The sequence below is a fragment of the Dreissena polymorpha genome, chromosome 1 (genome assembly GCF_020536995.1).
Source record: "Dreissena polymorpha isolate Duluth1 chromosome 1, UMN_Dpol_1.0, whole genome shotgun sequence".
Taxonomy (NCBI): Eukaryota; Metazoa; Mollusca; class Bivalvia; order Myida; family Dreissenidae; genus Dreissena; species Dreissena polymorpha.
This window is the reverse complement of record NC_068355.1, coordinates 159,098,853-159,170,941: the sequence shown is the minus strand read 5'-3', so window position 1 is coordinate 159,170,941 and position 72,089 is coordinate 159,098,853. Positions and strand designations below refer to the sequence as shown.

The window sequence follows — 72,089 nt, the reverse complement described above, 5'->3', positions numbered from 1 at the left end:
GCTGCAAGAATTAACAGCTCAAACTAGTTAAAATGTGATTACAGACCAATTATCTGCACCTCATCTTGCTACCATTGTTTATAAAAATATATTTTATATTCGATATTCTTACGTGACTCGCCCAGTCCTGTAAGCCGAAATGATCCGTAAAACAAAATTGTGTCTTTGTGTCGTATGAACGAATCTGCACTAAAACTAAATTTAGGTTCACATCGTACATGCATGATCAGTTGTCAAACGAAAGTACGGATGATATTCAAATGCAGTATTTTTCTCTTTCCGGGATATTGTTTTAGTGTGTTGATGCTGCATTTACAAATATATGTGTATATGAAGTGAAAACACCAAAATTAAACAACGGTTGCGATAGCCACCTATAAACTGTTAGATGCCCATATCACTTTAAGTACCGGTATTGTTTATTCCCATATCCTGTCATACAATTCTTTATTGATTGTCTTTTAAAAATAAAAAATAAAAAATGATGAAGATTAAAACATTGTTACTTACTTTCTTTTCTAAGAACGATGTGATGCTATGTACCTTTATCAATTATGTTTCTTATTTAATCAATGAATTAAGTATATGTGTAACGTGTCTTCGACCGAGCGTCGGTCTTTATAGTATGGTTCAGACAATAACTCAAAGCACAATACAATAGTATATAATTTTCCTTAAGCTACCTTGCTTTATGATTGGTTATTAGTACAATAATTGGTTTGGAACAGTAAATCAAATGTAATCAAATGCTATATTCATATGACCTTGAACCCCACTATTTACGCTTATGACCTCGGGTCTATGTATGGAGACCTATGTCTCGGAGCTATGTATGGAGACCTATGACCTCGAGACTATGTATGGAAACCTATGTCTTCGGGTCTATGTATGGAGACCTATGTCTCGGAGCTATGTATGGAGACCTATGACCTCGAGACTATGTATGGAAACCTATGTCTTCGGGTCTATGTATGGAGACCTATGTCTCGGAGCTATGTATGGAGACCTATGTCCTCGGGACGTTGTATGGAGACCTATGACCTCGAGATTATGTATGGAGACCTATGTCTCGGAACACTTCGTTATGACTCCGAGTCTGTGTGACTCGTTACCCTAGGTATGGAGCCTTGTAGTGTTGTGTGAAGGTATGTGACTTATATATCAACTATTAGCGACCCGGGCTGCTGAGGCTCTCAGAACGTTTGAAGAGGATAGCCAGTCTCTATGTGCCCAAAGTCCCTAATGTATGTTAATAATATAATTTAATTACCTAATTTCGCGATGTTAACTCGACGAAGTCGGCAGAACAACTGACTATTCATAGAAGAAACGCGCCCTTTTATACTTTCTGCTCATGAGATTCTGGTCTTTATCAACAGAATAAACATTTATTAAACAAATGGATATAAAAACAACATACAACGACATACAACGATACACTTCTAGGCATATTTTCAACAATGAATTAAACGTCAACAATGCTTACCGGAAATCAATGGACGCTTTTAATATATTAACTAAAAGGAACAATTTACCCAAAGAAAAAATAAACGTAAGTAAAGAACGGTGGTAGGTTAAAAATCACCACATATGGATATTTTTTGAGTACCGTGTGGCGTATGAGGCTTATGATAAGGTAGGTGACTCAGCTGGCCTAAATCATGTATGTTATACGAATAGAGCTGCAACGATTCGATCCGATGCATCGAAAATCGGTTCGAAATGCGTCGATTCGATTTCGATACCAAACCTACCAAATTCGATTCGATTCTTTAACATATAGACATATTTATACATAGATACGTAAAGCTCGCTGTATTCTGACTATTTGATACGGGAAGTAGGTTTTATCTTTACATGTAATTACGACGCGCGCCATTGGCTACTTATTACTTTAGTCATCCAATCAATAAGCGCGTTACGGTTTACTTTCGGCAAAAGCGTCAAAATGGCCGAACGAGTCGTTGCCGAAAACGTGAAATTAACAAATGCGCCGAAAAAAACTTAAATCTAAAGTTTGAAAATACTTTGGATTTCGGGATGGTGGCCTTCCGGATAAAGCCACATGCAAGTTATGTTTCACGGACGTTGCATACCCCAAATCCGGTGCAACCACCAATCTTATACAACACGTAAACAGTAAGCATAATGTTGATTTATTAGCAGCAGGTAGCAGCGCAACTACGCAAGTCGGCAAAGATGCCAGCCAGAAAAGTTCTGCTTCTGTAAGTTCTGTTGGGAATTTGTTAAGTGGCCAGCTGAAAGCTACTGACATGAACAGATTTAACTTAACCCCTGAAAGGACAGAATCTATTTCCAAATCTATTGCTGGGTACTCAGCTTGTGACATGAGACCATATTCCACGGTGCAGAACAATGGTTTCAAACACATGATTAGCACTTTAGAACCCAGGTACAAACTTCCTTGTCGTACACATTTCATTGAAAAGGTTGTGCCAGCAATGTTGAAAAAAGGTTACAGACAGGGTAAAGATGCAACTTAATTCTGCAGAAAGCATTGCCATAACTACAGCTCATGGACATCTAGGGCTACTGAGAACTATGTTGCTGTCACTGCCCACTTCATCAATAAATACTGGAAAGTTGAAAATTACACTCTCGAAACGAAACAAATTGATGAATCTCATACAGCCGAACATTTGGCTGACGCTTTGAAGGACACATCTGCACGCTGGCAATTATAACGTGATGGCAAGGGGCCAGCCGTTTCCACATACAATCCTAGCAATATTGTTCGAGCAGTGAATCTGGTTTAAATCCACATGTTGAATGTTTTGCCCACACCCTTAGTCTGGCTACACAACGAGGTCTCACAAATTTTAGGTAGAGTAAGGCGTGTGGTAACATTCTTTCATAAGAGTATTTCAGCAACAAGTGTTCTTAAGCTAATGCAAGCTAAACTGGATCTTCCCGAGCACAGACTACTGATGGATGTACCAACCAGGTGGAACTCCACTTATAATATGTGTAAACGATATCTAGAGCAGCAGGCAGCTGTTTATGCTGCGCTTCTGGAACCAATAAAAGTGAACGAAATCGTAAATTTATCAGATAGAGATATTCAGAACGTTGAGTTGCTTATTGAAATCTTGAAGCCGCTCAATACAATGACAACTATGATGTGCAGCCAGACTCACCCTACAGTTTCGCTCATACATCCTCTAAAAGAAATGTTGCTACGACAGTTTGAGGTCCAGCCCTCTGACAGTACTATGGCTTTAGATATCAAAACAGCAATAAGCTCTGATCTCAAGCCAAGGTTAGCATTATAACTTTAAATAAATAAATAAAACTATTAAAACAGGTAAACATTCAACAAGAAATAAATAGCAGCATAAAAAATATATCTTGAAATAACAATTTACAATATTGCACAATTTCAATAACAATTAATAATAATTACAACATTGGCTTATATTGCACAATATGTCATAAGTAAAATCAGGCTGTTGCTTAGTACTTACAACATCTAGTAACAAACAAGTCAAATTCAAATATCATTCTTACTGTTAAAACCAAATTCTTATTATATAACATTTCTGTAAGGTGTATTTTGGACACATTTGCAATAAATTGTGTTTTCCCATTTTTGCTTTAGGTACACAGATGAGGTTATCCTAAGATTCCTGCTGCAGGCATCTGCACTCGACGCACGATTTAAGAGTCTTCCGTATTTGGATGATAGCTCTCGACGTGATGTATATGATGGTGTACAAACAGAGGTAGAGAAATTGGAGAATTCCATCAGATGTCAGGTATGTGACATTATATTGATAAGATGCTATAAGTATTAAGTAAGAAAACTTTTTTTACATTATTCAAAGAACTTTCTTCTTAAAGAGTCTAAGGTGCTTACTTATTACTCTTGTAGCCTCCCACTGATAGATGGTTGTCCTAACATCGAACACAAATCTTACTGGTACTGGTTGGAGTTAAGTAATTAGGAAGAAGGAAACGATGATTATTTGTCACATGTAAAATGACTGAAATACTGTTGAAATGGGCATTAACAAAACATGCAAACAAAAGATAATATTATCATTCCAGCTGATCTTGACATTTAGTGTGTGACCATATTCCTGCCACCACAACAAAGAACCATCATCAGCAGAAGACACACAGACACAGTCTTAATCTAACATTTAAACTGATTGTGTTAAACATTTAAATGATATCTTTTTGTGATTGTGATCTCTGTAGTCAACAGAGTTGTTGTCAAAGTTTTATTTAACAGTATAGGCTAGTTTAGACATGCTGCACGTTTATATCACTCCACTGACTCGGAATGACTTCCGATGTTCTTATTATTTAATATTAATTTTTAATATTAGTGGGTACTGTGTAGTCAACACACTCTTCTAGTCAGAAGTTAAATGGATTTTTTATATTAAAATGAGTTCCTAATTTGCTATCCTTTTTATGTGTTTTATTGAAATATTGACATAGTTTATCAGAAAATTGGCAGTTTCTCGATAAATATTTATTACAAATGTTAATTGAACCCACTTTAAACCATTTTTCAAAACACTTTTAAACCAACCAAGCTATATAAAACAAACACACAAATGCCCAAGATATCTAGGTTTTCAACACATTTGAACAGAAATGTTTATTTTGAGTAAGAAGAGTGAATATATGATAAAAATAGGTTGAAAGATAAATCGAATCGAAAAAATCGGTGTCGGACTGTCTGAAATCGAGCTGTGAGTGAATCGTTGCAGCTCTATATACGAACTATATGACAACACATTAGTCTCGTTCTATATGTTGCTTTTGAACATACTTCACTGTACACACTCCAAGTGACACCGGAGGCGAGAATGGGGGCTGGGGGCGCACCGACGACCACTACTGACGCTACTAGTGCCCCACTCCTGCCCAATCCTAGGGTGGCGTAAACCAGGGTTAGGGGGGCGGCCACTGCCACTACTGCCGCCGCCACTACTAACGCCACTACTGTCAGCCTAAGCAGCCCCACTACTGACACTCACACCGAGCAGAAGGTAACCGTAAACTTAAGAATACCTTTTAAGCAATTAATTTACGTTTCTATCTCGGTACTTCTACATTTAATATATTTCAGTTCACATGTTCCGTTCTATTTCCGCAGGAAGTGTAACCCAGAGCCGGTACTTTCTCGACACCTAGAAGTAAACCTGGGCCGGTAATTGGACCTCCGCCGGTATGATTGACTATAGACCTGCAGTGGGAAGAGATGGAGGCTATAGAACTATTCAACTATTGAGCGACAGACCGAACAACTGACTGACTTACTTACTGACTGAACTTGTATGGGGCGGGTCTCGCCCCGATATGGTTTTCCACAGAACATTATATCCCGTTTCGGGTCAGTAATTAACCCTGTAACAAATATATCACGCCAACTACTTCCCATCTCATCAAATTAATAAGGCCAAACAATGTTGTTTTAAAACAAGTATAATTAAAAATATTAAAATCAAGAACATAATATAACAATAACACAACTTAAGAAAAAAAATTGAATGTTCCTACTACACAATATAGTCTACTGACACCATATAGTCTAATGACAACATATGGCATATCTACTGACACCATATAGAACATATGGGGTCAGCATTTAGTCTACTGACACCATATAAAATATCTACTGAAACCATATAGAATATCTACTGACAACATATGGAATATCTACTGACACCATATAGAACATATGGGGTTAGCATTTAGTCAACTGACACCATATAAAATATCTACTGACACCATATAGAACATATGGGGTCAGCATATAGTCTACTAACACCATATAGAATATCTACTGACTCCATATAGAATATATGGGGTCAGCATGTGACGTCAAACAGTCAATGAGAGAAGAGAATTGTGTAGATGGCGTAATAAACAAGAATCTTTTATGTGTGTAAATTTTGATATATAAATAAAGCACATCATGTAAAAGCCATTTTTATGCAAATATATTCAATGTAATAATGGACAGAGGATTAAAAAAAATGTTTTTTAAAATGGTGTTGATATAAGTGCAGAACAAAAAAAATTTGTTCGGATTGTCTTGACGTATGCACAGATAAAAATGTACATATAAGATTTATTTCTTTGGACTTACCCGGTAGTAAGAAGCAAACATTGATCAGATTATTCGAAAAGAGGAAAATGTTTGCCCTTTGTTTTTAAACGGACTAATATTATGATTAAATTAGACTTTCAGTATCGTTCTTAAATAAATTTGGTCCAAAGATTTGCCAAAACTCAACACTGTGTAATATCAGATAAAATATGCATGTTCATGTACATAAAGTTACAAAGATATTAAAATACTTTTCAGACAAAGACAGTTAGCAGTGAGCAACATTCATATGCTTAAAAGAAAACATGGCATGCAGTGCAGCCTTAAAAAAGGACATTTGTGTTATATTGTGAACGATTGTTGAAAACGTAAGTTTGATGGAAAAAAAGACACCTGCATTGCTGGTGTTGTTTATAATCCCCTGCCATGGGTATACTATTTGCTTTTCTATCTGTCGGTTACACAAATTTCAGGGCTATATCTATGACACCATATAAGACATAAACAACACCATATAAGATATAAACATGAAACTTCATGGTTGTATAGATATTGATTGGGAGAATGTTCATGTACAAGAACCCTTCACTTTCTTAAATTAGAGTCATTGCCCTGTTGTTGTTTTTTAAAGATGTTACCCTTTTAAAGCTATATCTCAGATGCCAATACAGGATTTAAACACGAAACTTAATGGGTGTATAGTTATTTATGAGGAGAATTGACTTGCAGAAGAATCATAATCCTACAATGTCTTAAAAAAGTTATTTACCTTTGTTGTTCGTGTATCATTATACTTTAAATGGGTTATATCTCAGATAGCTACAAGATCTCAACATTACAATTTGTGGGTATATAGATATAAATAAGGAGAATTGCAATTCATAAACAAGATGGCCCTAGTTTCCTCACATTTTTTTTACAAGGCCTTGTTTATTGCTTACCGGTAGTTGAAAATTCGGTACTCTAGTGCATATCTACTTCTGTTTACTTTTGCAGTGTGAGCATATGATTAATTCTGATTGAGTACTGTTCATTTGCATGTTTTTTTTGCAATGCAAACATTTTCAAGTAATGCTAATTCTACATGTGTTTACAAGGTTTTTGTAAGATTTGAAAGATTTAAAATACGAAGCTGTAATTTACTTTTATTAAATAGGTATTGTATTTGCTGATTATTTTATTTTTTGTCAACCAACACATGCTTATGTATTAAGTATTGATTGTGTACGGGGTGACTCTCAATGAAAAAGTGGTGCTTTATTACAGTAAGAATTACATGCAATTAATGTGTATCGTTTCCGTAATAGTTAAAATGGTTAAAAATGTTAACTTAAATATATTTTAGGTTTTGATAGATATTACGTAATGTTTACATGTTTTATTTACCGAAATGTTGCTGTTAATTGTATTTGTAGTTGCATACTACGTTTATATTACATTTTCGACGTTGTAACGATGAATATTGTTGTATTTTTTTTAATACCTATGTAGTCAAAATGTATATTGTGTAAATAATTGGCACTTCAATTATCGACTCAGTTAGTTTGCATATGCAATACCAGTGTTTGTCTGCCGATAATGCTTTTATAATAAAGGAAACATTGAAATTGTTACAAGTTTGCTCGTTATGTTACTTTCAACAGCGAATTTGTTAACGTACTAAAGCATTGACATAACGTACATACACATTCGTTACTATGTGAATAAGTGTTATGATATATTATTCAAAATGAGCACTGAAGTAGCAAATTAATACACATTACATAATGACCAATAAACCAATACACCAAACATAGAAAACAATGCACATAATATACTGCGAAATTTGTTAAGTACATCTTGCTAATTTTGATTAAAAAGCACGCAAATATAGTATTGTAATATGATTATAATAGTGCATTATTTTGTAATCCATAGATGTCGAATAGCGTTTGTTTACGCAGTGCGATATTTCGTGTTATCGTGTATTTGACTGAATGAAAACGACATAACAAAACATTTGATAATGTGTTTTCAATATTGTGAATTAAACTTAAAACGAATGCCATCGTAACTGTTCATAAATGATTGGTATGTGTATGTTCGTATTTATAAATGTTCGTATGTATAATGTAAACGCGAAAATATTATTACAAACTTTAAGACGGTTTGACAATCGTTTGCGAAACAATGTCGGTTTTTATGCAAATCGGTAATAGTTAAAGCGGACATATATCGTCAACGATTTTCCTGCTAGCATGGTACACGTTTTGTTGAATTATACTCTGATGGATTAAAGGCAGTCGCAGTGTTAGCTCACGTCCAATACATCGTCCAATAACCGTCCTGCGTGCTGTAATAACAGTAGATCTTTGAACCTGTTGGCGTTATCTTAGAAATGTGACCTCTGGAGTGTTTACAAGGTTTATCTATAGCCAAATAAGGAATACTGCCCCACCCACTGGTGGCCATGTTTTTCAACGGACCGGAACCACTTTTGAACTCATCCAACATATCATCAAGACAAACATTTTGACAAAGTTACATGAAGATTGGGCATGAAATGTCACTTCTAAAGTGTTTACAAGGATTTTCTTTGTTTTGACCTAGTGACCTAGTTTTTGACCCAGCATTACCCAGTGTCGAACTCGATCGAGGTATCATTGGGACAAATCTTCTGACCAAGTTTCATGAAGATCGGACAAGAAATGCGGCCTCTAGAGTGTTTACAAGTTTTCTCTAAAGCCAAATAAGGAAAACTGCCCCGCCCACTGGCGGCCATGTTTTTCAAAGGACCGGAACCACTTTTGAACTCAACCAACATGTCATTAAGATAAACATTTTTACAAAGTTACATGAAATGTGACTTTTACAGTGTTTACAAGGTTTTTCTTTTTTTGACCTAGTGACCTAGTTTTTGACCCAGCAAAACCCAGTTTCGAACTCCGGAATTATTAACTTTAAAAATCGCAAAGTTTACTGCATACTTTATATGCGGAAATAACCTTTATAATTATCTTCGAGCAATAAAATGCAATAAAGTAATAATTGTGTTTGAAGAAAAAATGCATAACTGAAAGGATTTCTTTAAAAAAAAAATACAGCAAATGCGGCCTTAAACATTACGTGAAGAATTTGACAGATAACAGCGTTCTATATGTCACCCATGTAGAACGCTGGGATCTGTCAAAATCTTCAGTACAAAGAAGGCGGCGGGGTCACGAGATTGCCACTATAACGGCGGTCAATTTATCGATTCTGGGATTTTCTATACATAGACCTATACCGTATATTGTTTCCTCTCATCAGAATGGCAGAGGTGTCCGTATGTTACGGTCCGTACCGCGAATGAAAGGGTGACAACTCACGGAGACGGCCATAGCGCCCATTCCTCGGTATGAGGAATTTGTATGTTCAACAGTTTAAAACATGTTAATCACTGCTCGAATCTATCTAGGAAAACCGGGCTTTAAGAATGAGTGCAATGCTAATCTGGGACGATACTTATTGTAGTTGCATTAAGCCTAGTTTTTCTAGATCTAGATAATCAATGGGTTTACATAGAAACGTCATAAAGGGACCATTTAAAGCAACATTTCTTCTCAAAATCAACGGAAATTTCGTACAATATTTCGTAAAACAAACTCAACCAATTAAAAAGCAGTGTTCCTTATGGCAATTGCCGAAATTTCAACGCCAGATGTGGTCTGGTAAAATAGATGTATATGTATATTGATACAAAATGCTCGATGTTTTTCCATTTTATTTTCCCGAAACGATATCTATTCATACGACACATGCACACTAACACTAACATGGTGTTCGTGTGTCGGATGAATGGATATTTTCGCGGTAAATTAAAATGAAATTAATTGTGGTCACAAATAAATAAAAACGAGCATTTTGTAACTACACAAATCTATGTAATCATACCACATCCAGCGTTGAAATCGTGGCTATTGCTATAAGGAACACTGATTGTTTGAGGTTAACTTTTATGTTACGAACAAATTTACGAAATTTTACTTGATTTTGAGCGTTATAGAGACTTTTACAGCTTAAACACATAGTGAATTAACACTGCTCAAATCTATCACCGGTGTAAACACATATTGAATGAACACTGCTCAAATCTATCACCGGTGTAAACACATATTGAATGAACACTGCTCAAATCTATCACCGGTGTAAACACATATTGAATGAACACTACTCAAATCTATCACCGGTGTATTGTGCTTAAGAATTAGATATTGCGTGCAAAGACATAAAATGCAATGTAAATTAATGTTTGTGGATGACATAATTTCAGAATACATTTCTAGTATGTTGCTTTGTGTTGTTGTTTTTAACCAGTTTTTTGACAAAGGGCGGGTGAACAACATCAAACAGGTGGTTTCTTCCTATAACTTAACTTTTAATTGACCAATTTTTGAAACTATACATAGCAAGCTTGCATGAAGATTACAAGTAGAAAGTTTCATTTATTTCTTTTGAATCATATGAAAATCGGATAAAAAATAATTATCGTAAATGTTGCTGTAAAGACGTTGTATTTCCGCTTGTTTAGCGCTTTCAGCTGTGTAGTATTTGTGTACAACTTTAAGCTGTGTAGTATGTGTAAAAGGCTGCTGCTACAATATATAAACAACGTTATGTTATTAAAACTTTTAAGTGAAGACAGATGTATTATGCAAAAGTTTCATAGTCATTTTAATGTCATTCTTAATGTCAATTCTATATTTGATAGTATATTATGCAAAAGTTTCATAGTAATTTTAATGTCATTCTTAATGTCAATTCTATATTTGATAGTAAAATAGTATTTATGTTAGTCAAACTGCTTAGGACATGTGACTAATTACCAGTATTTGAGCCGGACAAGATAAAAAAACAAATATTGTTGGCTAGTAATTAACATGTCATATTATTATTATTTCATAATGGGCGAGGCATGTGATTGAATAAAATATGCATCACAAATAAAGACTAACAAGTTATTGTACTTCTTAATTTTAAGGGGAGAGGCCGACAGTGAGCAGGAGAAGGAAGTTTTGGAAGTTAGGAGAAGTTCGTTCTTTGGTCGAGTGTCCCATCTTATTAATCACTGCCACGGCAAATAAAGCTGGTCGAACTAAAGTGAAACAACTATTTTGTATTCAAAAATGTTTTGTTTACTATTCCTATTGTCCAAATATCACATTATTTTGTGAAAAGTATAAGGGAAGCTTGACTCTTAGTTTAGTGTTGAAGTATTTGGTAACTTCAATCAGAAACAAGAAAGAAAAAGGGAAAGATACCTTATATTTTGTACATCCATAAAAAATGCACTAATGCGTATACAAAGTTAAGAACGGAACTAGATAAAGACATAAACTATGTGCATATGTATACTTCCCAGACTGCAGAAAATGTCAAGGAGGATAATACAAAGAAATGGCCCATGCTGATGGCTTGATTAGACTGTTAGATTTACATTCAAATGGTGTATTAAACATATTCGTTGAAATAATATTGGGTTATATGGTACCCGTATAATGTTTGTTTATGGGTATAGCATGTCAATTATATCAATTAATTGCTTTTTCATGTTCAGGTACATACTTAAAAATTAAAGAAGCTAAAATAGTAAGTCACCAGTACTTAGCCGAACTAATAAAAATGAGAGTGAATGTAACCTGCAAGTATTTGCTTGACTTTTAACATTTTTTACAAATCCTGCTCAATGATGTGTCAAGAATGTTCCAAATATCCCACCACTTGAACACAAAGAAACACACATAAATGTGAATCATGAAATGAAAGAGCGTGGAAAAGAAACATGGGTGAAAATAATGAAATTATCGTCTGTTATGTCTTCGAAAGATACTGTGGAGACATTAACAATATTCCTTCTGATACATAAAGTTAAGAGGTAACCTCGGCAAAATTTTAAAAGCCATTTAACACTTAAAATCAACTAATATTTCATACATTATTTCCATAAATGAAGTTCACACATAAAAAATCAATGTTCCTTATTGCAATGAATAGACATAATTTCAACGCTAGATTTGGTCTCGTAATATATATTTAACACGTTAAAAATACTATTTTTTGTGGGACAATATATTCATCAAATGTTCATGTACAATTTTAATGTTCGTGTGTCGTATGAATATATTTCGTTTCGGGAAATTAAAATGGAATATAGTTTGCCCCAAAAAATAAAAACGAGCACTTTGTCACAGTCAGCACCATGAGTGAAAGAGCAGCAACTGAAACCATATTTTAATTAATGTTCAACGAATACATAAAAATGTTGCCATTATTTTTGAGCTATTTGGAAAGAAAACTTTGAGGATTGCATAGCCTTTTGAATGTGGCGGATGTTTCTCAAAAATCTTTAAAGTCTCTATAACGCTCAAAATCAACAAAAATTTCGTTAAGTATTTCGTGAAATAAATTAACACCTTAACAATCGGTGTTCCTTAAAGTAATAGCCAAATTAACAATGCTAGATGTGGTATGATTACATAGATTTTTGTAGATACAAAATGCTCGCCACAAATAAATAAAAGCGAGCATTTTGTGTCTACAAAAATCTATGTAATCATACCACATCTAGCATTGTAATTTTGGCTATTGCTTTAATGAACACTGATTGTTAAGGTGCTAACTTTATTTTACGAAATACTTAACGACATTTTCGTTGATTTCGAGCGTTATAGAGACTTTAAATGATGTTGAAAGTTGTTTTTTTAAAATGAAGTTTGTAATTTTAATACAAGACCAGCCCGGTACTGGTAGATAGTTTATCAAAATACAAAGCTTTTGCACGCAGATATTTGTAAATGCCGCGTCAGCATACTAAAAAATATCCCGGAAAGAGAAAAATAATGCATTTGAATATCAACCGTACTTTCCTTTTACTTGTACGATGTGAACCTAAATTTAGTTTTAGTGCAGAATCGTTCATACGACACAATTTTGTTTTACTGATAATTTCGGCTTAGAGGACTGGGTGAATCACGTAAGAAAATCGGATATAAAATATATTTTTTATAAACAACTGGTAGCGAGATGAGTTGCAAATAATTGGTCAGTAACCATGTTTTAACTAGCTCCTTTGACCTGTTAATTCTTTTCAGCTCAATTCAACAGTGAAACATGACCATACTATCACTTTAAGGTCAAAACGGCGTGTATTGCTTATATTGTCCCACGGCTAATGCTGGAGAGTAACGGAATGAATAAGTCGTGGGTATCCGACGATGCAAACAGTTATGGGATTTTATGGGTTTGAATCAGACGACACTATAAATCAGTGAGCAATTTCTCCTTTTATCACAATGACTTCTACCCTACCAAATCTATTTGCTCATATTCTACTACAATTGCTATTGTCGTCTGCAAACTTTTGCAATTTGGGACAGTCCAAAATGTGTCGTTTTGGTAAAGGGTTAAGATATTTCAATATAAGGGTGGCAAAATAAGGAATCAATACCAAAACTGAAATAGTAGTAGGAAGATTCTTATTTACAATAAAGACACAACTAGTGCTACAGGGATTAAAAACTATGTGGCACACAACTATATGCACTAGGAACTAAATGGCACAACACCAGAAAGTAAATGGCACAACATTATAAACATTTAAGCGGTCTTATTATCTTCCCCAAACTCCTCTTCAAAGAATGATTTGGGAACATCATACCGATCACTCATTAGCTTTTGTTGCTTGGAGGTGTGGATTTTTGTCTGGAACTCATTATTCTGTCTATGGAGATGAAGGTTACGCTTTCTCAGCAAAGCAATCTTGTGGTTGAGGGCCATCGTCTTGGCCTCAATATTCTTCATCTCGAACATACTCTGAAGAAAGCAATTGATCGCCTTTTCACCCTTTCTAAGTCCTCCCTTGCAAAGTTTGTTTTACCAACAATCAACGAATACAAGACAGCTTTAAGGTTTATGTCCAAGTCTTTTTACAAGTTGGAAAGTCGACTGGAAAGCTTTTCAACATCTGTCTTGGTCACTTTAGGAGATGGACTGGATGGATAGGATGCACCAGGAGTGTATGGCCGTTTTCTGGAAGATGGTGATGGGTTGGTGAATAGAGCCTTCTTGGCAGTAAATGGAGATGGAGTTTAACTCTCTTCGGCTGGCTATGCTCCGACTGGGTGTCTAGCTGCATGCTAAACAGATCCTTGGCATCAGATGATTCCGAGTCCAGAGGGAATAGTTGTATGGTCGCTAAGCTTGGATGGAAGTTATCCAGATAATGAGATGGCTTCTGGCAATCCTCTGACTGGACCTCTAGTTCCATGCTAGAAAGCGGTATTTGGGAACTCATTGTTGACTTATTAACCTGAAAATATAGTCACCTATTTTGCTAGGATGCTATATTATTATAAAAAGTAAAATCCAGAATTTGAGTCAGATCTTTAACCAACTTATTTGTGTATTTCATCGCATGTGCTAAATAATACAAGAGGACCATGATGTCCCTGGATCCCTCACCAGATTTATGATAATATTGTTTTATTTCGTTGAAATATACATTCTGATAGGACAACACAATGTTTTTAAAATAATTATTATGCCCCCTTCGAAGAAGAGGGGGTATATTGCTTTGCTCATGTCGGTCTGTCGGTCCGTCCACCAGGTGGTTGTCAGACGATAACTCAAGAACGCTTGGGCCTAGGATCATGAAACTTCATAGGTACATTGATCATGACTCGCAGATGACCCCTATTGATTTTGAGGTCACTAGGTCAAAGGTCAAGGTCACGGTGACCAGAAATAGTAAAATGGTTTTTGAATGATAACTCAAGAACGCATACGCCTAGGATCATGAAACTTCATGTGTAGATTGATCATGACTTGCAGATGACCCCTATTGATTTACATCCATCTTCACAGACTGCCCATCCATCTCCACAGACTGTAAATCCATCTTCACAGACTTCCCATCCATCTTCACAGACTAACAACAGTTTTGTTGATGCAGGCACACCAACTGTACAAATGAGACTCAGTTTGGTAAGTTCCAAATTCTTTGCAATGAAGCTTTTTCACAGATAAAAAATTACATTCACTATGCTTGTATTTATTTTGCTGTAAGTTTAAAACAATTAAGATAAAAGATGATTTCATGTACATGTTGTGAAATAATTTTTTTCCTTCACATTAAAATTATAGTCTCCTGCCCATATTTAAATATATGTTGTAATGTCAACAGGTGGATAATTTATTCACCAAACAATGATTTTTCATGTTTGTTTGCATGTAAACTTGTTTACAAAATTGAGGATGTTCTGATTATTATCTAACAACGTAGGATAAGGTAGATTACATTTATATAAATTTAGACTGATTTTTAGCACACCTGAGCACATGGTGAGCTTTTGTGATAGCCTTTTGTCCGTCGTGCGTTGTGCGGCGTCAATATTTGCCTTGTAAACACTCTAGAGGCCACATTTATTGTCCAATCTTCGTGAAATTTGGTCAGAAGATTGGTCTCAATGATATCTTGGATGAGTTCGAAAATGGTTATGTTTGCTTGAAACACATGGCTGCCAAGGGGCGGGGCATTTTGCCTTAAATGGCTATATATGGCTTTTGTAAATCCACTATAGAGGCCACATTAATTGTTCGATCTTGAAACTTTGTCAGAAGATTCATCCTAAATCTGCCCCTCTTCTCCCACAGTTTCCAAACGCCTATTGGGAATACCATTATTTAGACTAATGCACACTTTTTTCATCCGCAGAACATTAAAATTCCATAACCTTCATGATTAACATCGAATGCATCAAATTGGTATTTTCTGAATTTCAAGACAACTTCTAAATGAGATGTTTGGTCTTTTACCCCAAATGAATTTGATTATATATATTTAGCAGGGTCATAGAAAAGATTTCAAACTGGGAATGTGTCATTCCCAGTTTGAAAAAGTGACTCTTCTGTCATATTGAAATTCAATTATGTTTATGTCTTAAATAGAGCAGGAGACATTCACAAAGACCAAGATATAGGTATTATTGTAAATGTTACACTTCCTTTTTAGCTCATCTAATTTTTGAAAAAAAAAGAGCTATTGTCATCATCTTGGCGTCTGTGTCCGGTTAAATTTTGCGTTTAGGTCCACTTTTCTCATAAAGTATCAAAGCTATTGCTTTCATACTTGCAACACTTACTAACTATCATAAGGGGACTGTGCAGGCAAAGTTATGGAACTCTGACTGGCATTTCGACAGAATTATGAGCCCTTTTTAGACTTAGAAAATTGAAAATTTGGTTAAGTTTTGTGTTTAGGTCCACTTTATTTCAAAGTATCAAAGCTATTGCTTTCGTACTTGCAACACGTACTAACTATCATAAGGGGACTGTGCAGGCAAAGTTATGTAAATCTGACTGGCATTTTGACGATATTATGGGCCCTTTATACTTAGAAAATTGAAAATTTGGTTAAGTTTTGTGTTTTGGTCCACTTTACCCCTAAAGTATCATAGATATTGCTTTCATACTTGGAACACTCGCAAACTATCATAAGGGGACAGTAAAGGACAAGTTGCATAACTCTGGTTGTCATTTTTACGGACTTATGGCCCTTTTTTGACTTAGTCACTTTGAATATATGGCGGCAGTCCGTTATCTTGTCCGGGGCATTACTCTTAAAAGTACTTTAGATATCAAGTTCAAAATTCACAGATGCATAGATCTCAATGAGGGGGAGTGCAGTGCAACAGAACCACAACTCTTTCTTTCCTACTTTTTGAGTTATTGCCATTTGTTATTTGAAATTCTTAATTTTTTGTGCAGGGTATACGTATCTTTAAAAGTATGAGATATTGACTTGAAACTTTAAAGAGGCAAAGCTCTCATTGAGGGGAATTGCAGTGGACAATAACAATAACCCTTGTTTACCTACTTTTTGAGTTATTGCCCTTTGTTTTTTGAATATTTAATTTTTGTCCGGATAATATCTTTAAAAGTAATTGAAATATCGACTTGCAAATTGATTTATGTATCGATCTCGTTAGGGAGAAGTGCAGTGCACAAGAATCATAACTCTTGCTTCCCTACTTTTTGAGTTATTGCCCTTTGATTTTTGAAAACTTAAATTTTGTTCAGAGCATATCTTTAAAAGTATTTGTGATATTGACTTGAAACTTGATAAATGTATAGATCTCATTGCGGGGAAGTGCAGTGCACAGGAACCATAACTATTTGCTCTCATACTTTTTAAGTTATTGCCCATCAGGCGACACATCCGGCTCACAGAGTTCTAGTTATTTGTTTTCCAGTTTATAATATCTGTCCACCTTGTTATCCCCCACCATAGGCGGAGGGATATTGTTTTGGCGTTGTCCGTCCGGCACTTTTCTGTCTGGAACCATATCTTGGAAGTGCTTTGGCGGATTTCATTTAAACTTGGTATGAGTATATATATATGGATAAGAGGATGATGCATGCCAAATGGCATTGTACACCATCTGTTAATAACGGTGTTATGGCCCTTTGTATCTTGACAAAATGATTTTTTGAGTGTCAAATATAACAATTTTGTGTCCAGAAGCATATTGGCAGGGGATATCAATTCAACGAATTTGCCTGTTCTCATGGAAATCTATTGTGATCATCTGTTTTGAGTTGTTATATTGTATTTAATAGGAACTTTATTTGACTGGGTAATGACTGCTTTAAATTTCCTTTTCAGAAAGAATCCTTGATTGCAAACTGTTGCACTGTTTAGTTCCTCTTTTAAAACATTAATGTTAAGGAGTTGTTATGTAATCACAATGTAAACGTTTTCAATATGATCCATTATCATGTTTTTTGATAAACGTAGATAATTTAAATTACAATTTAATGAAGATACATTCATTAAGATATGAAGTTGACACAGTTATACACATGATGCCAAATGTATAGTTTGTATACCCTTTAATTGTATACAAAAAAATGAGAGCAGCATATATATAAAAGCATATTACATGTACATTAAGTATTCTTTATTTTATGCCTTTGACAGTTATAGTTCTTAAATTTGCATTTGTTACATATATGCTTTTTCAGTGAAACACAACATCATCAAACTCAGCCAGTACACGATATGGTGGAAATACTTGATAGTGAAGATGAGGAACTTCAGATTGCTTTGATAGAGAGCATTGGAAGCTCTGAAGCCATTGTAAATCTACCAGATATTCAGTAAGCTTGTGTTTGCTTATGTGCGCAAAAATTTTCAAATACCATATGTGAAAGCCTTAGAAATAGCTATATAGATATTAGCAACTAAAGTTTTTTTGTGGAAAACTTCCATATAGGAACAAAAAACTTTATAAGGTTCTGGAAGAACCTTGTGAACATTTAAGTTTTTTAAGCGATACTTGCATTTTAAAACATTTTTATAGTTTGCATTTTTTAAACATGTATTTTAAGACATAGGAGCTCAGCGTCGAGAATGTTATTTTATGCCCTCAGTAGGGTGGCATATTATGGCAAGCAGTTCGACGCATTATCCCAATAAACTAGGTTTCTCATGAGAAACCTAGTTTCTTGGGATTATGCGTCGAACCGCTTGCCATAGCATATAGCAGTCTAACTGTCCGTCCGTCCAAAAACTTTAACATTGGCCATAACTTTTGCAATATTGAAGATAGCAACTTGATATTTGCCATGCATCTGTATCTAATAGAGCTGCACATTTTGAGTGGTGAAAGGTCAAGGTCATCCTTCAAGGTCAAAAAACAAAATCCAAAGGAAGTAACAAGCTTTAAAGGGAGATAATTTCTATACCTGCGAAATGATAAATACAAATTTTATTTCAAAGCGGCGCAGTAGAGGGCTTAACTACAGATAAATTATGTCAAACCACTTTCAGATCCTTCAATTTCATTGCAGTAAATGTACATGTATGTGATCATGAAATCTTGCGTTTGCTCTATTATTACATTTCAAAATTGATGGTTTGTCAATAGTGATCTCTTTATATTTAGAACTGATCTTGTCCCTGAAGACAATCTGCAAAGTGTCCTTGAGGCATTCCAGGTGGAAACAGTTGATAAAGAATCTGTAACAATACTGCTGGTCATGCGCAGTGATGTATTAAATACGGCCTTGAAAGGCTTGAACAGAAAGAAGATAAACTTCAAATCATCTCTCTATATCAAGTTTTCTGGAGAGATGGGAGAAGATCAGGGAGGTCCAAGGTTTTTAAGGTAAATTATGAGTTCACCTGAGCATAAAGTCTATGGTCAATGTCTATGGTGACAGGCATCAACAGTTGGCTGGCTAACATCAAGATGCCACAATTATGACCCAGATTTAATGATACTTGTTTATCTTAACAAAATCTATGTCAAGTTAGAATTTTATTTATCATTAAACACTCACTGAATAAATATTAATTTGTCATTTTAGTTCACCTTTTTCACTGTTATCACTGGATAATGCCTGTTATATTTATACCCCCTTTACCATTGGTAATAGGGGCTATATAGGATTCACTTTGTCGGTCGGTTGATCATAAATATGAATACAGGGCTCAACATTAACGGTTGTCCGATTGCCCCTGGCAAGGAAAAGTTGGATCTGTTATTATAAGTTTTTTTTATAATCTAGTTGTCCGACCGGGCAAGTGCAAAAAAGAACAAAGAAAAACGTGTGTTTCTGTGGTTAAATAGTACAAATAATCACGAACGATTTGCCTCATGCAGGAATTTACCTCTGCGATTGTTGTTTGTGGAAGTCCGAACTAGCTTCGCATGGTAGGCCTGAATTTCCAAACTTATTTTTAGAAACGCCGTAAATGGCTTGGGATTCCAAACATCGGCTTTCAAATGCTATTGTGTTTAATTTTCATTACTATTCAGTTACAAATAACATCGTTGGTGTTTTCAGTCACAAAAAAACTACTAAAATTATAAAACTATATAAAAACAACAACAAATAGCTTCGGTATATATATATCATATTTTGCGACATACATTTTTAACAATCGTTTGCTTTACGTCAATTGACATTTTTGTTACGCCGTTCACGTGTTGTTTACAGTACTGTTAGCAGACAAGAAATGTCTAGTTAAATTAGCTTCGGCTTTACAAGTAACTGTAAGTCTGCAAAATCCAATGAAAAATGCATTTAATTAATTATCAAACATTGGCACAAATCTACATTTAGACTTTAATAAGACTTGAATTGCTGTAATCATTTTGTTAAATGTGCAAAAATAAAAAAGGTTTTGTGGTGTATCATATTGATTTTTATTAAAAAATATGAGGTTTACAGTTAATGTGATATTTCATTATTGGGCAGTGGCTTTACGTTAAGGGCAAGTAGATTTTCTAAGTAATTGGCCGGCAGGGCAAGTTGGTTTTTAGGTTAATAAAACCAATACTTTCCATTAATTTGTGCCATGCCATGTTTTCATCAAGGAAAATAAGAAAAGGCAACAAAATTACAATTTCCCTGGATTATGTATCAACACTTTGAACATTTTTAATTAGGAGAACCTTTGGGCAGTTTATGTATTTCCTTCTTTGAACTTTGTGATGGTGGTGCTGTTTTGGAACCAAGATCATCCGGTCCTCTTTGTCCCATCCTCTCAGTCCTATCTAAATATTTTCTTGAATATCTCTGGAACTCAAACAGATATTGACTTGAAACTTAACACAACATTTTTATGGCTGTTAAACAAATTGAGAGTCCAAATTCCATAACTCTGATTTATATTTTGATGAACTTGTCACCTTTTTCAACTAAGAAAATGTCCCAAAACTGTGTTTACTTTCATTTCTCAGGAGTTGGTCTTGAAACTTCACACAGCTGTGAATGGCTATAAAACAACAGACAAGTCAAGTTCCATAACTTATTCTTCTATTTTGATGAAATTACCTTCCTTTTTCGACTTTGAAAATGTCTCAAAACTGTGTTCTGAAAAATCTCTGACACAAAAACAAATGTTTGCTTAACTTCTCAAAGTTTTTTATTGCTATAAAACTTGGTGAAAAACTAAATTAAATAACTTAATTTCCATAAATTATCCATTGTTTGGCATAGAAAATGTCACAGAACTTTGTTGTAATGCAATGCATATCAATTTTTCATTTTAGTTAAACTTGTGTTTTGTGTCAAGGCCCTGAAGCGGTGATACAGGGCAACAGATAGCATGCATATTTGGGTATTTAAGCTATTAATTTTATGAAAATAGCACAAACTTATTTGTAGCTCTGGAGGTATTCATCATCTTTAGTGACAGTTCTAGTTTTTATACGCCCGTATAAAATACGGGACGTATTATGTGAAACCCCTTGGCGGGCGGGCGGGCGGCGGGCGGAAGGCATCACTTTGTCCGGACTCTAATTCAAATTGTATTCATCCGATCTTCACCAAACTTGGTCAGCAGTTGCATCTAGTTGATATCTAGGCCAAGTTCGAATATGGGTCATGCCGGGTCAAAAACTAGGTCATAGGGTCAATAAGTGCATTTTCAAAGGGGCCACTTTGTCCGGACTCTATTTCAAATTGTATTCATCCGATCTTCACCAAACTTGGTCAGCAGTTGCATCTAGTTGATATATAGGCCAAGTTCGAATATGGGTCATGCCGGGTCAAAAACTAGGTCATAGGGTCAATTAGTGCATTTTCAACGGCGCCACTTTGTCCGGACTCTAATTCAAATTGTATTCATCCGATCTTCACCAAACTTGGTCAGTAGTTGCATCTAGTTGATATCTAGGTCAAGTCCGAATATGGGTCATGCTGGGTCAAAAACTAGGTCAAAGGGTCAATTAGTGCATTTTACTTTGTCCGGACTCTAATTCAAATTGTATAAATCTTATCTTCACCAAACTTGGTCAGTAGTTGCATCTAGTTGATATCTAGGCCAAGTTCGAATATGGGTCATGCCAGGTAAAAAACTAGGTCATAGGGTCAATTAGTCCATTTTCAACAGCGCCACTTTGTCCGGACTCTTATTCAAATTGTATTCATCCGATCTTTACCAAACTTGGTCAGTAGTTGCATCTAGTTGATATCTAGGTCAAGTTCGAATATGGGTCATGTCGGGTCAAGAACTAGGTCATAGGGTCAATTAGTGCATTTTCAACGGCGCCACTTTGTCCGGACTCTAATTCAAATTGTATTTATCCGAAACTTTTAAACAACTTTTTATCCTGCGTCAAAGTGGTATGGGGGTATAAGTCACATTCAGTGACAAAGCTCTAGTTCAAGTTGAATTCACCAAACTTGGTCAGAGGTAGTATATAGATTATAGATCAGTCAGGTCTGATTGGAGACATGCAACCGATTAACACATATAATATTTTTATGCAATATTTTTATCCAGTTTTATTTTGCGATATTTTCATCGGGTTTATTTTTTTCGCGATTTTTGAAACGAGTTATTTTTAACAACATGTTTATTGGTAAGTTTCATTTTTCCTTCATTCTAATCATGATTTCCACAGGTACATGAGTTTTTCACTGTGCATGGGTACTATAGAAAGGCAACTGTTTATCATTGTCATCAACCTAAAATCAATTTTTTAAATTGATTTTATGCTTATACACAAGGAAATTTTCAATTCTTTCTCATATCATCGAAAGAAATGCAGCATTTCGTCAACTTTATCGTTACTATGTCTTAAAGTATATTTTTAAACAGTCGTCTTTCTAAACAATGCAGCTTCAGATGATGTCAGTTCAGAATAAGCATCTTATAAAGGTGAATTACAGACAGCCTTGGTATTCATGCTGATATAAAATGTAAAAGCAAACAGTATTTAAACATTCAAACCAAATATTTATTTCAGTTTTTAGGGAACTAATTTCAAGATAAGTAATATCAGTACAGGAAATACTGCCATTCTATACCTATGTAGGTCTAAACAATTATGATTTAAATATTGTGTTTTAGAGAACAAATGAGACTAAGTGTACACTTATTGATATCAATGCATATATATGAATATATCAGTTATATAAGTTGTTGTTGTTTTTTTTGCTTATTTCCAAAACAAATACATCAATCATCAGTGTATCATCTCCAATGGCACACGAATCGGGCGTATATTGCTCCGTCATGCGGCGCTCTTGTTTCATTTGTCCATCCAAAAAAGTTACTTTAAAATAAAGGTATATTAATGCATTTTAATGCAAATGTACTTTTATGTTTTGTAGGATATCAGGAGAAATATCACAATTTACTACCGGAATGAATGATGTCAACCTTGCATGGGACATGGTCAAATCACACGCAGAGTTATTCGAGCCTTTGTTTTGCTTTCATCCAAAAGAGATCACAGGTGAAGAAATGATACGTTTGTTCAAAATGAACTACAGTTTGGTGGGGTCCAATGACAGGGCCCTTGAAGATGTTTCAGTATTAGGCTGGGAGGCGTTTCTACAGTCTATTGAAGGTAGATAGTGTAGTTCATATTTCATAACATGGGGTGAATTTTAAAATAATGCATAAATTCCTTTTAGCTTCAACACTGAAGGCCAAAGATATTTTTGTATATTGTTGAGTCACAAAATTCTTCAAAATTAGAACATTTCATTAAATCTCAGTTTTAATTTTTTTTGGTCACCTGAGCATCAAGTCCCCATGGTAAGCATTTCAGATCCTTCAGTGTATGTTGTTAGCTCGACCATTATATATGAAATATATATAGTGGGGCTATCCTACTCACCCCGGCATTTCCGTTCCCGTTTATTAGTCGCCTGCAAATGTTAAAGTTTGTTTACTTTCCCAAATATTTCCTATGTCCTTTGACATATTGCTTTTATATTTTGCATACTTCTTTACCAACATAACCCCCAATCTATAAACAAGAGCAGACAACTGTATCAAGCATTTTGACAGAATTATGGCCCCTTTTATACTTAGATAATTGAACATTTTGCTTAAATTGCCATAACTTCTTTATGATCGCATTTGGTTCATACTTTGACAAAACAACACTTACCTGACATAACCACAATGCACTCCACCCAAACCATCCCCCATGCCCCACCCCAGAATCCCCCCCCCCCAAAAAAAAAAATTAAAAAATAATTTTCATTTTTATATTTTCATTCAGAATGTTCATATCAACAATATCTAGCCATAATCTAGGTCCAGTTTGAATCTGGGTTATATGGGGTCAAAAACTAGGTCCGACTTGAATCTTAAAAAAAGCTAAGTGATCACTGCAAAGGCTATTTTTGTTATGATCTTATACAAATATTTATCTGAATGATATCAAGGTCAAATTTGAATCTGGGTCATGCTGGGCTTAAAACTAGGTTCCAGGGTCAAATCGTAGCAAAACCTTTTGATATTTGGAAAGCTTTATATAGTTACACATTGCTTTGTTCATCAGGTCTGTTGAGCACTATAGGAGCATCATTTCCCTATTGTTTCTTATAATATGCTCTCTTTTTTTTAGATGGTGACATTGATGTAACATTATCAGAAGTTATTGCCTTTGTGACGGGGGCTGACTGTTTCCCACCTTGTGGATTTTCGAAGTTGATAGATGTGGACTTCTACACTTGTGAAGGCAGACTTCCATCAGCTTCCACTTGTGCTATCCAGCTGTGGTTACCAAGAGTCAATAACCCTGATATGATTTCCAAACTTATGTACAGGGCTTTAAAGGAATCATATGGTTTTATGAAAATTTAGGTTATATGGTTTAGTTTGGTGGATGTACATTATTGTGTTGTAAAGGAAGTAACATGTAGGCAGAAAAATAGTTAATGGCTTTTCTGACTGTTCAAAATAAGTGGTTTTTATCAGATTGAATGTATAAGAGACTTTTCTTTAATAGTAACGGTAGTTTAATCATGCATGTTTTCTTTGAAGTAATAGAAACAAGTAATAACATGATCTAGTGTGTTGATTGCGTGTAAGGTTTTCTTGATGTGAGTGTATGCTCCAGGGACATTTGAAATCGTGGCATGTGTGGCTCCAAATGAGATTGATAATAACTAAATAATGTATGTATTGTATATGACATGAGCTGCATCATGCGAAAATCAGTCTTGTGCCAAATGCAACCAGCATAATTCCAGCTACCCTGTCTGCATATGAGACAATGAATCCTAGTGTGACTTCATAGCAGACTGGGTAGCTCCTCAGCAGACTGCACAAATGAGCAGGCTTTTCTAAAGCTATGCTGGCCACATATGGCATAAGACCAATTTGTGCATGACACTGGTCATAAATTGACTATGTTCCCGGCAACCATGTGCTATGCTGTATGAGGGTCTGACTGTGATTTTGTTGTGATGACTTGTGACTGTGATTGGTCTTGTTTATATGTTATAACTGGCATTGTTTTCAACCCACACGATGGTTATTTTTTACAGATTATGTGCGCATCGTTCAGCATAAAAGATTTGTATGCCCCCTTTCGAAGAAAGGGGGTACATGTATATAGTTTTCGCACTGTCCGTCTGTCAGTCACACTTTTCGTGTCCGCTCTCTATTTCAAATACTTTTCATCCGATCTTTACCAAACTGGATCAGAAGTTGTATCTACACAATATCTAGGTTATTTTTGAATATGGGTCATGCCGGGTCAAAAACTAGGTCACTGGGTCACTTAGTGCATTTCAAGGATTTATCATGGTAAAATGCTCATAACTTCTATCAAAACATTTATAGGGGGCATGTGTCATCCTATGGTGACAGCTCTTTTTAGACATTATTAACAAAATTGTAAATGATATATTTGTTACTTTTCTTTAAGAATTGTAAAATTTATTTTTTAAATCCTTGGTTTTTTGAGATGATAACATGTCAATCTTGAATATTTCCTTATAAAAATAGGAAGTGATGTAAAACATTTCTGACTCAATATTATGAAAATTATTGCTTAAAAAATTATGAGGATATTTCCCAATATTTTTAATCAGAGGCTTGACTGTGATGGCAATACTTTGTACATTCAACTGAAACTTTAGTGGTTACACAGCACCATGCTTGTGAACAAGATAGGTACAACTTAATTTTCCTTGACATGATTTCCCCTCTTCAATTATTCATTATTATATGAATGCCTGGTCATGCTCCTGATTAGGTATTCGGTAAGATTGGGACATAAATTGCTCATGTTCCTTATAATTGTCTGGTTATGTAGAAAGGTCAGAATAAAAAAGTTGTTTGTGTGTAACCTCATGGTGTTCAGTGGAATGTACTACTCCGGCTCTGTGATTCATACCTGATGAAAGATTATCAGTAGTGCTTGTGTCTTCTATGTTTTGATATTATTATATGTGAAATGTGTGTTCTCTAGTCAATAATTACACTGGTTAATAAACTTCTTATATGTGTGTATGATATTTGTTTTTTCTCTCATTGTTACATCAGACTATAACAAACGGCAGTTAAGATTCGATGAACACTGTATGAATAAGAAAGTGGAAACATCAAATTTCACATTGTTATGCCCCAGGTAGGGTGTCATATAGCAGTTGAACTGTGTGTCTGTCCGTCCGAAAACTTTAACATAGGCCATAACTTTTGCAATATTGAAGATAGAAACTTGATATTTGGCATGCATGTGTATCTCATGAAGCTGCAAATTTTGAGTGGTGAAAGGTCAATGCCATCCTTCAAGGTATTAAAATACAATCCATGGGAAGAAATCAGCTTTGGTCGGGCTACAAAGACCTCGGGAAGAGGCCAGTAGGACCTGTATATAAACTCTGATACACACAGAAATCAGCTTTCAAAATGGAGATAATTTATAATCCTGCCAAATGATATATTGAAATTTTATTTCAAAGCGGCACAATAGGAGACATTGTGTTTCTGACAAACACATCTCTTGTTCATAAACAAATTGCAATAACTCTGAAAAGCCTGGTGTGACATGACTATCAAATTGGGTCCCCATTTTATGTCAAAAACATTTATAGAACGTTTAATGAAGATTAAATGAAAACTGTAGGACACAAATAGTGTAAACAAAAAAAAAGAATTTCACATTTTTGTGTTTAAATCAACGCGGACCCTAAGTTCAAAGTCAAGGTCACAGTGGTTAAATTTCTTGTGTGTATGGAAAGGCCTTGTCCATATACACATATAAAGCTAATATCTTAAGAGACATAGAAGTTATGAGCATATTTAAAAAAGGTTTGACGGACAGTGCGATCACTATATGGCCATTTGGGGGCATACCAATTTCACAGTATAAGGTCAGTCTCAAGATGTCGAACCGTTCCAACGGGAAAAAAAGTAGATGCATGTAAAAAGTAGATTTGTCAACACAGTGCATGTACAATACATATTCATAGGGGACATCTCAAAACAGCTAGGTAAAAGGCTGAACACTACTCAATGGAACTGCTCTTTATTTCGTATAGATTTTACTTATTTCACAACGTTATTTTGACATTTTCTGGCATATCAGACTATCAGAGACCTTTTTTCCTGTAAAAAATTAACCTGTTAGAAAAGTCAGAGGAAAACCTGGCTTTAGCTTTTCACTTGGAAATTACGCTTCGATTCCTAACTGAAATTAATTCTCAAGTAAATACTTTCCAAGGTGTGAGATAATCACGCAGAACTCAAAAAGACGCCGTTAATGCGTCCAGGATCTAGATAGAGTGAATCAAATCACGATAACGATGGCTTTAACGTTTGATTTTGCGGCAATCGCAGCCTGTAACATAGGGTATTTATGTATTATTTTCGAATTAAAAAGAAAACAAAATTGATATGTATTAACCACACAATATTTTGAAATATTGACTATCTTGTAAAAACAAACATGTTTACTATTTGGAAAGTTTCGAAGCAACCACATTCTTTTTACGACCGTAATGCATCATTTACGATCGCAATTAAATTGAAAAAAATGGTAACAACGCGACGTCAGCAGAAATCGCGGCCCACCAAAATCGTACGGAGTAACAATTTTCATTAACTATAACAACATTTAAGACAATATTCACCAACGTAAACAGACAAAATTTACACAAATTCAGACCGAAACATCTTTAACCAAAGCTCAACTGATGTTAGTTAGATATGTCTTTATCATATATACGTTTATACCATGCTTTTCTCATATATTGTTTATTTACAACCGCCATATTAGTTAATGGCGATGGACATTGTAAAATGTTTGAGCCAATAAACTTTGAATTAATTCCGAGAAACATTGACAACTGTACTTGTGTCACAGCGATGTAATGTATTCTAACACTTCGCCATACAGCTGAATTGCATAATCATTGGTCTCTCTCAACAAGTCGAATTGCCTGATGCCTTGTAATGCCTCATGAGGTACCGCATCTGATGCTCTGGGGGTGATGAACACCGACCCGTCAAAGTAGGCATCTGGCAATACCTCCTGAACTAATGCAGGGATATCTCTGTCTGTCCTGAGATTCCTTACAGCAGTGGAATCCGACTGCTGTAGGGCAGGTACAAGCCGAGATATCCACAACTGCTCAGGAGTTTGGTTGTGCTCTGTCCTAATGGCCTGGTTGTTTCTAGCACGGCGCCAACACTCCAATGAGTGAATAAGCCGTGCGAGAACAACAGCCTGAGCACAGAAAATGTGTTTCGGATCATCAAGATTTAAGGCGCCTGAATCCTCGAGAGCATGAAGGCACTGGTAGAAAGTAAACACCACTTTTTGGAAAACGTCTCTCCATAATTGTTCAATCCTTTGATTATGTTCGGATTTTCCTTCAATTGCACTTCCTCGGCCATCACCGTTCGCAATGGTCATGAATCTCTTAATAAGGACATTTTCCACTCCTCCGTCAACCCGAATTCTGCTGGGGATTCCGTAGCTCCTGATCTCAAACGTGAAAGCCTCAAAGGCAACTCTAGCAGTATTGTATGGTGCAGCTTTCAGGTATGGTATCAGCCGGCTGTTCCCGTCGATGCCGCCGTGGATGTAAATACCATAGCTGAAAACATAGGAGAATAATCAATAAAAGATAAATATTTTGTTGTTTTCGCTAAGTATCAGCTGCATTGTTGTAAAAGTGGAAGCAATCCATTGACATAAACCTTTTTGTAGTCTTAAAATAAACACAAGACTTTTAAATCAATATTTATTCTAGTTCCCATGACCCATTGTCATTAAATTATAACTAACATTCTGAACTAGTGTTGAGTAAATTGGGCCAAAATTTGGTATCCTTGTTCATGTTGGGTGCTAAGATTCTCCATATATTTTATACCAAATAATCCTAATACAAATGTAGTTCACCCGGATCTTTCCGCGGGTTAATAAAAAATGGCCAACTTGCGACAACGCAGTTTTTGATACTTATTTAAGGCTTACTTTGCTGACAGGAATACAAATTCAGTAGCATACAGTGGCGGGCCGTCGTACCGCCGCTGGGCCATCGATAACACACTGCTGCGTGTTATCTTGAAACTTACCGCACTAATGAGTGATGGCTGTCTATATGCCACAGTGAGTTTGGCTCTGGGACGGAGTAGCGTCTCCTAGACACCACTTGAGCCCATCGTGTTGCAACGCCAACTGGGTTCAGTTCAGCTAGTATCGCACGAACTCTGTCTCTATTAACAACCATGGGTGGCTCTCGTGTTCGAAGATAAGCCTTTATCTCCTCTGAACCTATAACCATACACAATTACATCACAACCAGGATATCATAAAACATTCGAGTACGTCTCAAAGTCACATACCTTATTTTTACTATGTTTGTATGATGAAAAGTATGATACAAATTGTTTTAAAATTTTGCATCCGTTAAAATGTACTGATTGCATAATTATCAGATAATTAAACGCGGAAGTGTAACAATGAACAATGGGAATCACTGTATTGAATACAAACTTAATATTTTGTGTCAGAATGTATCGCAGTTTTGAACTAGAAATGGCAAGGCCGCGGCGGACGCTTATCCCACACCGCATGTTTTCAGTAATGCAATCCAGTTATTTCAAAGTTATGGATAGTTGAGAATGACCGTCGAGTCATAAGAGATGTAAGTAACAATTTGAAGTAAACCACAATAAATGAATTTTTGGTGGGTGTGGCCTATTTGGGCTTCGCCTTGGGTTGGGTTATGGGGTCATGAATAGTTAAGAGTGACCGTGTTGTCATAAGAGATGTTCAATATAAATTTGAATTCAGCTGGTGCATAAATGAAGAAGTTATGTTAAAACGCAATTTTGGGTGGGCGTGGCCTATATGGGCGGGGCATCCCAGGGTTGGTAATGGGGCCATGCATAGTTGAGATTTACCGTATTGTCATAAGTGATGTTCAGTATCAATTTGTAGTAAATTGGTGATTAAAGGAAGAAGTAATAATAAAACACAACTTTGGGTATACGTGGCCTATGTGGGCGGAGCTTCTGGGTGGGTACCGGGGTCATGGATAGTTGAGAGTGACCCTGTTGTCATAAGAGACGTTCAGTATCAATTTGAAGTAAATCGGTGCAGTAAATGTAAAATAACCTAAAAAATGAGTGAACATCTCTGACCCCGCCCCATCCTAACCACCATAACTTTTGACCCAGGGGTCAGATCAAAATTCCAAAAAATAGTGCACTGTCGCACATACGCTCATAGCTACCACGTGCTTCTATTGCTAATAGTGTAGGAGGAAATAGTGGCCAGGACGGATGCACGCACGCACACACAGACGGCGGAGATAACCACATAATCCCCGCCGCTCCGATTCGGAGCGTCGGGATCATTATTAGTCAACTCAACTCAACTCATATTTTACTTAAGTCTCATCTTTGTTTTACAATGACATATATTTACAATTACAACATTTCACATAAAACATAGCCATTCCTTCATTAGAATTATAAGACACCATTAACAGTTTAAAATTCTAAACATTTTGCCTAATAAAAGTTCACATAATATTCAAGGTCAAACTTTATCAAACTGGAGAAGAGCGATATGTGTCAAGCAATTAGGCTGCAATCGGGAACATAAATATAAAAGGGTTGTTCTACAGGACCCTAACCATGATCACTTTGATTGGCATTGAAGCAATACTGCTCGTGTAATAAGAGATCCTGCGAAACTTTAACTCGCTACATATGTATTTCTTACAAAGACTGCGTTAAATGGCTAAATAATTTTCCATTGTAGTTTTTCTTCCTTTTTAGACGATGCTTATGAGTGTCATTGCCACTCATCTTTTTCTATTTATTTCAATTTACCAAACATTAATAAATTAGTTAATTGTTGATTTGATTAATCAGTTATTGATTTGAAATTATCCGCTGTTACTTGCATTTTCTTGTATAATCTTCAAGTGCAAGGTACCTACTAAACTTACCAGAATTTGGGTGATCCATTATATATCTGGACATTACATCTCTCACTACATCATCAGATACATTTAATGCTATCCTAGGCTGCAGAATTCTATTTAGCCTCATGAATCTGAATAGAGTGCTCCTAAAAAGTAAAGAAATAACAAATAGACACGTCTACATATGCTTGCAGACAAGTAATGTTCGTACTGTGTATTTTCATTTGTTCGATAGAAATAAAAATACTTTGCACTAAACATTAATTACATACATTAGACTACTTATATCAATACTGTCGGTTTTAAAAGTCTCTAGTTATTTCGTTTCATATAAGAGAAGGAATAATGGCAAATAATTGATATCCAAGGTAGCTTGATGAAACATACATTTCAATTTTAAATTGCTGCTACATGTACTATATGTATTAATCTTCTCTTCTATCCAACACTCGGAGGAAATAAAGATATATAACAATTAAGTAGGAATAACGTGTCAATCAACACAAAATTCAAACCGTTTGAATATTTTGACTTACGCAGACTTGTATATTTAGCAGAAATTCATGTATTATACAACTAAGGAAGAAGATTATGGCATTATCACCACAGGCTGCAGACTGATACATTTTTTACAAGCAAATCTAAACTGGAAAGTGTCTAACTTGTGCATTTTGCTTCCGAGAAGACCATCCTCGGCGATTCTCTTCACTGTGAATCCCCTATCCAGTAGAAGCTGCAATTGGTCTTGATCTATTTGGTAATTCGGTGGTCCCCGCGCACCAAGTCTTATCCGAAACCCGCCTAAGACGAAGAGATATAACATAAGTGTAGAGAGCATCTTTTTAGGTTGTGCAACACTTTACAGTATAATACATTTCTCCATTAAAAATTTAAAATACAATGGAAAAATAAACTGGAAAATTGGGAAAACATGATTAAAAAGCGACCTGTGCCAACAGTTGGATAGTAATTGAGAGTCTCGTTACAAAACAAGAGCTGTCAGAGGACAGCGCACTCGACTATTCCAGTGCTTGACAGTATAACGTAAGCCATCATGGAAAAATTGTTCATATTCAATAACTTATTAGACGATCTTTCAAAAACAAGAGGGCCTGAAAGGCCCAAAGTCGCTCACCTGAGATTCAAAGGAACTGACCTGTTCTGTGCAGCCCAAGATGTCATTAGAACAAAATGTTCTCACCAATTTTCATGACTAGTGAACACTCTGGCAGACACGTTTTTCAACAGACCAGAACCATTTTCATACACATCCAAGATATCATTTAAACAAATATACTGACAATGTTTCATGAAGATTCATAAGCCCGTTTAAGGAAAAATGCCCTGCCCACTGGTGGCCATGTTTTTCAAGCAACTGGAACCATTTTCGAACTTGTCCAAAATATCATTGGGACAAATCTTCTGACAAAGTTTCATGATGATCGTACAATAAATACGGCTTCTAGAGTGTTAACAAGGTTTAACTATAGCTATATAAGGAAAAATGCCACGCCCCCTTAGCGGCCATGTTTTTCCACCAACAGGAACCATTTTCGAACTCATCCAAGATATCATTGGGACAAATCATCTGACCAAGTTTCATGATGATCGGACAATAAATGTGGCCTCTAGAGTGTTAACAAGGTTTTACAAAAGCATGATATATAGCCATATTAGGAAAAATGCCCCGCCCCCTGATGGAAATTTTTTTAAGCAACCGAAACCATTTTCCAACTCATCCAAGATATCATTAGGACAAATCTTCTGACCAAGTTTCATGAAGATCGGAAAATAATTGTGGCCTCTAGAGTGTTAACAAGATTTTACTATAGCCATATATAGCCATTTAAGGAAAAATGCCCCGCCACTTGGCAACCATGTTTTTCAAGCAAACGTGACCATATTCGAACTCATCCAAGATATCATTGAGACCAATCTTCTGACCAAATTTCATGAAGATTGGACAATAAATGTGGCCTCTAGAGTGTTCACAAGGTTTTACTATAGCCATATATTGCCATATAAGGAAAAATGCCCCGCCCCTTGGCAGCCATGTTTTTCAAGCAAAAGTAACCATTTTCTAAATAATCTAAGATATCATAAAGACCAATCTTCTGACCAAATTTCATGAAGATTGGACAATTAATGTGGCCTCTAGAGTGTTAACAAGGTTTTACTATAGCCATATAAGGAAAACTGCCCCGCCCCCTGGCGGCCATGTTTTTTCACCGATCTGGACCATTTTCGAACTCGTCCGAGATATAAATGAAACCAATGTTTTACCACGTTTCATGATGATTGGGCAAAACTTGTGACTTCTAGAATGTTCACAAGGTTTCTCTATAGCCATATAAGGAATACTGCCCGCACCCTGGCGGCCATGTTTTTCAACGGACCGAAACTATTTTTGAACTCAAGCAACATGTCATTTAGACAAACATTTTGACAAAGTTACATGAATATTGGGCATCAAATGTGACTTCTACAGTGTTCACAAGGTTTTTCTCTTTTTTTTGACCTAGTGACCTACTTTTTGTCCCAGCATGACCCAGTTTCGAACTCAGTCGAGGTATCAATGGGACAAATGTTCTGACCAAATTTCATTTAGATCATACAATAAATGTGGCCTCTAGAGTGTTCACAAGGCAAAATGTTGACGACGGAATACGCACGACGGACGACAGACACAAAGCCGATCACAAAATCTCACCATGAGCACGTTTTGCTCAAGTGAGCTAATAAGAAAAAGGAAAAAAAAAATAAAAAAAATAAAAAAATTTGGGGGGGGGGTATGGGTGGGAGGGGGTGGGGGGTTAAGAGGGGGTATAATGTGGGGTGTGGTCATTTATTAGATGATCTTTCAAAAATGGGTTGGGGCGTGGGGTATTGTTTGGGTGGAATCCATTGTGGTATTCAGGTAAGTGTTGTTTTGTCAAAGTATTAATAAAATCTAATCATAAATAAAGAAGTTATGGCAATGTAACTAAAGTAATATGCATATTGTAAATGGAAAAGGGCCATAATTCTTACAAAATGCTTGATACAGTTGTAAGCTCTTGTTTATAGGTTTGGGTATAGTTAGTAAAGAAGTATGCAAAATATAAAATCAATATATCAAGGGGTATAGAAAATATTTGAGGTGGTACGCAAACTTTAACATAGAAAATCTAAGTGAAAAAAGGGCCATAATTGTTACAAAATGCTTGATACAGTTGCCTGCTCTTGTTTATAGGTTGGTGTCATGTTGGTAAAGAAGTATGCAAAATATAAAAGCAATATGTCAAGTGGCATAGAATATGCAAATTATTGATAAATCTATGTTAAAGTTTGCGTACCACCCAACCCCAAATATTTCCTAAGTGAAAAAAGGGACATAATTCTGTCAAAATGCTTAATACAGTTTTCTGCTCTTGTTTATAGGTTGGGTTCATATTGGTTAAGTATGCAACATATGAAAGCAATATGTCAAGGGACATAGGAAATATTTGGGGAAGTACGCAAACTTTAACATTTGCACGCTAACGCTAACGGGGACGCCGACGCCGGGGTGAGTAGGATAGCTCCACTATATATATATTTAATATATAATAGTCAGCTAAAAATCACTTTTAAAACTGATCACTTTGTTTTGATTATAATTAACATCATACAGAGCAATATATATTAGAAAATTAATAATTCCAATTTTCAGGTTTCAGAGTTTGGTGTATTAAAATATCACAAAAAAAACATATTGTCAATATTTCCTAAAAATTATCTTCATTTGTTGGGGAGACACCTGAGACACCTCCGATGTCAGGACGCCTTTCCATAGCAAGATATATTGAATTTCAACACAAAAGCAGGCGACATCGAAACTTAATTATCAAACGGCGACTCCAATTGTTGTCATGATTGTAAAGGTTATCTAATGTCAAGTATAGCAATTCGTGTGTGATTTAATTTTATTGTAAGTTTAATCGGGCATGAATTTGTTTCATGTATTCGACCTATATTTGATAGTTTTGTTTTATAGCATAATAATAGCTACGCCACATATAAGCAAATAAAGTATGCCTTGATCAGACAGATCTTGCATGAGCTGTCTGATCAGGGTAAATTTCAATTGCAAAAAACTATTCAATGGATCATCGGGCCTGCGTAGGCTAATATGGGTTGGGAAATTGTTCAAATCGTATGTTTGAAATACAGTTCTGTTCTGTTCTGTTCTGGTAATTAACTAATGTTATCGGTATAATATACAATCATTATTTAATGATTTTAGTAACGTTGAACTTCGAAGCAGAATTGTATAACAATAAATACCATTGTTTGTATCTTGGACATCATGTGGCGCATTAACTTATTTATCTGGTGTACAACGTCTGTGAGGTTTGATATTATATTTTCTAGTAGTCCAGGCTGCATTGTGCCAAGCATGCGGTGACAATTCGTCCTGCAAGAGCATGAGACAATAGTTACACAATCTTGACACTAGTGGCTAAAGCATAGTGATTAATCAGATCTTTTTAAACTAAAAATATGCTTGGGTTAGAGGCCTACTGATTCTGCCAATTTACATACAGAGATAATATTATGCCAAATACTAACAAGATGATGCAAACAACAGTAACGAGCACTTTCACGTTTTGCAGTGAGTGCAGGATTATTTATTTATATATGAATTTGAGGTATAATGTTTTTAATTAAACCACATGCCGATACAATGGTCACGACTTCAAAATCTAAATTAAACCTTATTGTCATCCGCTATAATATCTACATACATTATTACATATTCTATTTTACAACGGGTACTATATGAAATAGAAAAGGTAGTATGTGTGGGGGCAGACTCGGGCATATATATTCTGATATGTATTTTTTAATATGTGGATTACCGAGCGAATAGAATATACACAATTGCAAAATAATAGTGATTTACTAATTAAACTTTCTTTTAAAAAATTAACGAAACATAACAATTAAACAAAAACGTAGTTTCGTTTTTAAGTCTTTTATCGTCATTAATGCACTATGCACATGTAATGAATACTTTAATTACAAAATGGATCAATAGAAGCCTGCATACAAATATGTAGCTAGAGTAAATATATATCACGCGAATGAGAAAATAATAGTGTAGTAAGTTCTTTTAATCAATAAAAGTTCTGTCGTTATTGTTTGATTTGTGATTGTTTAAACGATGCACTAAATTAAAAAGTATCTACTCTTTTAGTTATCCGAAAATGTAAAAATTCTTACCGGATTTTCTCAATAGTCGCCCTGGCTGCGACTTTGTCGTCCTCGACCATTCCGCTATCCACGTTTCGCAGAATATTACTGAGCATTGTCTGAACATTGTTCAGAAAATGCTCTTGGGGAGAAACATTCACGTTTTCACGCCTATTTCTATTCATGTTACACATATGCCACCAGCGTGTACTAAGCAATGGGAGACAACTGGAGGTTAATTATGGCACGCGGTTCGACGCATAATCCCAAGAAACTAGGTTTCTCAGAGAACCTAGGTTCTCTGAAAACCTAAGTTCTCTGAGAACCTAGGTTCTCAGAGAACCTAGGTTCTCAGAGAACCTAGGTTCTCATGAGAACCTAGGTTATTTAAATCCCAAGAAACCAGGTTTCTCACGAGAACCTAGGTTCTCATGAGAACCTAGGTTCTCATGAGAACCAAGGTTTATGAAATCCCAAGAAACCAGGTTTCTCATGAGAACCTAGGTTCTCATTTGAAAACCTTGGTTTACGCTTGAGAACCTAGGTTTTTATGAGAAACTAGGTTTTTCATGAGAACCTAGGTTCTCATAGACACATAGAACTTTGGTTCTCATGAGAACCTAGGTTCTCATTCTGAGAACTTAAGTTCTCGTTTGGTATCCTAGGTTTTGAAAAGAACCTAGGTTCTCATTTGAAAACCTAGGTTCTCATGAGAACCTATGTTCTCATTTGAAAACCTAGGTTCTCATAAGAACCTAGGTTCTAATTCTGAGAACCTAGGTTCTCATTCTGAAAACATAGTTTCTCATGAGAAACCTAGTTTCTTGGGATTATGCGTCGAACCGCTTGCCATACAGGACAATCATTCTGACCGAGTTTCATGAAGATTGGACCAAAACTGACTTCTAGTATGGTCACAAGCTTATTGTTGACGACGGACGACGCACATTCAAGTATCCCAAAAGCTCACCCTGAGCTAGCTCAGGTGAGCTAAAATGCAGATAACATATTTTTAGAAAATCAATTAACATTGTAAAGATTTAACAAAAGTATAAATTGATTGTTATGAGCATGTTTTATATAAAATCTTGTATAGTTTTTGAGATAAAGCATAGAACAGATAACAACATACAAAAATTACAAAGGTCAATAACTATTAACTAAGAAAGAGGAGGTATTAGGTTCTTGCACATTGTATTTTTCCTCATTGAGATCTACACAACCAGGATGTTTTATAAAGACATTTTAACAAATTACAAAACTAAAGAGAAGAGTTGTTGTTCTTTTATATTGCACTTTTACTAATTGCACACAATATTTTGCTAACCGACGGAAAGACAGAGGCACGCCATATCTTATATTATACGACCCTTAGGGCGTATACAAAGGAAAACACAGACAGTTGCGATGACCTAACCTTGATAAAAATTAAGCAAGTCAAAACTATGTGAGAAAAAAGGAGAATAAAGAAAGCGTACCTGTATAATGTTTTGCCGCAAAAGTTTGGTCTGACTTTAGAGAAGTGGCTGTAACAGGTATTGCTTTAACAAAGAATCAATGACTAATGAAAGTCTCGAGAATATTTGCAAGACGGTTGACAGTTTGACGCCATTAAAGGGAAGCCGATTCTTATGAAGAAGTGATGATAAAGCCGAAAAATTTTGGAATCCTTTGTTAAAAGATGCGGAATCCTTAACCGAGCGCGTGTTTGTTACTCAGCGAAAATCATCCAATTATGTGAGAGCACGTGCATAGCTCCGTCTTTTATAATACAAATAACGTTTTACCCGCATGCCAATTGGTTTCATAGTTATATTAAAGAACAAAGATTAAATTACATTGACATTAGGTTGAGTTCCGGATCTGATTACGAGCATTTTATCTGATCCGAGTCCGCACCACCTATTCCTGTTTAAATAATGTTTAAACCGAACTCTTAATTTTCGGCGCGATGTTAGTGTCCGGATCGGAAGGTATCCGTTGCCTTCTGAACCGGACCTGCATATGGCGTATTATAAATGTAGCTTATAATGTGACATGACAAAATGGTTAACAGATAATACACAACAGATCCAATACATCGCGATTCGATATATTGCGATTTCCAATATATCGCGAATCGGCCATGGCTCCAAAAAGCCCAACGAGCATGATCACTAAATGACGAGTTTTAATCTGAGAAAAATCTGTCTCCAAAACCAGATTTACCTTCGAATGAAATCCGACTATTTCAGTACACTACATAAATTCACCAATCCTAAATGTAAACATACAGAAACTGCCCTGAACCGGTTCCCAATTGTCCAATTAAACAGGTGCTAAGCGTGGGGAATTTTCTAAGGAGCTTTAATCTGCCGAAACCGGAAATTGTTGAACCCATTTACTCTTTGACACACGATGGGCAGATTTGGCACTTGTGTACATACATAATGTAGTTTGTAACGAATATAACACAATAGGTGAATGGGTTTGAAAAAAGTATAAGACATTTATTTGGCAGTGATAACTTATATTTTAACGGAACATTAGTCGTTTATATAGGGTGGTTATTCTGGTTTTACCATCTTGCCAAGAATTTTATTTTTATTTTCAATCACTTACTTTATAGAAGCATAACCGCAAATAAATGCGTACACATTTTTGTAGTAAATTGTTTTAAAATAAGGGTTATTTCCGTTATAATATAATATAAACAATATATAATTGTGGAAAGCTTATGAGAAATTGTACTTGTATTCTATCAAAACGAATTCAGTTTACATAGATGAGTGCAGAAATACAACAATCAGGTTGACAATATATCCTCTATTCCTATAACTTCGTGCAGCCCTATCAAATCTTGTACTTTTTTATGACGTAAACTTCTAAGCAACGTTCGAACGCGCGTGCCCGAAAACTGTTCGATTTTGTTACGCGAGAATTTCCACAGCCGATAAGACAACAATCATGGGGACAAAACAAAACATATTAAATAAATTGTCCCGTTTGACCTCGTTCCCATACAAATAGTCTAAATAATGTTTAAAATCCTTCACCAGACGGACGCGGCAATGTTTTGATCGTTATATGCTGTATGGGTAGTTTCCCTTGGAGGCCCGTCTCGAATTTGTATTGTGCTCTCTGTTATGAGTACTTAGCATAACATTACAATTAAAGTATGCTGTGTATGCGGAAAATGTTACCCCCCTCTCAAATGATGACACGAGACCATACGTTACGATCGTTACCTGGGTCTATTGTGATAAATGTTCTCACTGTGTCCATTTGCTATTTTGTCATAAAACAACTGTCATTAGAAGGGGTGACAGCTTTTTATGCCCTCAGTGTGAATAGAATTTAATTTAGATATTTTCCGTTAGTAAATACACATTATCTAGACCTCTGAATACAGTTATCAGAGTTGATATTTCGTTTTTATGAAAACCAGTTTTGTTTAAACCATTCTGTTCAATACAGTTTATTCACGAAATTCATTTAAAACAACACATATTTAATACAAATAAACATATACACAAAAACATCAATCGGTTATTATAAACACATCCATGGGCCTCTATATGACGTCATCAAAATCGGTGCACGATCTTATAGGGTAATTCTGTGTGACGCAGACTAGGATGTACATAAATGTTTAAAGTACGTTACCCCATTATTATTATCTGAAAACCAACATATTTCAATCGTTATTTGTTAAACAAAAGAATAATCATTAAGTATATATCAAGTTTAGTTATTGTCTACACATGTAATGATTTTTCAGGAAATATATGCCTTTGAAGTTTAAGATGCACGAACTTATAGGTGTAGAGGCTATATGTGGGTTTAAACAGAGATAGTGAAAACTAAATGAACACAGCACAACATAAGTGATTATCATATAATAATTTTTACTTACCATATTGATTTGTAGAAGAAATTCATTTTCCAGCTTCAATTTTACTGCTTACCTCTGGTCACACTTCTCTTGAGAAAACTGTTTTTTCAAATAATTGTGTTTCACTTATTTGATGAAAAAAACTTGAGAACCTCCATTTAAACTAAGATAGTGAAAACAAGACTATTACTAAGCAATAAAAGTCCCCTACTGGGAGCTAGTCTATTTGTTGCCATAGCAACCAGAATTCTTGACGTAGGAACAAAATGAAATGACATGCATAATCTCCATATTGCAATCTGTCCGTGTTTCAAGTTTAATGAAAAAATATGAAGAACTTTAAAAGTCTCTATTACGCTCAAAATCAACGAAAAAAAATAATAAAAACGAGCATTTTGTATCTACAAACATCTATTTTACCAGACCACATCTGGCGTTGAAATTTTGGCATTTGCCATACGGAACACTGATTGTTAATTGATTGAGTTTATTTTACGAACAATTGTAAGAAATGTTCGTTGATTTTGAGTAGTAATGTTACTTTAAAGTTATAGCAGGATCCAGAAAAGGTACCGGTAGCTAGTCTATTTGTTGCCATAGCAACCAGAATTCTTGGCGTAGAAACAAAATGAAATGACGTGCATAACTCCATATTGCCATCTGTCCATGTTTCAAGTTTTATGAAACGAGAGGGCCATCATGGCACTGTATCGCTCCACTGCTGAAAAAATAGATGGGACAAAACATCGCAGCATGTACAAATACTACAAAATAGGCCCTATATAAGTGTATATTTAATGTGTTTGACCCCTGAGGCGGGGTCAAATTTAATCCCAGGGGCATAATTTGAACAAACTTTGTAGAGGACTATTACATCTCACTTCATACAAAATGTGGTAGACCTAGGTCATATGTTATGGACAAGAAGATTTGAAGTGTTTTCAAAATAGGCCCTATATAAGCGAATGTTCAATTTCGTTAGCCCCAGGGCAGGATCAAATTTGACCCTAGGAGCATGATTTGAAGTATTTTGGTAGAGGACTATTAGATGTCACTTCTTACCAAATTTGGTAGCCCTAGGCCATATGGTTATAGAGAAGAGTTTTAAATTTTACAAAAAATAGATCTTCTAAGTCCCCGATCAAATTTGTTACCCCCAGGGCGGGTGAAACCGATAGGGGACTTATTACAGAATACAGCACTAAATAATGATTATCATATAATAAACCTGAGTTTTTACTTACCATAGATATTTGTAGATGAAATTCAATCTCCAAGTTCAATGTTTCAGCTGAATTGTCTGGTCATACTTCTTTTCAGAATACTTCAGGGCACTTGAGTTATTGAGCTGATATCATCTGGGACGCCCCCCGCCACCCTACCACCATGGGTGATCATATAATATGAACCGTCACGAATGACCGATTTATAAAAAGGTACAATAAAGCTTCAAATCTAAATTTCTCTTATCAGAGCTTTCAGCAGTTTAAAAGGCGTTACCTTAAATTTCCATGTTATTATCTTCATTGGAGCCAGAGCAAAAAAAAGAAGATATAAAACCAAGCAAAACCGCAGGTTATTAATAAAGTTTAATTGAATCGCAGTCATAAGTTGTTTTAAAACAGCGCGAATAAGAAATGCGTTATGTGAACACTAATGAAAAAAAAAATAAAAGGACCGTATATCTAAGAAAAATCAGCAGACCAAAACTCGCTGATAATATGCCAATCTCCTAATGGTAGTGAAGCTTCCCATAAAGTTTCATTGAATTCCAGTCATTAACTGCTGAGGAATAGCCCGGACAAGAATTGCACTATATTTACAGTAAATGGAAAATTTCAAAGGGCCATAACTCTGTGAAAAATCATCTTACCAAAACCCACTAATAATATGTGCATCTCGTAAAGGTAGTTAAGCTTCCCATAAAGTTTCATTGAATGCCAGTCATTAGTTGCTGAGTAAATTCCCAGACAAGAATTGGGCTATATGTACTGTTAATGGTAAATTTAAAAGGGCCATAACTCTCTAAATAAATCATCTAACAAGAACTCACTAACAGCATGCGCATCTCCTCAAGGTAGTTAAGCTTCCCATAAAGCTTCGTTGTATTCCAGTCAGTAGTTGGGGAGAAATAGCCCGGACAAGAATTGCACTATATGTACTGTTTATAGATAATTTCCAAGGGCCATAACTCTGTGAAAAGTCATCCGACCATAACCGGCTGATGATATGCACATCTCCAGTTGGAAGTGAAGTTCCCATAAAGTTTCATTGAATTCCCGTAATATGTTGCTGAGAAATAGCTCGGACAAGAATTGCACAATAATTATGTACAATGGAAAATTTCAAATTGCCATAACTCTGTGAAAAATCATCCGACGAGAACCGGCTGATAACATGCACATTTCCTTTTGGTAGTGAAGCTTCCCATAAAGTTTCATTGAATTCCAGTCATTGTTTGCTGAGAAATAGCCCGGACAAGAATTGCACTATATGTACAGTTAATGGAAAATTTCAAAGGGACATAAGTCTGTGAAAAATTATCGGACCATAACTGGCTGACAAAATGCAAGTGTCCTCTTGGTAGTAAAGCTCCCATAAAGTTTCATTTAATTCCGGTCATTAGTTGCTGAGAAATAGCCCGAACAAGAATTGTACTATATGCACAGTTACTGGAAATTTTCAAAGGGCCATAAGTCTGTGAAAATTCATCCGACCAGAACCGGCTGATAATATGCCAGTCAATATATAAAAAACGTACGAGAGAAACCACTTGATACGTGTGAATACATAGCTTGCAATAAACGTTTAGAAAGGTTTATATGATTGAAATATATTAATCGCATGGCCTTTTAGGTATTGGGCGAATTGATCACAAAAACTATGAAAATCATATTATTTTATTGAACATCTGTCAAGAAAAAATATCACTACCGTTACAAATAATAAAACATGCTTTATTTAACAAATAATAGCTAGTGCTACAAAATTATCGATTTTATGAAGAAATATCATTTTCATGTTTTAAATACAGCCGCTTTTGAAAACATGTTATGAATAATGTACCCAAGACTTATACATGTACGCAAGAATTTCCAAATACTACAAAAATGCGCACTTTTACTTTTTCATTGCCATTTATCAAGCGAAACATTCGAGACGGCTCTTGCACATACACATAATATTCAACCTATTATTAACTGAGGTCACAGATTACAAAACAAGAATATGAGCCTTATTCTTAGAAATCACTTAAACTTTGCTGTTACGGTAATGATAAATCGTAACGGTATTTTCAAATTGGTAACGGTAGTGATAACATCATGTAACACAAACTCGAAACAATTTATGTTAAACACAACACATTTGCTAACATTAAAAACATATTAATTGGCTTATTCATATTACATGGCTACATGTAACACAAACTGGAAACAATTTATGTAAAACACAACACATCTGCTAACATTATAAACATATTAATTCGCTTATTCATGTTTCATGGCAGCATGTTTGACACTGATCTTGATAACCCTAAAAACAAAATGCCACATGAGACGATGCCGAATTTGTTTTTTTTTTCAAGGGTTGACAAGACCAATATCACACAAATGTCCTAGTAACATTTAATTTCGTTTATACCCAACACATATGATATTTGTGTTGTATAGTTTTGGTTGCTCAAAAGTGTTAGTTTTGTTTTAATGCCATTTAAAGGCCGAGTTCTTGTTCAATTAACATCCACAGATGAGGTGGTATCTGTCGGTGTCTTGACGTAACTTGCTCTGGTTCTTTTTGGAGCAGTGTTATAATTTTGTCCTGGCTATACCACAGCACATCTTCCATCCTCGGCCAGAAGAAGCGATTTCTGCCGATTCTGTGCATAACCTGAGATTAACGATATCATATTTATTATAGAACAGATTGATGAAAATGGAGACGCATGGAATTTCTCTTATTTAGATTTTAGATCTGTCAATAATACTTATATTTTTGCGATAATAGCAGTTATGGTCAAGTTTTACAAATTTTGGAGACGATTTGATTTGGTCGTAATTGTAAGGTGATCTAATATGAAGTTATTGTCATACAATAAAATTATATAGTATGTAGTAAATGCCATTGACATTATAATGTTGAAGTAAATATATATTTTAGGGACCTGCGGATTTAAATGAGTATATTTTTAATTCACAAAATAAACCTCTTATATTTAAAAAAAGATTGCCTAACCTGTACTTCAAGATCATTTTCAGCGACAGCTTGCACAACACCAGGGTATGGCATACCATCATAGTTTACGACCACATATCCTCCAACGAGAGATTCCTCTACACATACAATTTTTTCCAGAACTGTTATCTCCTGAAAATAAATGGTAAAACAATCTCAAATAAATGGCATATTGATTGTAATTGACATGCAAAATTGACGTCCTAGAAAAGTAATTACAAATGTTTGCTACACATTAATACGGGTTATACTTTTTACAAAAATGCTCAAAACTTAATTTGTATTAGTAAACAGCGCATGTTTTTAGAAAGGCCACACACATGTAATTTTGAATGGAACTTGCCTTTTCTACCATAGACGTCTTTACCTTAGACGTCTCTTCAGTAGCTTGTTTCAATTGCTTTCCTTCATCGTCTGCTGGCAACTGAAATCAGAAAATCAGATTTAAAGTTTTCATCTTTTGAAACGGTTGAATTTAACTAAGCTTTAATTCGGAAAACAAATATTATTTGACAGGTTTTGCAGCCCCCTTCTAGTAATGGGTTTATATTAAAATTGCAGTTTATAATCGCCTAACATTGTCATAGTTCCAATACCATCAGTTAATTGTCGTAACTTAAGAAATGTTTATATGATTATTATATTCTAATAATACGGAACCAACCTTTCTCGGGGGCAACTGGTGAGTATCTGGCTGATAACAGTCACACAATAACGTTGTTGGATGCTTACAGAAACATGACACCACTTTCGTAGCGAATGAATCCGGACCCTCAATGATCATCTGAAATGTGAAAAAAAGTGTGACAGATTTTTTAGATTATTATTCATCATTCTATTTTTTAATTATAATATGAATTTTAATTACATTATAATAATGATTACTTTTTATTATTATCGTCAATATTATAAATATTGTTATTCAATATATTTTAATTAGATATACATTATAATTATATACCTTATCAATATGATTATTATTACTATGATTATGATTGTTATGATTATAATTATTATTTGTTATCGTATTTATTATTCTAATAATAAATTTAAACTGTAACACGTGACGAGCATTTTCATAAAGATTAATGGGTTTAAAATACACTCGTATACCTGGTGGATTTTCATTGTGCTTGGAATAGGACGAAGGTCACTAGGTAATTCAGCATCAACTTTCTTGAGTTCATTCTCTTCAACCAGAAACATTTTCACTGTGGATGTAGATGTACCACCAGATAAAAGCTGATAGAAGTCCTTAGTACACGTTATGTCATTCTTTTTCAATATGACCTGTTGGTCGGCTGCACGTTTAACAGCAGCGCCGACGCCATCAGCGGCACCTTTCCCATGTGCTGCTTCTAGGAAATTCCAAGTAGATTTCTTGAAGCCGTACTCAGCGATCTTATGTCCCCACAAGTACATGTTATTTTTATTGCGGTATTGGGTAGTTGGCCCATCACTTATGAAATGAATGCTTGTGAGATGCCTATCTTCTGTGACATATTTCAAAATGGGTGTGAGATGAGCCCAAATACCCGCGGGATCGTGCCGCAGAAAATCGGACACAGTGCAAATTGGGATCACTTCATCTCGAAGATAAATAACGCCCGTATGGAGAGAAAGCTGATTTCTGGAGCCTCCAAAATGCATTGACTGGATCTCGTCTGAGTACTTGCATGCATAATTTTCAGAGAAGTCAATGTGAACCATTATTTCTTCATGTGTCAAATTCGATCTTAAATATTTTAGTGCTTTATATTGATTCCTAATGTTAAATATGTGCCTACATGCTTTCTGCATTTCAGCATTTATTTCAGATGCCAACACTTCTCTTGTACCTTGATCTTGGTCCTTTACAGTCTTTGTTACAGTCCTAGATCTATCATTTCCCTTGTCCACTATTTCTTCCCTTCTAGTCTTCCACTCAAACCATTTTACCTGTTCGCCATTATCATTGGTGTAGTCAAAGTTTGGAACCTTATCTTTGCATTGTGTGCATTCTCTGTACATACACGACTTGTTTGTTTCATCACAAACAATCTCTGTGACCAAAGTGTTGACATCCTTTGTTCTTACCATTCCAACTGTATGAGCAGCATGCAGTTTTAGACGAATATTGTCATGAATCCTGCACAGACAGGTTTTGCGATCTTTCTCTCTAGGTTTAATGACCCAAAACGGGCGAAGCTGACAGAACAATGTGTATGATATTGTGTTCTTTTCACTGATGTATTTTAAGTGTATTTTTTTAGATCGTCACTTAAGAGGCGGATTTGTCTTTTGTCCTTGTTCCTTGTTATTGTTGACTTCTTGTCGGCTGTAAGCTGTGATACGTCATCTCTTTCATAAAAGGATTTTACGTCTGACTTCATTTGCAAACTCTTGACATTTGGTTTTCTCAGTGGTTTCTTTTGTAGATGTCTCCTTGACATGGAAAGCGTTGACTTAACAAATGTGATTAGACCATATTGCTTTAATATGCGTTTTCTGGCTACTAGACTTGCAATAAAACGCCTCTCTTTATTTGATTTAGCGGTAGTGTATCTGCGCCTAATGTTATTTATCATGCTTTTATACAAGAAGTATGCCTTTCCTGACAACTGGTTTGTATCTTGATCATGATTGCCATCATTGTTTACATCATTTACTTTTCTCTTCAGACGGTTATATCTTTTTTTGTATCTTTCGGTTAGACGTTGCTGACATTTTAATTTAATAACTAGCTTTGCATTTTGTCGGTAACATTTAGCCTTCTGATTCTTCCGTTTCCTGGCCAGACTTCTTCTCATTGACAGGGAGCGTCGGTTATCTTCTGGTAGAGGATTTGGATTCTCTTCATAATTGGTATTAGGAGATGTTGGGGGTGTTAGGATGTGTGCAGATGTCTTCTTTCTTTCTCTGTATTCTCTGGAGTTTTGGCGCCATCTCTTTCTTACTTGGCGTTTTTCTCTTGGCGTCATATTTTCAACGGATTTGAACTGGCCTGTCTCTTTTCTTTGTTGATTTCGTTCTCTTTCTCTCTGCTTGTAAAGCTCGTGGCTTGCTCTATCTGCCCTTTGTTTAGCCCGCCATCTTGCCATTCTTTCCTTTGCTGACATAGCCATCTTTGTAAATCCCTATAAAATGTACTATTTTTGAGCTGCTTAACACAAACAAAGATGGAATTATTCAAGTTACTAGCACGTCAAATGAAAACTTTTTAAGTATTTTTTCAACAACTTTGCTCTCATTTTGTTTCATTAACAGTTGTTTTTGAAAATGTCTCATATTACAATGTGTAAGTTAAATGGTTATAAAAATGCCTGTTAGAGTCAATGTACATCAGAACGTCTTGAAGTAGTAAAAATAAAGAAGGAGTAAACAGTTTCAGAAACAAGTGCTATTTAAATACTGACATTGTGTCATCAACTTCATTGCATTTGCGGTTTATATTTATCTTGTGTAAATCAAATTCACAACATGAGTTTGCTTTGTTTTGTTAAATCGTTAATGAGCCATGCTCTTTGAAAAGTGGTTCATTGCATGTTCGTAAATGGTCGTGCCAGATTAGCCTATGCAGTTCGCACAAGCTAATCGTGGACGACACTCTCCGCTTTTATATTTTTCGTTTCAAATAATTCTCTTGTTAGCAAAAATCCACTTAAGCCGGACAATGTCGTTCGGGATTAGCCTGTTCAGTCTTCACAGGCTAATCTGTGACGACACTTTACGCATATGCATTAAACCCCCTTTTCACAGAGCACACCTCATTTATGATCGTCTGCATAAAATTGCTTTGTGTTTGTTTAAAAATGACTCGGTGACTCGCAAATTGGTTATTATTTAAAAAAAAATTGCAATTAATATTTTATATTCTATTTTGTAACTTATATATAACATATATATAGAAAATATCCTTTATTATTATATCAATCATTACCGTTACACTATCAATCATCACCGTTACGCTGTACTGCAAAAAAATAGGTAACGGTAATGATCGTAACGGTAATGAAAATTATATACAGATTCACCAAATGTGCCACGTCATAAACCAAAATGGCGCCTTATGTTTATTTCATCTGATCTTAACACACACATGTTATGTATTTTGAAGGTCAAAGTAGACATAATCTTTTAATAAATATACAAAAACTGACGTACGGTAATGACTTTACAAAGATGCACGTCCAATACCATCATACTAACCTTTGATTATTTCCTCTAAATCGTCCGCTATAGAACCAGCATTTTTCCTCATTAAAAAATACCCGCGTTTTAACTGATGACGTCACGTAAAGAAGTGCTGTTTAGGGGAAGTAATCAGCACATTTCCACAAGTCAACAAAGAAGTAACGGTAATGACACGGAAAAATAAAAAATAGGGACGGCATTAAAACAGCTCAATTGCAATATAAGAGTAAAGTTTTGATCAAGTTTGTTTTATTTTGGTTTATGGCGGTCTATTTATATACTTCTGAGCATAAATTGAAATTAAAATAGCATGCTTGAGATATTAGAAAGATGACATCAATTTCTATACATACAGAGCGGGACATAGGGTTTCGAAAAACTGCACAATTCTATTAAGAGAATAAGAGGCTCCATAATGTTCAAGTATCTCAGCTATTTCAATCAGGGATGATTTTCACGCAGCAATGATTAGTATCATGATTCAAAGAGCGTTTTGAAATATATTTGTGTGTGGAAACTCTCATACTATTTCAGGGACATATGATGTACATATTTTATATATTGACTGACGCACATCTCCTCTTGGTAGTGAAGCTTCCCATGAAGTTTAATCGAATGCTGTTCATTAATTGATGAGAAATAGCCCGGACAAAAATTTTGCACGGACAAACGGACACACGCACGGACAGACAAAGCGGCGACTATATGCTCACTCCAAAAATTTTGGGGGAGCATAAAAATGAGCTAAACAATTTAATCAGTGTATCTTAATTAATTTTAATTGAATAAGGGTTGTTATTTTCTTTCATTATGCTAAGAAATTTAATTCTAGTAGATTTAATATAATGTTTAGTGTCCTTTCTTTATATTGCCTCACGTGCACTTGTATGTGACCATGGGTAAATTAAAGCTTTTGCAGTAAATACCCCGTAGGGAACCTCAATGTCCAAAATTATAGTGTACACGAACTGTGTGAATATGTATATGCATTCAGAGAAAACTAAGTGGATTTATTCAGTTTTCACACGTTAAGTCGTAGGTACTTTCGCATTTTTTTAGGAAAAAAAACGGATTTAAATAAACGTAGATGTGCACATGGACAGCAATAATTTATGTTTAAATTGATATTATGGGCATTTTTCACTGTTAAAGTAACATTACTTCTCAAAATCAACGAACATTTCGTACAATTGTTCGTAAAATGAACTTAACTAATTAAAGATCAGTGTTCTTTATGGCTATTTCCGAAATCTCAACGCCAGATGTGGTCTGCTAAAATAGATATGTGTAGATACAAAATGCTCGTTTTTATTATTGTATCTATTTATACGACACATGAACACTAACATGGTGTTCGTGTGTCGTATGAAAAGATATATTCGCGGGAAATAATTGTGGCCACAAATAAATAAAAACGAGCATTTTGTATCTACAAAAATCTATGTAATCATACCACATCTAGCGTTGAAATTTTGGCTACAGTAAGGTGTTAACTTTTTTTTTACGAAATACTTAACGAAATTTTCGTTGATTTTGAGCGTTATAGAGACTTGAAGAGCTGAAAAGAATTAACAGGTCCAAAGAGTTAGTAAAAATGTGGATACTGACCAATTATCTGCAACTCATCTTGCTATCAGTTGTTTATACAAAATATATATTTTATACGATATTTTACATGACTCACCTAAACTAAGCCGAAATGATCCGTAAAACACAATCGTATCTTTGTCAGTTTGTGTCGTATGAACAAATCAGCACTGAAACTAAATTTAGATTCACATCGTACATGAATGTACGGTTGATATTCAAATGCATTATTGTTTTCTTTTCAGATATTGTTTTAGTATGTTGATGTTGCATTAACAAATACAATTGTATACGGAGTGAAAACACCAAAAATAACCAACGGTTGCGATAAACACCTATAAACTGTTAGATGTCCATTATATCACTTTAAAGTTTATAAAGTATGATTTCATATTGATAAATGATGCGATTATTTCGTTTTATGACGTATTGTTAACTACTTTAAGACGAAATACTCGCAATGTGAACATCATCAAAATAATGAAATATCAACTGCGTGTTTTGGATAAGATTTCATGGATTTAAAAATTAATGCAGTTTTTCCTGGTGATCAATACTTTTAATTGGCTCACAGTACCGTTTCAAAATAACAAATTGCCTGTACGTTGATTGAATGAAACTGTTTTCTGTTGACGGACGCTGCTTTTTTTCGGGCTGCCCGGTTGATAGAAGACGGATGTGGGTTCCGTCTATACAACCAATGACGGAAGGATATCCCCGAAAACCCGGAAGAAGTAATTCGTCGCTGGTTGGAAATTTAATGAAACGGTCCTTCAGTCCGAAAATAGCGTCAACGACAGCGGTAATAACCCGAGAAACAGAAGGTATGTCGACGCCGAAGGTGTCGCCGATAACCTGAGGAAAATTCAAAGTAGCCATTTTTACTACCCAAGAATCGAAAAGCTATAAGTAGGGGGAAATCCGGGTAAAGTCGGACGAACGTATACATACGAACACTTCGAATACAATGACGTGGAAGTATAAAATAGACCATTGTATCATGCTAAAACTTTTCGCTCGTAAATTATGGATTTCATGCGCCAGCGTCGGTAGAAGCCTGATGACGTCACTGTTGATAGGTTAAAAATACGCATACGTGAAGTGCATGCGCGTTCTTCCGTTTACATTTGAAGACAAAAGTTTCAAAGCGGGCGATTTTGAACACCGGTACTTAAAAACTATTTTGTTTTACATTTCCACGTTTAACACATTTGTTTTATCTTTCAAACGTTTGCAGTTAAATGTGTTTATATGCAGAACCTTACGTTTCCATGTTCTTATTCGATTTAATATGACAAAAGAAAATCACGCTCCTTATATTTACTCCCGATTGCACGCATTATCTTCCGCCTCTGGACAGATCAGTTTTCAGGCCTCTCAAGCGCGCCTTCAATTAAGCATGTTCGTCCTTCATGCAAGACAACGCATTTCAGATGGTCAACAAGTTCCGGCGTTGTTGAAAGCTGCATGGGAACAAAGTGTCACCTTGTCTAACATCATTGGGGGGTTTTCAGGATGTGGTATCGTACCCCTGAACAAACATGCCGTACCAATCACAGCATTTGACCCAAGTAGGCCGACCGATGTCCGCATTCACCAACACAACCTCCAAACTCCAAGTCAGATGGCTTCTCATTCAATTCATGCTGAGCCTACTTCTTTCACATGTCAAAGTTCGTTGATTGGAAGTCAGGCACAGCCAATTGTTCACAATGAAGAAACTTTGATAGCAACCCCATTGAGCTCCGAGCCTGTCATTGCACGTCTTCCACAACTCGGAGTTCGTTGATTGGAAGTCAGGCACAACCCATTGCTCACTATGAAGAAACTTTGATAGCAACCCTATTGATCTCTGAGCCTGTCATTGACACGTCTTCCACATCTCAAAGTTGATTGATTGGAAGTCAGGCACAACCCATTGCTCACTATGAAAAAACTTCGATAGCAACCACATTGATCTCTGAGCCTGTCATTTACACGTCTGCAACATCTCAAATTTCGTTGATTGGAAGTCAGGCACAACCCATTGCTCACTATGAAGAAACTTTGATAGCTACCCCATTGAGCTCTGAGCCTGTCATTGACATAAGTGATCCTGCGCAACTGCTTGATCTGATATCAAGTCACTCATTCGTGCAACAATTTGACTTCCTCGAGCATGATAATAAGTGGATATCAGTGAGCAACTCATCTGTTGATACTTCGTATTAAAAGGAAGTCGTTGATCAGTTATTCACCCCGAAAAAGTAGGCCAGCAACATTAGGGAAGAAGTCAACCAGTCATAAATTGCTTACAAGTCTTGAAATATTTGAAGAAAATGTGACTGGCTTGATTTTGGAGTTTTAATACTTTGAGTTGTTTCCCTAGGGCCATACTTGTGATTACAGTATTTCACCAGGTGTATTACTTGACCTCATGCCACTTCATAATCCCACCAAATTAGAGGCTTTTCATTGGTCAAGGAAGCAGTTGAAAATAAGACTTGACTTCGTCAACATGTAGACATGATTGTTTTCTTTTTTAACTTAGATTTGTGTTTTAAAATTGATGGTATATACGATTTAGGTTAGTATAAGTTACTTATTATTCTCCATAAGGTCAGTTGGCCTTATACAATGCTGTGGGTCATTTAACCTTTTTTATGTTTGGCTTTTCCAATTTTTGTAAAGATGAAGGCTCTCAGTAATGTTTATGTTTATGTTCATAAATGGCAGATTAATTACTAGTGCTGAATTCGAATCCAAAGTCCCGGGTATCGAATATCGGTTCGAATCCTAATTTGAAAGTAAAACTACGCAAAGAAAATTATAATTTATATTGTTATAACCAAAATTATGTTTTGAAACACCAGAACTTATATAATTCTTATAAAAAAGTAATTAACTTTTATTATTATTATAAAACTTTACAGCTACTTATATTTATACTACTTTAGCAGCATTAGTAGATGCAGCTGCAGCCGCAACAGCAGTAATCGAAGCAGAAATAACGACATCAAAAACAAAATGAAAGATGAAACAAGAGGGCCATGATGGCCCTGAATCGCTCACCTGACTCATTAAGATCAGATGAAAACTATGACCTCTATTGTCTACACAATGTTTTTCTATGATTTGACCTAGTGACCTAGTTCCTGACTCTAGATGACCCAAAAACAATCCCAATCCAGTTTTCATCAAGATAAACATTCTGACCACAGTTCATAAATATTGGATGAAAACTGTGACCTCTATTGTCAACACAAGGTTTTTCTATTTATTTGACCTAGATTTTTACCCCAGATGACCCAAATACAATCCCACCCAGATTTCATCAAGAATTCTGACCAAATTTCATAAAGGCTGGATGAAAACTGTGATCTCTAATGTCTACACAAGGTTTTTCTATTATTTGACCTAGTGACCTAGTTTTTTACCCCAGATGACCCAAATAAAATCCCAACCCAGATTTCATCAAGATAAACATTCTGACCAAATTTCATATAGATTGGATGAAAACTGTGACCTCTATTGTCTACAGAAGGTTGTTCTATTATTTGACCTAGTGACCTTGTTTTTGACCCCAGATGACCCAAATACATTCCCAAACCGGCTTTCATCAAGATAAACATTTTGACCAAATTTCATCAAGATTGGATGCAAACTGTGACCTCTACTGTCTACACAAACAAATTGTTGACGGACGGACGCACGGACACACGCATGCACGCACAACGGACGCCGGACATCACACGATAACATAAGCTCACCGTGTCACTTCATGACAGGTGACCTAAAAATATGTGTCGGAGATAAACATGAACAGTTGTGGTTAAAATCCCATAAAAACAAGGGCTGTTTGTAAAACATGCATGCCCCCCTATATGGGCTATAAGTTGTAGTAGCAGCCATTGTGTGAATGTGAATGGTGGTGGTGGTGTAGTAGTAGTAGTAGTAGTAGTAGTCGTAGTTGTAGTAGTAGTAGAAGTAGTAGTAGTAGTAGTAGTCGTAGTAGAAGTAGTAGTAGTAGTAGAAGTAGTAGTAGTAGTAGTAGTAGTAGTAGTAGAAGTAGTAGTAGTAGTGATAGTAGTAGTAGTAGTAGTAGTAGTGGTAAAAGTAGTAGTAGTAGTGGCAGTAGAAGTAGTATTAGTAGACGTGGTGGTGGTGGTGGTAGTAGTAGTAGTAGTAGTACTAGTAGTAGTAGTAGTAGTAGTAGTAGTAGTAGTAGTGGTAGTAGTAGTAGTAGTAGAAGTAGTAGTAGTAGTAGTTGTAGCAGCATTACAAGACCAATACTTAGGAATGATCAAATGGGGAAAAGGTAACCTAGCACTGGCAGTAAATATGGGGCTCATTTACAGGTCAGATTTGGAATCTCTGCTGTAAAATGAGATTTTGAATGAATAAAAGGGAGGCAAATCTGTAATAAAAAAAACATGCATAAACCGTAGTTGTTTCCCTTGTTTGAACCATGCTAAATCCTTACAAGTTTGGAAAGAATTGGATGAAAAATTTGGACTTTATTGCATAAACACCATTTTCTCAATTCAAGGGGAGGTAATTCTGTACTTCATGGATTAATAATGCTCATTTTTTGTAGGGTTCGTGTCCTCATTGATATAAAGACAATGTGCAAATTTGGAAAGGATCGGACAAAAAATGTGGAAGATTTTTGAAAGTTTTCACAAAATAGGCAAAAACGAATAAACATGCAAAGTTCAACGAGCTCCTGCGGCTATGTTTTTTGACGAATCAAATTTCTTTGAACAACTTTTTTAGGGGAGCCTTCAAAGGTCATCCCTGTGAAATTTTTTGAAAATCTGATGTGCGGTTTCTGACAAGAAGATTTTTTAAGGTTTTTACCATATATGGTCATGGCGGCCATCTTGGTTATGTGATCAAATTTTTTTTAACAATTCTTTTGTCCCATGACCTAGGGATGCTCCACATGAAATTTAGTTGAAATTGGCTCAATGGTTTAGTAGAAGAAGATGTTTACAAATTGTTTACAGACAGACAGACAGACAGACGGACGGACGGACGCTGAGTGATCACAATAGCTCACCCCGAGCTATCGCTCAGGTGAGCTAAAAAAGGACTTACGTTGTTCGAACAAACTTGTATACCCGGGTCCAGATTCCGCAAATTTCTCAAAATCGCACAAACACGAAAAACTGTAAGCATTTTAACGACAAACATTAATAATACTGTCATATTAAACAAACCTATGTCAGTCAGATATAATATGAATAAAGCTGTATTTTTACAAGCACTAAACGCATCACACGCAATATGCAATAAGTGTCAATAAAATACTTTGTAACGACCACTTATAAGCCAGAATTAGTATGCTGAGAAAAAAAGAAATGCTTCTACACCGAGGATTTTAATTGTTTAAGTGCATCGTGAATGTTCTTCTACGCCATTTAGCACCATCGAAAACGAAAGTAGACTGTGTAGTATTTTTGTCCAAAAACAGCGATAATCGTGACAAACTACGTACCAGTCAAAGTATCAGGGCGAAAGAAACAATTACCACAAATGAAAGGTTAAACTCAAATAAGATCCGGATTCGAAACTGATTTTACCAATCACGGTTAGACCCGCGAATCCTCATTTGGATCCGCGAATTTCGGATATCCGTTGCAGCCCTTTTAATTACATCATCACTATTACATTTTTTCTGTGCACTCTGATGCAATTTTAATTGCTGACAACTTGCACTGAGAGATTGAGGGTATTGACAGTGTTGATGAGCTGTTGTTTATAGTGTCATTCCAGTCCTCAACTGAGTAAGCTATAGCTCTGTGTTGTGATGTACATGTATAATTGTGTTATATGTTTACATATGTTTTAAATGAGTCTAAAGCACAGCTTTATAATTATTAGTTTATATTGATTAAAATATTACGACTGGTATATTACATAACTTGAAAAAAGTCATATCAGTTTATTCGGTAATACAATTTTACTGGGTATGTCTACCAGCAGCCAATTGTATGAATATGGATAACTTTAGCCAATCCAAAAGATAACCTTTGGTTAAATTTATCCGTGTTTGGATATGTTATTCAATGCGGTTATCCTATTGTATAAAAGTGCAAGTCGCATTGGATATCTTTATCCGAATTGGTTAAAGTTAGCCAAACAAAAATAACCCACAATGCACATTTTATCTTGTTCCGGTAAAGACAGTTTCGCGGAAAGTGTCATTTCAGACGACAACAGTTTTACAATGGCCGAAACGATACGAAAAAAAAGATCGGTCAATTTTTCGTACGAGGAAATGGCAATCATCCGTGAAGGGGTTTTAAAATTCGATAACGCTTTATCGAAAAAGTTTTCAAGTGGCTTGTTGTAAATACTGTGATTTGACTTCCGCGTACTAATAAAACACACAGATCAAGATATAACAATTCTTTAATGATTATAATGCAACAGCTAATTTCAACAATCATCTTTCTTTGTTCGGCGTCTACTCCGTCTGCCCATGCTCCTTCCCGCGCTTCCGGCAGGTCACACGCCACAACACTCCAGCAGGCCAGACACAACAGGCTCAACCCCTGTCACAAAAAAAAAGAATGCAGGACGATGCGTGGGGAGAGATTACGCATAAAAGTTAATGCCTGTGGTCGTGCATGTCGCACGATTGATGAAGTGAAAGGTATGCGAATATCAACATATTTATTATCAGTCATTCGTTAATGTGTGATACTTATATTTATTTATCTATGTATACTTAACAGATACATTAGATAGTTGATTGCTAGTATTCCATACGCAAAAGTCCATGCGCATACAATCATAGCGCCGTATGAGACAAAAAATGCGTATATTATTTATAGAGACTATTATATAGAGAGTATGTATATTAAAAAAAAATGCTTTTATGTTATTCGATCATTTTCAGAATTTGCCTTTTTCGTAAATAGCTGACAAGTTTCCATTGCGCATGTGACTAACTGTATTGTATTGCATTGATAAATAAGAAAATAAGTTCCAAAAATATAATTGAAAAGAATAGTATTAAATTAACAGTAATCTTATTTCACCTTATTTATTTAGAAAATACCGGAAAATGGTGGGCAAGGCGAGTGCTACACTGGAGAGACAAAACGCCCGGAAGACGGGGGGTGGACAACCTATGAAGGCCCCCGACACTGTAACAATATCCATCATAGATACATACTATGAAGGACACACCATCGTTCAGTTGCATACCGGGAGCCTCTGCTTCGGAAACCACCATCGGTATGTCAAAACCAGTGTTCTAAATTATTTTAAAGACATATTGATTATGAAATCTCCACTGCAGACGTTACTTATTTATTAATATAACACAAAATATTGAACACCTAAAATCATAAACTACTGAAAGAACATACACTGTCCAGTGCCTACTTTTTCTATGCCAGCCAATAATATACATGTGTCAAACTATTCTTACCTTTCATTCAATATATTCCCATAAATCCATTTTAATCCAGACCTTGCATATTTTTATTCTCTATAGATGCTGATCGCAGCGCAACAACAGGATTTGTCGACCTGCTTGAATTTGATGGTAATTAACTCCATTTATTTAAATTTCCTTGTCAAGAAACAAAACTCATTCCGTGCCACATTTTCGCTGTCACTGATAAAAGTATTACACGCTTCTATGCATAGTATTTTTAGATTGTGTATTATTTTGGAACAGTTCATGTTTTCGTAGGTCAAATGGCACTTAAAGCGGGTATATACGATTTTGTCAAATATGTACGAATTTATATAAAATGTGTACAAAACTTATTATATATATATTTCAATATAAATTAAAGTTAAAAAGAACATGTGTCGAAAAATGCAAAATAAGCCAGATATTTAATTCTGAAATTGAAAACGGCTGTACAGCCGAATTCGCCAGCATGTATACCATACATGTACGATGTGAATCTAAACTCAGTTTAACGGTTTATTTGAAATCCTGCAACGATATCTATTCATACGACACACGAACACTAACTCCGATCCTAATACAAAGACGAATGCTTCGGTTATTGTAGGAAAATATGTACGTCACAGTAGGAAAATATGTACGTCACAATCGGCTCGGGCGCTAATTTGTATTTGCTCCATTTGATGAAATTCGGCTTTAATGTATATTTTTTCTTGCCTATTTTGTGTTATTGTAACATATTTTATCAATATATTACAATTAAACACATATAAATATCGTATATACCCGCTTTAAGAAGTAATACCATGTACGCAAATGCCTTGAATGAGAACGATAAATGAGGAATTTACAAACTAATCGTATTGTTACCATATTTTCTTGCAACTTAACTTATATTCAGAGATTTTATGCGTTTGTTGATAAATTATTACATGGTCATGTGTATGACATCACCACGACTTCGACATAAGTGTTCCTATGCACGTGAGGCTCCATTAGGGGTATTACGTTTATGAATATTTAAATTATTTATATAATAATACATCTACTTTTTATATATCTTAATGATATTCATGTATTTACAAATTAGGCTTATTCGACTATGGTGAAGAGAGTATCGGATTTGGCCATAATGAAACCTTTAATGGCAATTTATATTTTTATTTTTACTTTTAATGCAAATGTAATAATAATGTATCAAAGAAGAGAAGACATCCTATTATTTTAATTCCCTGCATTGATAAACAATGACTATGGAACAGTAAGAAGAACACACTAATGAAGTCGTAACAATTTATCAATCAATGAATCAATTATTGTTTATTTATAGGTGTATATGCATCAAAACATGGCGTAAACAATAGTTATACTGTACTTATAAAGGATTTTTATTTCCAGAAACATCAAGATAAAACAGTTCTGACAAAGTTAAATATTATAATACACTATCAAACTCAATCCCTGATAGCCTGCCTGTCATGGTTACCATCAAGCTGTACAATTGGTGGAGGTTGAGGGTCTTCCTCCTCTGGGAATGCCTCCCTCTCACCCCATGCCTTTTCCAGATTGTGCAACACTACACATGCTACAATTATTTTTGATACTTTGGCTGGCTTCATTCTAACCTAAATGTTTAGAAAACATAATTTAACATTTTGAAATTAAAATAAGTTATTTTAGTGCATATTTTAGATATTTTATGATAAACATCAATACTATGGTGCTTATTGACACATTAAATGAATACCTCTCCATGAAGAACATGAAACCTCCGCTTCAGTACACCGAACGCTCTTTCAATCACATTTCTCGTCTTCGCATGGGCGTCGTTGTACATCTGTTGTTGTGGGGATGCCGGTGTAAATATTCAATAGTTATAATATTTATTTCAAACATTAACATCAAAATGAACTAAGACATGTTTTATAAGAAAAGATTAATTACAATGTAAAGACCAGTAAATAGATAAGGTGTTAAACAGAGTTGCACTCACCAGGATGCAGGTAAAGCGTCATGAGAAACTTCCTGCTTGGGTAGGCACTGTCCCCCAACACAATTCCATCTTCCAAACCTTTGAACACAACAATTTAACAACAATTACAGAATAATCCACTTCTAAATATACATAATTTATTTGCACAACCATTATGTTACAATAACCTTTTATAATTATAAATTTATAAATACGAAACAGGAGCACGCACACAAATAAATGAAATCGCAGTAAAAAATAATCAATCCATTTTAAAATATGCACTTACCATGATGTTGGGCCTCAAAATAATCAGAAAGTGCCGAGGTTCTCAATACATGCGCATCATGGGTACTTCCAGGCCATGTGGCATTTATGCTGGTGAATACACCTGTAATATGATTAAATAGAATAAAAAGTATGAAATTAAATTCTAGACGTTCCGGTGTACTAAATCATTCAAATAGAATGATACATCTTATTATAAAAATGTAGCAAGACAAATAATTGTTTGTATTGCGAATTCCCTGTCTTGTGCCTCTATAACACAATGGATCAGACTATATTTAAACCATGAAACAGACTTATGTATCTTTATTTGGAATCGTTACGTCATTGACCTGTGTACATGTAAGTTTTTGGGCGCAAAATATGCATAACACTGTGGAAGTTTGGACTTACAGGACATGTGTTAAACGAGAAATGGAATTATAATAAATCGTACCCGATCATAAGTAAGTGTTACGGAATCTTTGATCTGGTGTGTTAAACAGCAGAATACATAGATATATAAATACATGGATTTATCCAATGAAGGAAAGCTCAAACTTGAAGGTAAGAACTAAAATTATGTCTTGTGTACAAATGAATAAATACCTCGATGATCGCACGTTGCCTGTACGTTAACACTGTGGTACTGCTGGGACGATTGAACTTTACCGGTACGCAACACTTAACATCAAACAGCGTACCCTAACCCTTAACAACTAACGCAACACCTTATAATACTTTTTATCCTATATATTTCCTTAGTATCGGGGGCTACCGCCCAAAACTCCCCGCTTTGTCGATAGTGGTACACAACTGCGTACCGGTGAAGTTCAATCTAGCCGTAGTGCTTTCTGTTTACATACTGCTCCTCGTGTTAATGGGGAGCAATGATGCTAACGTGTGTTCCGTCGATCGCCGAAATTACAGACGGAAATCCGGCGATTTTGAAAAAAAATCTGTTTAATAATTGATTTCTGTCTGTCCGTCGTCGGGAATTTAATTGTTTGGTCTTTCAGGTCACACAGTTCGTCCGTTACTCTGGTCACGTCCCTTGAAACCGTGGCAATGTCCACCCCAAAGGTATCTCCTATTAATTGCAAAAAAAATCCGGAAGCAAAAAATCTCAATGTTATCAATATTTGCTGCCTCGTTGTCAAGGGTTGATTCCGTCCCGTTGGTCTCTCAAGTCTATGTCCGATTAGGCTTTCTATGCGGTCGATGTTGTCAGGTAAAAATCTAAATCGTCGACGTATTTCTTCAGGGTCGTCAGTCTCCGTAAATTGTCATTTCGTCGAAATTGTCTTGGTCGTCTAGCATTCGGTATGTCAATGTCAGCCATTTTGTCAGCGCTTTTTGCATTCGGATAAAGATAATCGAAGTCAAATACCTTGGCTAAATCTTATCCAAAACTTATCCAAAACGTGCGCTTGTTCGGATAACTATTTTTTACACAATCGCTAACCGAAAAAGATATCCTAAAATTGAAGATAACCAAAAGTTATCCGCTGGATAAGAGTAGGGTCAATCCGGGTAAACTCGGACAGTGGTAAAAATCGGACAATTCATAAAATATCTTATTATTGGACATATAGTTCATTAAAACCAGTTAATTTTGGATCTTATGAATAACAGAGTTATTCTTAGAACTGATATTAAAAAAGGAATTCTACGTCATCGGGAATTCCTCTTGCATTTAAATGAATTCTGGGATATTCTGCGAACTTCCTTTCAAAACCAAAACAACGCCATCCAAACCTTCAAAATCCGTTCAAAGAAAATCTTTATTTTCTAAAGGTATCAACACACTTAAATATCAAATTTTGTATTAAAAGCGTTCCTTATTCAGTAGAGAGCTTTTATGTTATAAATATTAATGGATAACTTGAATGTTATTAACATAAAACGAGAAAAAATGCACTGTCCTAGTTTTCCCTGTTGAAAAATCGTTCAGGAAAATATCGGACAGTCAAGTTTTCCCGCTTAACAAAGTTCGTTGCGCCGCATTAACTCTTTTCTAGAAGAGTCTTAAGGTTACAGTAAACTATACATGGTGTTCTCATGCATATATGAGTTGTTTCTCTTTTCCTATCTTTACTTTGCCATTATACCTTTAGCTACAATAAGTTAATTTTCGTCGATATTTTTCATTGCACATTAGAGTGCATATCTTTTAGTCAATATTTTTTATGATCGGATTATTACTTTTCATAGAATGAAGAACGCTATCGTGTATGGGGTATACGTTGTCGGTATGCACCGCTGGGGTTCTAGCGAGTTGGAAATCGGCACACCGTTCTTTGTTGCCGGGAGCCTCAAAACCCTGTGGACAAAAATGCCATAGCAGTCTACAGCGATGCAGCATTTCACAGGAAACTGTGTTATGTCAGGAAAGAGGATGCAATTAAGCTTGCGAATGTCTTAAGGTTCGTAGACGGCGCCTTTTACCTAAAAGCGAAAGACTGCCCGTCTAAGTTTGGTCGTAAGGGTCCGATGCAACGATGCAATGTGGGGTTTAAAGTGAAAGACTGTCACGCGAACAGTGTACGATAAGACTTGTCGCGTTGCTTTGCAATTAAAATATTTTAATTTGTGGAAAATAAAATATCGAAGTTAGAAAGGTTTTTATAATTGTTGAAGTTTGCAGGAATATGTACTCGACGTTTTAGTTGACGAAGATTATACTTGTATTGATACACATGCATAAAACATATTTATAGGATGTATACATGTATATGTATAGAATAGGGATATACAATGGGGAACTTGTAATATGCACATTTAAACTATTATAATAAATGTATGATCATTATTATTTCACAGAGTTATAAATTAATAAAAGATCTACCTACAAAACAATAAAATTGGTAACATGTTCGATGCACACAATGTGACATATACCTTTAATTTTTTGTAACAAGTGTAACTTATACAACCACAATGATATTTCATGCACGATAAACCATACAGCCATTTGTTACGTATTAGGAACAGGGATTATACTCACAAATAAATTGCTACCAAAGGGCCCGTATTCATAAAAGTCTTAATTATAGGCTCCGACTTATATTTTTCTAGTCTGACAATCAATTTTCTAGAGAAAGCAAATCATGTCGAATTAATGAAAGCGATCCTTGTGGAGTTATCTCTCTTTATTGAATGCGATTGTTGTGTGATAAGAATCTTTGGTATTACACTATTTCGATTCCTGTCTTAAATCGGAGTCCATTATTGAGACTCAAAACGTTGATCAATACGGGTCCAATGGTCTAATATAATTATCTAAATCGGTCCCGTGGCCGACAATAAATTACGCAGGAGAACACCAATAATAGTTTTCAAAGTTAAATAGAAAAAATATGTTGTCCGTTTGTTGTTGGTCGGATTCTAAAGTTATCAACAAGCTGGAAATGTTGTGTACAAATCAAATAAAATAAAGATTTCAAAACAGTAAACAATTGTTGCATTACCGAATTTATACATGTGAACTAAATAAATGAAACATTTCAATACTGTAAGACATTAAGACATTGTAAGAATACATTGTTGTTTTATTGTAATATATATATATATATATATATATCATATATATATATATATATATATATATATCTATATATATAAATATATTTTATAAACAACTGGTAGCAAGATGAGTTGCAGATAATTGGTCAGTAACCACATTTAAACTTACTCTTTTGACCTGTTAATTCTTTTCAGCTCAATTTAAAGTGATATAATGGGCAACTAACAGTTTATAGGTGTCTATCGCAACCGTTCTTTATTTTTGGTGTTTTCACTTCATATACGCTAATATGTGTTAATGCAGCATCAACATACTAAAACAATATCCCGAAAAGAGAAAAATAATGCATTTGAATATCAACCGTACTTGCGTTTGACAACTGATCATGCATGTACGATGTGATACTAAATTAGTTTAGTGCAGATTCGTTCATACGACACAAAGACACAATTGTGTTTTACGGATCATTTCGGCTTACAGGACTGGGTGGGTCACGTAAGATATCGAATATAAAATATATTTTTACAAACAACTGGTAGCAAGATGAGTTGCAGAAAAATGGTCAGTAACCACATTTTAAGTAACTCTTGCCCTGTAAATTCTTTTCAGCTCAATTCAACAGTGAAAAATGCCCATATCACTTTAATAGTGATAAATGCCCATAATATCACTTAAGTAAAAAATATCTGACGAATGACCTTCATGTCAACAATGTAAGGTTAATATGAACTGGTTTATAAGAAAGCCCAGTATTATTCTTCTTAAAACAAGTTTTATTATTTGCAGGAGGAAAGTAAAGTTTACTGTCTGGTCGACGAGTCTACAAAAATGGTCAGTGTATGGTTGTTACTGGTGGATTCGTGGCTTCTGTTTGTTTCGTGGGTATAGAAATCGCCTGAATCTCGCGATATAATGTTCGCACATGATGCAGTTCGTTAAGAAAAAAGGTTTTTTGACACGGTCACCATTTTTCCGATCAAAAATGCGTCAAAAACAAGTAAATAGTGTAATTCATCATAACTTGATAGGTCGGTATGAAATATTTCCTCATTTATGTATTGTTCATATAGTGTTTCAAAGTAATACAAACTCGTTTATTTAGAAGTATTTACCATGCTACATCGTCTGTTGACATTTTTTCACAAGAAATTAACCTGTCCCGCAAGGTCAGTTTAAAGGCTATTTATAGAATGAAAATCTTGATATTCTGGTAGCCAATCAGAACCCACTAATCAACCGCAAGCTTATTTTCATGATGGTAGTTTGACACTATCAACACGGTCGATAATTTTTGATGATAAAAGACGATAAACATTTGGGAAAAAGCAACAAATTTTAAAGAAGAAAGGTTAATTATTATTTTCAGAATGATTCATGGTCATATATTTATAAAATATTTGTGATGTAACAACTTTATGAAAATAACCCACGACTCAACCAGACTATAGCATATATCAAAAATGAAATGGTACAACAACTACGCTGTATCAGTTAAAGTAAAAGCTAATCCCTTTACAGAAAGTTTTCCCAACCGAACGAAACAATTGTTATCCGTCTTCATGGCAATTTAAACACGAAGCTGAGAAATATTTTTGACAATCAACTCTCTCTTTTTTATGTACAGACTATATATGTTTTTAGCATTGTCTAATCAGGTAACAGGATCGAGCTGGTTTTGTTTAGACGTTGATCTAAGGTTTACCGTGACATAATAACTGGAAATAGTTAGTGTTGAAACTGTATCGGCTTTGTCACAAGTTGGAAATACCTGATGGAGATGATCATGTTTATGGAGTGAAAATTGTGGATGCGTTCGGTAATTATGACAATAATGTGTTTTTATTTAATACTCAACTTATGTGTGGTCTTTGGCCCGATATCTCATGCTACCCATGTAATCGGGTCAGTTATGTGTTTTGATTTAATGGATTTTTTACCATGCCCTAGAATAAAATTATTTCTAAATAGCACACATTGGAAACGAACATACGATGGCGTATTTAATATAGGTAATACATTTTGAAATCGATACGGACGAATACGTGCACTTTAATAATGGGGCTATATCGTTGTGCTACGATACATATCAGAAATACATGACTATCAGTTCAAGAGTGACATGGTCTACTGATCAATGGGTATCGCTGGTATGTATTGTTGTTTCACTTGTATGCCTTATTTTATCACTGATGTCGTACGCTCTTCTTCCTACACTCAGATTTAATACGCCTGGGAAAATGCTATGGCGTTAGTTATAGCGCTTCTTACTGCACATGTTGTTTACATCGTTGGTAGTTTCGGACGACGCGAAGGTGATTCACAACGCTATGCAAAGCAGGTAGGTTTATTGTCTCACTTTTCATGGTTTGATGGTCATCATGTGGATGAATGTTGTACAATCCACATGTACCGGGTGTTCCGTAAAACACAAATATTACCATCTGAACACACTTAAGGAATATTGCTTATATAATGTTTATGCCTTTACGGTTTCTCAGCGACATGGTGGGAATTAATAGCTCGATGTCAACAACATATTAACAACAATATTGGTTATCGGGTACAAAGTATGTCACATAAACTTACAAGAAAAATGTAATTTATACATTTCTGATCCCTGTTTGCCTAGTAATCGTTTCGAATTTGCAATGTTCATCCACGTTGTCAACCGTATCAGAAATTCTAAAATTGAAAGAAATGTGCAAAATGACCGAAATGAGCTTCTCATTTTTGTCAACCTATCAACAATTCAGGAATGACTTGGATATATGGTATCATATATCGTTTCACCGAGTTTATATTTTTCTTTATTTATTCATTGTTCTTAACGCATTCACAAGGCGTGTTTTTATTTTTTGCCTTCATTGTTTACAAGCGGGTCTATGAATGATATTAGAACACCTAAAAAGCCGACCGTAGAGACTGATTCTTGTTCATCAAGGACTCCATTGATATTAGAACTCCTAAGAGCCGACCGTAGAGCACTGATTATGTTCAATCGAGGACTACATTTCAAAACTCGTTTCCGCTTGACAATACGCCGTATAATCAACTGTAAATGTTTTCATTTATGTGAAGTGTTTTTGGGAAATAATGTGTGCATGAGATGTTAGAAAAGCACAATAAAACAATATATAGAAATAGATTTTAGACAAAGATCGTGGTTATATGAAACAGTATATGATTTTAACTGTATTTTAAACGATACGTTTCGTAACGCGTTAATGGTGTGCTATGTTATTTGATGATCGTATTTACAGTCTGAAAATCAGTTTTTTTAATGCATTATTGTATCATGTTGCAGTGCGTTAACCTGGTTTTAATCGTTTCTATTGTGTTGTTGTTTCATGTCATTATGGCGTCTGGGATATTTTCGTATATTGCATTTTCATGATAAAATTGATGTTGTATTGTTTTTAAAATCATTTTTCTCTGTGTTGCTTTACTCATCGTTAACAATTTCATATTTATAATTGTCTTATACTAATTGCCTGTGAACATTATGTTGTGGACCGTACTTAAACGTTTTGTGTTTAAATTATATTTCAAAACTTATTCACGATCAACACATATGAGTAAGTTACTGTTATGATGGGAACATACTTTCTTAAGAGCCATTAAAATCATGTTATACAAGCTGATCTTTTTTGTTAATACTTAATTTTTAACAGATTTTAGATTTGATTTTAATCGAATAATCAAATGTCTATCAATATCTTAAAATACGACAACTGAAAACAAAAACTTAATCGAGTATCGTATAAGTGGTATTTCATGATCACATAGTAACCTTTACTTCATATTTGTTTCGTTTACAAAATCAAACATGATACTTTGTGCATTTGTATAAAATGGTACTTTGAAATAGAGATTTGTAGATATAATTATATACCCAAATTTAAAGCATATGGAAACTATTAACGCAAATATTGTTGAACACGAATATCACTTCTTTCTAACTTGCCCACGTATAACGATCTACGAAATAAATTGGTAATCGATCAAATTGGCCAATTTAAGTGAAATTTCAATATATAATGTCTTGTAAAAATGTAAAAGTAATTAACAATATAGCCAGATTCATCGCTGATGCCATAAAGCTCGGTAAGGAAAATCTTCAAGTATTTGCTGTTTCTTAAATAAATATATCGAAACCCTCAATATATTTTAAGCATACTACTTATCTGGTCTTATCGCTTTGTCGTAAACACATGCACGTTTGCACATGATATTTTTACACTTTTCATTGCAGGTTATGTTTATTAATATGATTGTATTTGTATTGTAATTTGCACTTTGACTATGTTCTGTTAACTTGTATGTAGATGGTCAATGTCGTATTGCCGATGTTCCAATACAAACATTTAGTTGAATTGCTTATCTATACCATTTTTGTTCCAGATTAATTACAATGTTATTGGGTTACTGTTAAACGACACATGTGTGTTCTCTGATTCTGGTTTGTGTGTATACTTTATAAATGTTATGCTGAATTGTATAGAAAGTTTGTTGATTGCCTAATCTACAGATCGACATGAGGACGATATATCTGGATTTTTATTGTTTTGTGTTTCGTGTTTTTTAGTGTGTTTTTTTTTAACTACATGGCTTTAGTCTTAGTAAATATTGATTTATATAGATTATAAAATTATGTAGTTTGTTATTATTGTGGAAATAAACTCTTAAAGAGCACACCAATCAATTTATACTTCGCTCCATTATCGTTTCTTGCTAACGCTTTTTACTTAGAGAGTGTTGGCATCCTGAGATTAAATAAAGAGTAAATCTTACACAACATGTTATAATGTTATACTAAAAAAAATCTCAATTTCCAGTCCTTTTTATACGCTTGTTACAAAATGTAGACATAAGTTTATTAAAAAAATAAAATGTATTCATATTTTATATTAACATTTACTAATGCATAACAGCCATGCACTGTAGATAGGGGGTTGAATGTATCATTGGTCATCGTTTTAAACGTTGTATATACGAATCTTATCAGTTAAAACATAGTATCATCATAATGACGACCCTCATACTCCGGTTACATATTCATGTGGGATGAATTCCACGAAATGAAGAAATAGTTTTTTCAAACATATTTGTGAATACTTCACTAAAACATGTAGCACTTTAACTAGCATTATTGTAGGTGTAAACTTCCATAAGACATTAACGATAGAGAAACTATTCTCAGAACATGACCCTTTTTACGATCCATGGACGTTAATATCTACAAGCATATTAATTTGTTGTTGAATAAACCAAAGCATCTTATTAGATGGTCAAAGCGATCTTAAGATATCAGCGTGTGGTAATATAAACCATTTTACAAGCTTGCTCTCGGATCGTTGTCTGCTTAGTGATATTTGTTTTTCCCATCTTTCGCATCTGCTTTCCAATTTAGACAAAACAGTCAAGGCGCTTTATATTTGTAAAATATAATATAAAGCAAACAAAATGTTTAACGTCTGTAATTAATACCGTTAAATATCAGCTGAACCAGATAATATAAAGCAGCAATATACGCTAAAAATATTACTCGTATTCAACAACGCTATGTAATTGTGCATGTTATGCAATGGATTGTGGCAACTGTCTCAGATTCATTACGATGATCTGGAATAAGCACATTATGATGTGAGTTCTGAACAAGAAAGAGCTTATATGATACTTCCATTTATATTTCATTTCATTGTACCTCGTCCTTTTGAAATTATATTATTTTGATGAACATTTCACAAATGGTTACAATATACTAAATCTTTTGGGGGTTGCAATGCTATACTCTTTAAAAAACCTGAACATCTTTATAAGAAGACACAATTTTCTGTGTGGGCACTTGCCATGACTTTATTTTAGAATGTTTCTTTGTGCATGTGGTAGGGAAACATTGATGTTAACAGAAATTCACTCATTTGCTTGAAGGTTAGAGACTACATGATACTTTGACAGATGGCGGGAAACCCTCATCCGCTGGTACGAACCGGTAAATTGATGGCTGTAAAACAGTGACCGCTGATTCGCATCGAGTTCTTTCTTGCAAAACGCATGACCCCCCTTTTTTATTGTCTAAATCATTGCGGCTTGGAATGCTTTTTAAGAAAAGGTATGGTTATGGGGGTCTCTATGCGCAAAAAGTTTGACTTTATTTTTTGTTGAAGTTATTGCTTTTACATTGAATTTGTGTAGGAAATCTTTTGGTATATTGTCCCTAAACTAGCTTTAGGTAAAAATGAAATATCATCTGCAAGTGCAAAATATGAATGGGAAAGCTGATTTTTGGTCATTTCTAACAAAAGAGAAAGAAAAAAAGCCTTAAATGCATGAATTCAGATAATTTGACCTGGAATAGTTGTTTTTCAAGTTGACCCCCCACACTGATATACCCAAATAAGGGCTAAAATGCTTTCCGACTGAATTCAAAGGCATATTGGTTGACCGTGTAGCGTTAGGGTGCTACATGAAGTCAGAATTTAACGCCAGGGACTCCGTGATCCAGTAAACGCCAACAATAGCTTGTGCATAAAGCATGAATTTCAAACAGAGCCCCATTTCACCGACATGGAATGGCGGACATTTTTACAGTTTGGACAGTGCAGCAGACACTTTATTGAGGCAGCCTTCATTTTTAGTACAATCATGAACATAACAAGGTTTATTACTTCATTTATATCATAGAAATACACTAAAAAATACTTAAAGCACGTTTTGCCATTTTTTTATCTATTTTTTATTTGGAATTTTGACTTTTTCAGGTAGAGGAATGTCTGCGACTAAGCTGAGGGCCACTGGATAAGGTTGTGTTGATGGCAAAACAGGTAATAATACTAAATATTATCATGTACACAAGCAAATAAGCATATGTATGATGCTTAGGGTTAAATACTGTCATAATCAGGTTTGTGGTCACTCAAACCCTTGCCGTCAGGCAATTCCCCGTGCAGTTTGTATGGATAGTTCCGCGTCCTGACACGTAAAGCTTGTGCTTGTTGTGCAGCAGAAGTTGGCCCTTAACAGGTTTATCCTTGTTCCTAAGCATGTATGCAGTGCATCTGAGTTGCAGCTGGAGTTTCACTTCTTATATTGTAACCCTACAATTAGCTTGTGTTTGGTATTGTTTTCTCACAATATGCTTACAGTCATGGTCCCGGCTTGAAAGGATGTGGCGTCCGACTTAAACATAGGATTGTTGTAGCAAGTGTCCCTTCATCTTTTACCTAAGAGGGATCTTTTTTGACAAAATGTGGCACTTTCAGCAACCAGTTTAGTTTTTATTTGGTACATGCTTCTCTCATTCAGTGATTTAAGGGAAGTATTGACCCTATTTGCTTGTCTTTGCATACAAAGGTGACATGGATCAATGATATTTGTTGTGTTGAGAATTCTGCGGGAAGCTGTTGTCCCCAGAAGATGTACTACTGAAAACTCTTTCAGGAGCCTGCATTGATCTGAGCTGCCTTTCTGCCCCTGTTCTTCTAGAGAACTTCAATTCTAGCAGCTTATAATGCTCTCCAACATATATGTATCTGTTTCATTTTAACCTTTCCTTTCAGTCTAAACCCCCAAAATGAACATTTTTGTCTTTATCTCAGTTATAAACGCCCATTTTGACCAGATTGCCACCATTAAAATAGTCAAAAGTACTTATTTGTGCCCAAAATATGAAAGTTGTTGTATTCTCTGAACCTCTGAATGACAGTGTCAATGCATATGGACCATCTGCTGCTGATGTTTAAGGCAACCATGGCATTTTATGCTAGAATTAATCATTGGCGAATGGTAAATAATGGGCTCTGAGCAACAAGGCGCTTTCAAGATTTCACACTTTTATTAGTGTGAAACAACAAGTTATAGGAAACTTTTGATTTCTACACTTCAAAGTATCTTTGGTCTCTCATTTTGCTTATTGGTTGTTTGTCTTGGATGAAATTGATTTTTTTGCTTTGAACTCGACATTTTTGGGGGGATAAAAAAAAAAACACACACAAAAAACCGCAAAATTGCTTGGAGTGAAAATATTAACAAGTTCATTCTTTCCCCACTCCGCATAAGCCCCACGTGCCTGTCCATATGGTTTGTTTTGGTATTTTTGTTGCAGATATTGAACAAAACAGCTTAAATCTTAAAGGGACGTTTAAGCTTTAACAGGCCTTAAATCGCCTTCTTCGGACCAAAACACCCGCATGTGAAAATGTGATCTAAAATTGCCAAATGGACAGATAATCCAGTCAAACTTAATATTGGGGCAATATGAATAGGAAGATAATAATATGCAAGAAAAACACATTTTATCAGAACATATTTTTCCTTTAGGTTACCAACTATACTAAATCGTTTGGGGTGCAATGCTTATCTTTAAAAACCTGAACATCATTTATAAGAAGACACAATTTCTGTGTGAGCACTTGCCATGACTTTATATTTAGAATGTTCTTAGTGCATGTTGGTAGGGAAAAAATGAGTTAACGAAATCACTCATTTGCTGAAGGTTAAAGACTACATGAGACTTTG

General features: G+C 35.2%; 3 protein-coding genes and 3 long non-coding RNA genes across 6 annotated transcripts; 2 read left to right on the top strand and 4 right to left on the bottom strand.

Annotated features, from left to right (window-relative positions):
* Positions 1-4,478: 4,478 nt before the first annotated feature.
* Positions 4,479-7,659, top strand: LOC127858110 (uncharacterized). Its single transcript, XR_008038754.1, has 3 exons — positions 4,479-5,024; positions 5,132-5,203; positions 6,347-7,659. It is a non-coding gene; the product is annotated as an uncharacterized LOC127858110 (long non-coding RNA).
* A 15,633-nt stretch (positions 7,660-23,292) lies between these two features.
* Positions 23,293-24,837, top strand: LOC127858087 (G2/M phase-specific E3 ubiquitin-protein ligase-like). Its single transcript, XM_052394980.1, has 2 exons — positions 23,293-23,472; positions 24,484-24,837. Exons 1-2 carry the CDS (start codon positions 23,295-23,297, stop codon positions 24,720-24,722), a joined length of 417 nt encoding a protein of 138 aa, XP_052250940.1. The 5' UTR covers positions 23,293-23,294; the 3' UTR covers positions 24,723-24,837.
* Positions 24,838-27,386: 2,549 nt separating this feature from the next.
* On the bottom strand, positions 27,387-36,606 carry LOC127861309 (uncharacterized). The gene is made up of 6 exons (XM_052399756.1): positions 36,557-36,606; positions 35,855-35,859; positions 31,975-32,113; positions 31,337-31,458; positions 29,451-29,649; positions 27,387-28,969 (listed from the first exon to the last, which is right to left on the bottom strand). The coding sequence occupies exons 1-6, from the start codon at positions 36,604-36,606 to the stop codon at positions 28,228-28,230; spliced, it is 1,257 nt and encodes a 418-aa protein (XP_052255716.1). The 3' UTR covers positions 27,387-28,227.
* Positions 36,607-43,286: 6,680 nt separating this feature from the next.
* On the bottom strand, positions 43,287-44,767 carry LOC127858125 (uncharacterized). Its single transcript, XR_008038767.1, has 2 exons — positions 44,634-44,767; positions 43,287-44,288 (listed from the first exon to the last, which is right to left on the bottom strand). It is a non-coding gene; the product is annotated as an uncharacterized LOC127858125 (long non-coding RNA).
* A 78-nt stretch (positions 44,768-44,845) lies between these two features.
* LOC127858069 (uncharacterized) lies at positions 44,846-46,091 on the bottom strand. Its single transcript, XM_052394958.1, has 3 exons — positions 45,747-46,091; positions 45,298-45,417; positions 44,846-45,057 (listed from the first exon to the last, which is right to left on the bottom strand). The coding sequence occupies exons 1-3, from the start codon at positions 46,053-46,055 to the stop codon at positions 44,917-44,919; spliced, it is 570 nt and encodes a 189-aa protein (XP_052250918.1). The 5' UTR covers positions 46,056-46,091; the 3' UTR covers positions 44,846-44,916.
* Positions 46,092-59,260: 13,169 nt separating this feature from the next.
* Positions 59,261-59,879, bottom strand: LOC127858118 (uncharacterized). Its single transcript, XR_008038760.1, has 3 exons — positions 59,801-59,879; positions 59,555-59,644; positions 59,261-59,432 (listed from the first exon to the last, which is right to left on the bottom strand). It is a non-coding gene; the product is annotated as an uncharacterized LOC127858118 (long non-coding RNA).
* Between the last annotated feature and the right edge of the window lie 12,210 nt (positions 59,880-72,089).

Bases quoted from the DNA above. Each gene is read 5' to 3' on its own strand.
- LOC127858087 (XM_052394980.1), top strand. From the start codon at position 23,295: ATGGTCAAATCACACGCAGAGTTATTCGAGCCTTTGTTTTGCTTTCAT. The intron at 23,473-24,483 runs GTAGATAGTGTA...TCTTTTTTTTAG, and splicing joins GTTTCTACAGTCTATTGAAG to ATGGTGACATTGATGTAACA.
- LOC127861309 (XM_052399756.1), bottom strand. From the start codon at position 36,606: ATGGTCGAGGACGACAAAGTCGCAGCCAGGGCGACTATTGAGAAAATC. The intron at 29,650-31,336 runs GTAAGTTTAGTA...GTATGGTTATAG, and splicing joins AATGGATCACCCAAATTCTG to GTTCAGAGGAGATAAAGGCT. The intron at 28,970-29,450 runs GTAAGTTTCAAG...CTATGTTTTCAG, and splicing joins AGCCATCACTCATTAGTGCG to CTATGGTATTTACATCCACG.
- LOC127858069 (XM_052394958.1), bottom strand. From the start codon at position 46,055: ATGTACTTGTGGGGACATAAGATCGCTGAGTACGGCTTCAAGAAATCT. The intron at 45,418-45,746 runs GTATACGAGTGT...TTCACATTTCAG, and splicing joins GCACAATGAAAATCCACCAG to ATGATCATTGAGGGTCCGGA. The intron at 45,058-45,297 runs GTTGGTTCCGTA...TTCTGATTTCAG, and splicing joins ACCAGTTGCCCCCGAGAAAG to TTGCCAGCAGACGATGAAGG.